This window comes from Nicotiana attenuata, chromosome 2 (genome assembly GCF_001879085.1).
Source record: "Nicotiana attenuata strain UT chromosome 2, NIATTr2, whole genome shotgun sequence".
Taxonomy (NCBI): domain Eukaryota; kingdom Viridiplantae; phylum Streptophyta; class Magnoliopsida; order Solanales; family Solanaceae; genus Nicotiana; species Nicotiana attenuata.
In genome coordinates, this window is record NC_031990.1 from 40,194,702 (window position 1) to 40,266,790 (window position 72,089).

Genomic DNA, 72,089 nt, shown 5'->3' on the forward strand with positions numbered 1-72,089 from the left:
CATTTCATGGCCTGCGACTCCCTCACTAAACAATTTATAGCCCAGGACATCATGGTCCGAGGACGTCATCTTTAACCATCCAAAGACAACTTTCATAGGGAATCTGCATCATGTTTAAATTTCCGAACACATCTATGTATGTAGCATCTCTTTATCTGCAGGTGACCACAAAGCAACCGCTACCCTAGCAGGAGCGACCTCGCTCCAGTTCCTTCAAACTAAGTCAAGCTTAACCGTTCACCATAACCGCTCTTGCATCTCGTGTCCGTCCTTGCAATGACTTCATCGGTATATTTCGCCAATGAATACAGAACTACACATGGCCTGATTCCTATAAAACCAGGGATATGTAGGCAACTCAAAGACTGGAGTCCGGCCTCTATCTTTTAAAACATCCCATTCGGTCAAAATTGGCCATCATTTCTTTACCCGAAAACTCTTTCATCCTTCCCGAGAAAAGAGGGGCAGTTGTTGATACCCAATTTTTCTTCACATATTTTCAAACATATATATATACTTTTAAAAATATTATATATGCAGTTATAAGCATGCATAAGTATTTTTATAATTTTTTTTATAGTTTTAAAAGCTCCAAATTAATTTATTTCTTCTCCTTTTTTAATATAAGTATCCAATAAATATCCTTCCTACTACTTTTATGATGATTTAGCCATCTAAATTCATTATTTATGCCAACATAGCATTTGAATATTTCTAGTACATTTTTGTAATTACATTTATATTTTTTAAGCTAAATTGCACATCTTTGCAATAATAGCCCTTACTAATGTATAGTTACACTATTTATGCATAAAATGGTCTTTTATATTTTAAAATGTTAAAAAACTATTTTAAATAATTTTAGTGCACAAAGATATTTTTGGTACTCATTTATTATTATTATAAATTATTTAGTTATTAAAAGTGGCTAATTAAAATCTGGCCTTATTTTTATTTTTAATTTTGGTCCTAATTTGACCCAATACCCAGCCCAATTTTAACCCAAATATACCCAGCCCAAACCTAACACCCGATCCGGCCCCAAACTCTTTCAATCTCGACCGTTGATCACAGAGATCAACGGCCACAATCCACCCTTTCCTTTTTAGTTTCAAATGACACGTAAACCCTAACCATTTCTCACACACAGCCGCCCTTGAATCCTTTCCACTCTGGTTCTCTCTGAAATCGACCCTTAACCCTAATCGTCGTCACCCAAAATCAACCCTAAACCTTGGAATCCCTGTCTGATCTATGGCGTTCTATGGTTGTGCGAAGCCTCTACTTGTCTCCTATCCCCTTGGTTGTTCGATTATGTGGTTTTTGTTGAATAGCCTCAAAAAGATCTGGTCCAGATCTCATTCAAAGCCTTTCAAGGGTTCGTCCATGGTTTGTGAGTGATTTCTATTGAAGTTCCATGGTTCAAATCTCTAGTTCAAAACCAGGTTCTCTTTACCCCTCCCCTTTCTCCTCGAAACCCTAATCTTTGGCCATGAACCCGTCCCGATCTTTGTAGATCTGGAAGGATTCTGAGTTTGTCAACAACTTTTCTTTAAAATCTCTTGTTTCTTTACTGTTAACCGATTTTAGCACTATGTTTTGGGTTCTTTGTTTGAATCTCTGCATGTTTGAAATGTTTTTTAAGTTTCTATGATTTTTCTTTAAGTTTCTCTTATTCCTCTACTACTGACTGATTCAAAACACTACCATACTTCAGGGTTTTGACTTCTATGACTAGGGTTTCCCGAAATTTTCTTTCTCCAAAACGTTCGATAATTTTGAGTGTTTAATCTCCTGTTTCTTGTGTGCTTTTAGCCGATTTCATGAGGTTTGCTTCAACCCTAACTTGTTTATGCAAAAAGCCCAAATTTTTCGACATTATTGTTTGGATTCTGAGTTTGCCTAGGTTACTTGTGTATTGACTTTGCCCTATGCTTTGGTTTCTGTGGCTCTTCCTCCTAATGTGCCTCTATTGATGCTTTTGGTTCGACTTTTCTACTGACTATGTTAATTTTTGCCTATTCATGGTAAACCTATATTTTTCTCCTTAAATCAGTGATTAATACGGGTTCTTGATTTATCAATTCATTTTGTTAAGACCTATGTTCTAATTCCTAACTATTCCCTTTATTTACAATCTTGATTAGCTTTCTTACCTTATTCAATTAACTGTGATATTCACCGATTCTTTACTGATCATTTCCTTAATTAAACCTCTGTCTATTTACCCCTAATTGCTCGTCTGATTTTTTTCCTTAAATATATTCTGCCTTTACCGTTGGTTAATTACCCTTATTGAGGGAAAATTTTACTAATTGATGTATAATTGATTATGTGGCTTCCTTAATTGTAGAAGGATTGATTCCCTTTACCTTATTTTCCTTGCTCTCAACAGCTATATATATTCTCCTTTACTCCTCACTTCTGGACACGCACAGTAGTTCATCTACACTCTCATACTCTCAAAAGGCTCTCTATTCCCTTCTATTACTTGTAATTCTTACTAATCCAGCCGGCTGTAAGCCAAGGCTGTCTATTTGCACCATCTCTGCTCTATACTTTGTGTTCTCTCCTTAACTGGTATGTCTTGATTCAATCCCCATTCCAAAAACTATGTGTTTGTCTTTGTCACTGCAGTTCATTAGGTGTGATCTACAATTCTATTTGCTATTCTATTCAATGAGCAATTAGCATGCCTAGATTACTGTATCACTCAGCATGTTTAAGTTTACTCTGTTAAAAGCTATAGCTATTATACTGTTTAGCATGCCAATCCTGTTCTAGATCATTTCTTCACTAGTATGTCCAAGCTGCATCGTGTGTTTATTGTCTCAAAGCATAACTAAATTCTGCTTGTTCTGTATATGATTAGTATCTCTAAAGCCTTGAATGCTTCATGAAGTGTTTATCTAGTTTGTTCATCTAAGTCTAAATTGCTCTGCTTCACTAATGAGAACCTATTTGTGTCTAAAACCTGTGTGTTCTCAACATGACTTTGTTACTAACTTGTCAATTCCATAACTTCTTGAGGTTTGCCATCACTAAGGTGCATTTTGAGTGTACCCTACCCCTTTCTCCTTGTGTGAAATCTGTGCTGAAATTTTGTGCTCTGTGACTTGCTCTCTGAAAAAAATGTTCTTCATGTTTTCTTAAACTGTTTTCCACCCTAACTATGTATTGGTTTCAAAAAAAATCCTTTTCATTCCTAAGGCCCTCTTGTTGCTGCTTATCAAACTCGTTCAAATCATTATGCACTCTCACATTACTCTTAGATTACTAAGTTCTGCCCCTCTGATATGTGTACTGCTTTCAGACCCTTGAGGTCTTTCTGAACTCTGGCATATTAGGGCTGGCACTTCCACACTGCACATAATCAGTCTTTGTTTGAGGAAGGTCTGGGTGTGAGCACTGCCCGAGATCCTTGAGATCCTTAGGAAACTCTGACACACCTAGACATGAATTGGGCTATGGAACTTTGGGCATTTGAGACCAGTAAGGGCTTGGCACGCCATGACTGTTTTGGGCCTGCTTCAGGCTCCCTATAGCTTAGTTTCTATTTTATTTATGTAATTTATATTCAGTTCTTGGTCTATAATAATTAATTGTAAACAAACATTGGGGTGATTAGTGAAAAAGGGTGGGTAGTCATATATTGTGGGTAAATTGGGTAGATACCATGCCTATAGGGTCCATGTTGATTCAAATGTGTTTATTAGATAACATGCCTATAGGATCAGTTTGTTTCAAATAAATTCTGCTCACATTGTAGTTTTGAGCGGGTTAACCCATGTTCTATCTCGTAGTCACCTAAGCGGCAGAGTCAGTAAACTTAAACTTCCGTGCTTGGTGGAGAAGAAGCGAACAATAGTACGCTCGCTTGCTGTCTTGTTCTCTGTCGCGAACTGGGATCGCTTATTTCCACACAATTAAAAGCCATGCTTATAGGATCTAAATCAGCTTTAATAGAAATCATGCCTATAGGGATCTCGTTTTGGTTAAATAAATTTTGTTTGCTTCATGTTTAATTAGAAATCATGCCTATAGGACTTAATACTAGTTTAGTTTGAAAAACAGTTTAATTCATGCTTGTTTATTCTGAATCGATTTATTTAACTACTCCGTCCGCTTTTTTTAATAAGTTTTCAAACGCTGCCTTAATTAATATTTCTGGAAAGCATTCTTATAGGATCTCAAGTTGTTCGTTTAACAATCGTTTACCGTTTTACTGCATTCCCAATCAATAAAGATATCATGCTCATAGGATTTCACTATTACGCGCCTAGCCAAGCCTATAGGGCGATTAAAATCCTGCAATTATAAAACTGCGCTTCATTATTTGAGACTACTCACATTCAACAGGTCTAAAATCAGTAGGCAAGTTGAATAGGTCTTTGACACTTTGGTCCTAATTCAATACTGTATACTCTCTGCTCACCTAATTATCATGTTCTAAGGTTTCTCTCTTAAATGCCTGAAACAGTTGTTTGAGACGTGCACTTATTTGTTCTGCTTGTGGAGGTAAAACGTGAGCCTTTAGTTGTTCCCCCCTTTAAATGCAGTCCTAATTGTTTTGGTTGATGCTTAGACTTTTCTCCTTTAAACACCTTAGGATGGTCTAGAACTACCTAAATTAGAGGTCCTAAATACCTCCAAGATCACGAGGAAGGGTCGGGTAGTGCACGCATAGGATATCTTTCAAGGTTGCTAGAACGCTTTAGGCTATGACCAAGGGGAGGGGATTGGGTAGTAAGGATATGATGACTACGCGCTAATGTCACGTGTAGCCCCTCATTGAGGTGTGATTACCGGGCATTGTGTGGGTATGATCCTATAGGCTAACCAACCTAGGACCCCCTTTCCCCAACTCCCGTTGTTTAAATGAATTTACTTTTCTTTATATATATGCAACTTGTTCAAACCTTTTCCCTTGTTTCATTACTTGAATCATACATGTGCTTAGAATGTCAAAACATGCCTTTACTTGCAAGTACGTGTTAAAATTGTTTACTTGTTCAAATGACTGATTCATATAAGTTCGATCGGGACCCACCATTGTGGACCGCGAGGGGTGCCTAACACCTTCCCCTCAAGGTTATTTCGAGCCCTTACCCTAAATCTCTGGTGATGCAAACTAATCCATGAGTTAATTGCTCAAGGTTCCCTAACGCACCATAATCCGTTAGGTGGCGACTCTTCAAATACCCAATTCCCAAAAGGAAAAGAGTTGTTCCCCCATGAATGTGGAAAACCGGACGTTCTCCGCGAGGAGGAAAAAAGGGGGCGCGACAGCAGACCTTGTTCGTTTATCCAGAGTAGATAGTTCAGCAGACTTGGATACAGATGAAGACTTCTTTGAGGAATTCTTGACTTTCTTAGGCTTAGGGGTCTGAACCTCCACCTCCACATGTTCACCTTGATGGACCGGGTCCATCTCATCCACATTAATAGCCTCAACAGGCTCTGCCACCTTTGCTTTCCCTTTGTCTAGTATTTTTTTCTTACTTTCTTCCATAGCTTTCTGCAGCTCCTCCTCACTTTGCTTCAACTTACTCCTTGTAGCCCTTCCTTTTGGTAAAGGAATATCAGTAGTGGCAGAAGGAGCAGCCTTCCTTTTCCTGTTGGTTCTTGCAGTTCCAGGAGTCTTTGGTGTTGGAATTCTCCTTTTCTTAGGGTTATAGCTGGCACCAACCTTCTTCAGAAGATCTGCTAGGGTTTCCTCAATAGATGAACCAGGTTCATCTGTATGCACACTAAGATTTACTAGCCCTTCAGCAGCTTCCTCTAAACTACTTTCCCTTGTTTTCTTGCTACCTTCTTCCACCTTTTCTGGCTTAGTCCCACAGATAGCCATTTTAACCGTTTCAGAGGTGGGTGAAGAATCAGCCACTTCTTTCCCTTTTCCCCTTTCATCACTACGAACACCCTCACTCTCAGTTTCTTTTCCTCTTTTATTTTTACCTCCTCTCCTTCTTGACTCAGTCGTTTCCACATCCACAACAGACCAACCAAAACAAAACGATTCTCCAAATTTTCAGCTAGATCAGAAATTACCTCGGTATGGGGATTTTGAACAGATGTTGCCTGCTTAGAATCAGAAGACCCATTTCCTTCCCCCTCACTCGCAGACTTGAAAGAATACATCAGAATTTTAGGAATCTTGGGCTTAACCAGCCTTTAATTGTGCGTTTAATTTCCTTGAAAGCGCACCTGTAGCCACAGTTTTGCGAGAAAGCATCTTTACTCGCCTTCTCCTAGGTTGAGGGGTTGTGCTGAGTTGAGGAGTAGTGGAGGAATCGGAGTGAATAGGTGGAGGAGGTGTGTCTGGTTGTCTTGGGGGTTTGTCATTCTCTTAAAAATGGAAGGTTTGAAACTTGGAAGAGAAAAGAAGAGAAGACAGAGAATTTGTGATGTTTTTTTAAAATTATGGGAGTGGCAGTGATGATGATGATGGATTTTAAAGGGAGAGGGTAATTAATATACAACGGCAACTTTTAGTACTCAAATAGAAGTCTAATGGCCTTGAAATTGCAGGTTGAAAGGGCGATTAAGCTTCCCTAGAATCTAGGCATTTTAATACGGTGAGGGGTCTAGTTGAAACGGAACTGGTTCAAACCTTAAAGGATATGATTTTTGAAGTTTTTGAACATTGGTAGGACTCTGCTCATGAGTTAAATATTAATATTTCTAATTGTCCAGAGTGTAGAATACATACCTCGTTATTCACATGAACCAGTACTGATGAACCAGGTCTTCACTAAGAATCCTCTTGATCATGCCTCAATTTGCCAAAATAGAGAAAAAAAAGTTTGTTAGAGATCAGTGAGTCATATTAACACATGGCATAGGAGTAAACTGTTACAGTATGAGACTAAGCAAAGATTAATCTAGATATTCACACAAGTTCCAGATTTCCTAACCCAAAAAAAAAATTTTGTTTTTTTTTCATTGTGCATTCTGAACTTGCTCCATTAGGTGATCTTAATCATCCCTAGTTCTAACCTGTTCCTTTCAAAGCTTTCTCAACTTAGTGCTTTTGTAAAGATGTCAGCAATCTGCTTATCAGTAGCACAAAATTCTATAGTGATCAGTCCTTTCTCATCGTTGTCCCTTAGGAAATGATGTCTAACATCTATGTGCTTAGTTCTCTTATGATGAATCGGGTTCTTTGTCATACTAATAGAACTAGTGTTATCACAAAAATAGGGATGCAACCAACATCAATACCAAAATCCATTAACTGCTGTTTGATCCATAGCAATTGAGCACAACAAGAAGCAGCAGCAACATACTCAGCTTCAGCAGTAGATAAGGCCACTGAGTTTTGCTTTTTAGTAGCCCATGACACAAGACATGAACCAAGAAAGTGTGTCATACCTGAGGTGCTCTTCCTGTCCACGAGTAAACCTGCATAGTCAGCGTCAGCATATCCCACTAGGTTAAAGTTACTACCTTTTGGATACCAATGGCAAAGGTCAGCAGCGCCTTTCAAGTATCTCAATATTCTCTTTACAGCGGTCAAGTGGGATTCCTTTGGATTTCCTTGAAATCGAGCACAAAGCCCTACACTGAAAACAATGTTAGGTCTTCTAGCAGTAAGATACAAAAGTGAACCAATCATACCCCTATACAACTTCTGATCAACAGATGAACCAGGTTCATCTATGTCCAATTTTGTAGCTGTTGCAATATGAGTGTCTATTTCCTTTGATTCGTCCATTTTAAACTTCTTGAGCAACTCTTTTACATATTCTGCTGGTGGATCATGGTTCCATTTGAGTTTTGTTTAATTTGTAAGCCTAAAAAGAAATTAAGCTCACCCATCATACTCATTTCAAATTCACTCCCCATTAGTTTAGCAAATTCCTTACTTAGGTTTTAGTGGTTGCCCCAAAAATTATGTCATCAACATATATTTGTACTACTAGAAGATCTTTACCTTTTCCCCTCAAGAATAGAGTGTTATCAATTTTACCTCTCTTGTAGCCATGTTCAAGCAGAAATTTTGATAGTCGTTCATACCATGCTCCTAGGAGCCTGTCTTGAGTCCTATAGAGTGCCTNCTAGGTTGAAGAATCTGTTCTTGGAGGACGAAGACATGGACTGCAGTGCAATAATTGAGGAGGAGGAGGAAGAAGGCCTCACTATTCAGAATGTGGAGAAGGGAGCTGTTCTTAGGAACTGGACCACCACACCATCCCAGGCCCACCGAGTCCCTGGGTAGCCTGGCAGATTTTATTTGTATAGCCATTCTAGGCATTTAAGATTTTCAGTAACTTTGTTTTAAAGACTTATTTGTTTCAAAATAAATGCTCGATTCATCGAGCCGTACTTGTCTGGATGTTTTTCAGTTTTAATCAAATGCATTGCTCTTTATTATTCATTATTATTTTCTACACTTTTCTTTCTACAACGTTATTATTGCTTTTCCTGATGAACCGGTGACTATGACATGTAATGAGGCATCGCAACGTGAGGATAGTGATTCGGATGAAGAAGACGAGATACCTGAGAAAGTTGTCAGGGAGGTTGAAAACTTTGATAATAAGCTTAAGTCCAACCTGGACGAAACCGAAGCAGTAAACTTTGGGGACGCTGAGACCGTCAAGAAAACTCGCATCAGCATTCACTTATCACCAATAGAGAAGGAAGAGTACATCGGCTTCTTAAAAGAGTATGAGGACATTTTCGCATGGTCATATGATGACATGACCGGTTTGAGCACATCCATAGTGGCTCACATGTTACCTACCGATCTAACGTGTCCGCCAGTGAAGCAGAAACTCAAAAAATTCAAACTAGATATGAGCCTGAAAATCAAGGAGGAGGTTACTAAGCAGATTAAAGCCAAAGTTCCCAGGGTGGTTGAGTACCCAACCTGGTTAGCCAACGTTGTGCCAGTTCCGAAGAAAGATGGGAAAGTCAGAGTATGTGTTGACTATCGGGATTAAACAGAGCAAGTCCCAAGGACGACTTTCCACTGCCAAACATACACATCCTGATCGATAATTGCGCCAAGTATGAACTCCAATCCTTTGTAGATTGCTTCACGGGTTATCACCAGATCTGGATGGATGAAGAAGATGCAGAGAAAACAGCTTTCATTACACCATGGGGGGTTATACTGCTACAAGATGATGCCATTTGGTCTAAAGAATGCTGGGGATACCTACATGAGAGCCATGACAACCATCTTCCATGATATGATACACAAAGAAATAGAGGTATATGTGGATGATGTTATTATCAAATCCAAGAGGGTTGCAGATCACATAGCAGACGAGAAAGTTCTTTGACAGGCTGAGGAGATACAACTTGAAACTGAACCCCGCAAAGTGTGCAATCGGGGTTCCCGCAGGAAAGTTATTAGGATCCATTGTCAGTCGTCGAGGGACCGAGCTAGATCCGTCTAAAGTCAAGGCTATTCAGGAATTACCGCCGCCTAGGAGCAAAAAGGACGTGATGAGCTTCCTAGGGCGTCTCAATTATATCAGTCGCTTCATAGCACAGTCCACAATCATATGTGAACCCATCTTTAAGATGTTGAGAATGATGCCGAGACAAGCTGGACCGAGGGTTGTCAAAAAGCTTTTGACAAGATCAAGGAGTACCTATCCACACCACCAGTTCTGGTCCCGCCAGAACTAGGACGACCTTTGCTACTCTATCTATCTGTATTGGATGGAGCCTTCGGATGTGTTCTGAGACAACATGACGAGACAGGGAGAAAGGAACAAGCCATATATTACTTGAGCAAGAAGTTCACACCTTACGAAGCATTGTACTCTCTGTTGGAACGCACGTGCTGTGCTTTGACCTGGATGGCCCAGAAGTTGAGGCATTACTTCTGTGCCTATACCACATACCTCATATCCAGGATGGACCTTTTGAAGCATATATTTCAGAAACCCATGCCAACTGGGAAGTTGGCCAAGTGGCAGATACTGTTGAGTGAGTTCGATATCGTCTACGTAACTCTAAAGGCGGTAAAAGGACAAGCATTGGCAGATCATCTTGCTGAGAATCCGGTGGGAGGAGAATACGAACCCTTGAAAACGTATTTTCCTAATGAAGAGGGGTCATTCGTAGGAGAAGACATTACTGAAGCATACGACAGTTGGAGGATGTTCTTTGATGGAGCTGCAAATTTCAAAGGGGTAGGCATTGGAGCGGTTTTGGTATCAGAAACAGGTCAGCATTATCCGGTATCTGCTAAACTCAGATTTCCTTGCACCAACAACATGGCAGAGTATGAGGCCTGCATACTAGGACTTAACATGGCAGTCGACATGAATATTCAGGAGCTGCTGGTAATTGGTGATTCAGATTTGCTTGTGCACCAGGTACAAGGAGAGTGGGCCACCAAAAATTCCAAGATATTGCCATATATGCACCATGTGCAAGAATTGAGAAAGAGGTTCACGAAGATAGAATTCCGACATGTGCCCAGAATTCAGAATGAGTTTGCCGATGCATTGGCCACTTTGTCATCCATGATACAACATCCAGATAAGAACTTCATTGATCCTATCCTAGTAAGAATTCATAATCAGCCGGCATATTGTGCTCATGTTGAGGAAGAAACAGATGGAAAACCTTGGTCCCACGACATCAAGGAGTATTTGGCGAAAGGAGAATATCCGGAGCATGCAAACCACACTCAGAAGCGCACACTTCGGAGATTGTCCAATCACTTCTTCCACAGAGGAGGAAATTTGTACAGAAGAAATCCTGATTTAGGATTGCTAAGATGTGCCGACGCAAAAGAAGCTTCTAAACTACTTGAGGAGATATATGCCGGGACCTGTGGCCCGCATATGAATGGTTTTGTCTTGGCCAAGAAGATACTCAGGGCCGGTTACTTTTGGATGACCATGGAGACCGACTGCGTCCAGTATGTCCGCAAATGCTATCAATGTCAAGTGCATGCTGATATGATAAAGGTGCCACCGAATGAACTCAATGCGACAAGCTCACCTTGGCCATTCGCCGCCTGGGGAATGGATGTCATCGGTCCTATCGAGCCTATTGCTTTAAACGGGCACAGGTTTATTCTAGTGGCCATTGATTACTTCACAAAATGGGTAGAGTCTGCATCTTACAAAGCTGTGACCAAGAAAGTCATCGCAGATTTTGTCAAAGATCGCATTGTTTGCCGATTCAGAGTTCCCGAGTCCATTATTACTGATAATGCCGCTAATCTCAACAGTGATCTAATGAAGGCCATGTGTGGAACTTTCAAAATCAAGCACAAGAATTCCACAGCCTATATACCTCACATGAACGGAGCCGTAGAAGCCGTTAACAAAAACATCAAGAAGATACTAAGGAAGATGGTAGAAAACCACAAACAATGGCATGAGAGGCCACCTTTTGCTCTGTTGGGATACCGCACCACAGTTTGCATATCAACCGGGGCAACTCCCTACATGTTGGTTTACGGTACCGAAGCTGTCATCCCAGCCGAGGTAGAGATTCCTTCTTTAAGAATCATACAGGAAGCTGAACTCAGCGATGCAGAATGGATTAGGCGTCGCTACGAGCAATTGGCCCTTATAGATGGAAAAAGGATGAACGCCGTATGTCACGGACAACTTTATCAGAATAGAATGTCTAGAGCTTTCAACAAAAGGGTCAAACCAAGGCAATTTGAACTAGGACAGCTGGTGCTGAAAAAGATATTCCCACATCAAGAAGAAGCCAAAGGGAAATTCTCTCCCAACTAGCAAGGTCCTTATATGGTTCACAGGGTGTTAACAGGAGGAGCACTCATACTCGCAAAAATGGACGGAGAAATCTAGCCAAAACCAATCAATTCAGACACAGTCAAAGATATTATGCTTAGACTATTTTCATCTACTCATCTGATGTAATTGAACTACGCTTGACCTGATTCCCGTTTAAGAGGGGATACGTAGGCAGCCTTATGGGTTCGGTCATATCATAATAAAATTTCCAGCCAACGCTAACATATGTCAGATGATCAGAAATCGGTTAAGAAACTGGGGCAAAATTTTTTGAAGAAGGTTCAACAAGACTCGTTACTCGCAAGCGGCCAAATGATCATCTACCAAGCTGGGGCAGAATTTTGAGGAGGACCCTCAAAATTCTAACATAAGAAAGTTGCAGTGTCTCTGAAATGTGTTACAGTCACTAGTTCATCTAAATTACTTGATATTTCAATATGTTTCTAAATAACTCTATTTTTAGCAATAATTGCATATTTTCGAAAACTCTATTTCCGTAACAGTCAGGTGTTACCCAGGAAACTCGAAGGGCCTCCAAAACGGAGCAAAGCAAGGCCAGCGGGCAGAAGCACGAACCAACCTCCCCCACAAAACTTATAATTTTTCTTTGAATGCAGGTACATCTGACGTAGCAATAACGTCCGCAAATATATACACGTAACAAACTGGACCATCAGACACCGAATATATCTCCAGCTAAGACATATACTACTCTTACTTGCTACTCATTCTTTGCATGGGAATAAGCCTGTCCCACATACTCGCATGAGGCTAATCCTTGCCTCCCCATATTTGCATAAGGGTAATCCCTGCCTCCATATTTGCATGAGGCTAATCCCTGCCTCCACACCTACATAAGGCTAATCCTTGCCTCCCTATCTTGCATGAGGCTAATCCTTGCCTCCCCACTTGCATGAGGCTAATCCTTGCCTCCATACCTGCATGAGGCTAATCCTTCCCTCCCTACTTGCATGAGGCTAATCCTTGCCTCCCTACATGCATGAGGCTAACCCCTGCCTTCATATCTGCATGAGGCTAATCTTTGCCTCCCCACTTGCATGAGGCTAATCCCCGCCTCCCTATCTTGCATGAGGCTAATCCTTGCCTCCCCACTTGCATGAGGCTAATCCCTGCCTCCCTATCTTACATGAGGCTAATCCTTGCCTCCCCACTTGCATGAGGCTAATCCTTGCCTCCATACCTGCATGAGGCTAATCCTTACCTCCCTACTTGCATGAGGCTAATCCTTGCCTCCATAATTGCATGAGGCTAGTCCTTGCCTCCCCATATTTGCATAAGGCTAATCCTTGCCTCCCCATATTTGCATAAGGCTAATCCTTGCCTCCCTACCTGCATGAGGCTAATCCCTGCTTCCATATATGCATGAGGCAAATCCTTGCCTCCATAATTGCATGAGGCTAATCCTTTCCTCCCTACCTGCATAAGGCTAATCCTTGCCTCCCCATATTTGCATGAGGCTAATCCCTGCCTCCATACCCGCATGAGGCTAATCCTTACCTCCCCATATTTGTATGAGGCCAATCCCTGCCTCCATATTTGCATGAGGCTAATCCCCGGCTCCACAACTGCATAAGGCTAATCCTTGCCTCCCTACTTGCATGAGGCTAATCCTTGCCTCCATACCTGCATGAGGCTTATCCTTGCCTCCATATTTGCATGGGACTAAGCATTGTCCCTCCTTGCATAAATATTGCTCTATTCCGGCACTATCTTTTTGCTTTGCAACCTGGCTAAGCTCAGCCCTTCATTTTATAAGACTAAGCCTTGTCTTGTTAACATCATATTATTGCACCTCATGGGCTGAAATATTGCCAATCTATCCAAAGGCGTCGTAGTCTAAAAAGCATCATCCTCATAGCCGGAAGACACCATGCCATGGCCCGAGGACCTTTCAAATTTGCATATCATTATTCAAAGGCGTCATGGTTCGGAGGCACCATCTTCATGGCCCGAGAACATCATCTCATGGCCTATGAATCCCGCACTAAACAATTCATTGCCCAGGACATCATGGTCTGAGGACGTCATCCTTAACTGTCCAAAGACAACTTTCATGGTCCAAAGGGAATCTGCATCATGTTTAAATTTCCGCACAAATATATGTCTGTAGCATCTCTTAATCTGCAGGTGACTGATAACTGTGATTTTAACACGTTTTATGCCCATACTTGCCTATGCTTTATGTATGAATTGTCATAAAATAAACCCAGAATGCTTACAAAGTGCGCCTGATTGCAGGTTTGAGCGACAAGATAACAAAAGACAAAAATCGGCTCGAAACGGAGTGAAACCTGCTCAAGTATCAAAAATCATTGAAGTGGGGACAAGAGAACCTAGCGCGGACCGCACTGATTTGCTGCGCGGCCGCGCTAGGAGATTCAGAGAGTATACATTTCAAGGGTAACCATGCGCGGTCCGCGCTCCTATCTACGCGGTCAGCGCTTGTGTCCACGCGGTCGCGCTTCATTGTTGCGCGGTCCGCGCCCACCAGCCTGCGCGGCCGCGCTACCTTCTTGCGCGGTCCGCATCCCCAGCTTCAGAAGTGACTGATCGAAGTCCAAGACCCCTACGCGGCCGCGCTGCATTTTTGCGCGGTCCGCGCCAGCCCCGCAGGGGTATTTTTGTCCAGTTTTTCTAGCCTAGTATAAATAGAATATTTTATTATTTCTAGGAAAAGCATTAGATATCAGATAGCAGCTGCACTCGTGAGACTCAAGTTTTAGCCTATTTTGGGCATTTTTATCTTGTTTTATCGTGGATTCTTGTAGATTAACATTCTAGTTAATTAATATGTTAATTTTATCTACTACTTCTTCAATTTCTGTTGCTATTATGTCTAGCTAAACCCATTAGCTAGGGTTGTGGCTCAACCCTAGTGTGGGTAATTAATGGGTGTGTATTGTTTATGCTTGAATGATGTTGGGTGNCGCTTGAATCACACACGAACTGCTTGCAAATTTGCGTTGCTATTTTGCTCTCAAATCACGTTTAACTTCTGCTTATGTGCGTTACCTGTAAAAGAGAACAATACATATATTTATAGATTTAGTAAATAGAGATTGACTAGAATTCTGATGCTACTCTTCCTTGGTGGAAGAGTTCTAGTGATCTCAACCTCTAACTCCTTCCTTTCTTAACCCGTGTTCTCTTTGATTAAGGAATTCTCCTCCTTATCCAATATGCAACCTTTTCGATCAGGATCAGGAGATATCACTTCTGTCAAGTTGGGTTTATCTCCTTCACGTGCATCTCACATGCTTAAGTTTATCCATATTTGTGCGTTACTGGGATGGACCTGGTTCATGTCTGAGTTCCTTTGTTAGTTTTCAAAACTAACCTTTACTTGGGCCAACAAGTAATGAGGAGCAGCAAAACATACATAGATATTAAACTTTCATCGTTTAGATTTAAGGCTATAGGGCACCATAGATATTGAGAAATTATGAATAGTTGCATTTAATCAAATAATTTATTGACACTGTATAAATAACTAGAATTTATTTAATCATATAAATGTAGAAAATCAAACCTTATTTAGTGATTTTCAGATGTCAATAGGTGCCTTTCTATTGGCAACATCAAATTAACTTTTAGTTTATGCATGTTCTAAAGGGCTATGGTGACTAGGAATATAGAGGAATTAAGCGACAAGAAAAGCAATGCCATGAGCCTGCTTATGTTATAACAACTATATCGATTTAATATATTAGCTTCCTTTAGTTTCAGAAACCAAAATTGTACGTTTCATTTAATTGAGAGCCAATGTGGTCAGTCGAGTAATACATAATAGATAACATCATAACGATCCAAAAGTGATATATCTCCTATTTGATAACATTGAAAAGGTAACTAGGAAAGAAGATGAGGAGAAAATCTAAAATTAATATAAAAAAAATTAGTAAAGTTTAGAGCCGATTCACTGATTGTGTAAGCTATAAATTACTGTCGGTCTTGAATAGCAAGTCCGTTAATTAACAAAGATTGGTGCGGAACTAACATCTGTAATTTGTTACTCCCTCTGTTCACTTTTACTTGATATGTATACTAAAAATCGATTTTTATTTTTACTTGTCATTTTACACATATCAAGAGAAGAAAAATATTTTTGTTTTCCTATTATACCGACAGTATTTATTACTCATTTCCAATCATTTTCTCAAATCCAATAAAATATGCATCAATTAATATGGGTTCATGGTAAATTATACACTTCATTTATTATTTCTTAAGGGCGTGAAAAGTAAAACGCGCCAAGTAAAAGTGAACGGAGGGAGTACTATATATCAAAAGACAGAGAAAACAAAAGACAGCGATGGTAAGCCAAAAAAAAAAAAGCATAAGAATTAACTTAAATATCTGCCTATCCAAGTGCTTAAATTAAAATAATATGTATAGTCGTATATAATCATGATATAATTTATGTATGCTGATTATAAAAATAAATACTCCCTCCGGTCCAAAATAAGTGATTTTTTGGCCTTTTTCTTGTGGTCCAAAATAAGTGATTTTTCCAGATTTCAAGAATGAATTAATTATTTTTTTCCTACATTGTCCTTGGAGTAAATTGTGTTGGAATATGTATTAGGAGTGTTTATGTGAGATAGTAAAGGTTAATATGGTCAATTTCATTGCTAATTAATGCTAAAAGGTGAATTTCTTAATCTGTGTGAAAACATTCAAAAAATCACTTATTTTAGACCGGAGGGAATAGTGAATTCGACCAACTATTTATATAAAGATCCCAAAAAAAAAGTACTCACCAACTATTTGGGTAAAGATCCCACCCAGAACCTTATGAAACATGATGGGAAATTGATAAATATGGGGTTGGTATTCCCAAGGAAATGATGTGCTCCTATCTTCCTGAATAAATTTGAGTTTTCACTGGGAACTCCACTTTGGAAAAACCAATAATAAAATGTCAAACATGCAACCAAAAAAAATAAAAAAAAGTTGAACGCGTCGAGCCCATTAAGACGTGCTAATAATGCCATTGACTCTGCAATTAATTCCCATGTGCTTAAATTACTTATAAGATTTTCAAGCCTTTTGCTCTAACAACAATCTTGGAGAGCCATGTGAGCGGCAGGCTTGAACATTGATAATTATCAAGTTAATTAAAGTATTTATGTTAAATTATTAAACACGGCTTAACACAATTCAATAATATAGGAAATATAAGCATTTTATTACCGGAACGCCATAAGATTCCTTGAGTTTCATTAGTTTATTTTTTTCTTGGTCAGAAATATGATCATTTTATAACATGCACGGATCTACACTCATTTTTAATTAATCTGATCGATCTTTTTTAGGGGTCGTTTGGTAGGAGGTATTAGAAAAAATAATGCAAGCATTAACTTTATGCATTACTAATACCTTGTTTGGGTATATTTTTTCAACCAGTGCATAACTTGTATTAGTTATACTTCATACTTGGTATTATCCTATGTATAAGTAATGCATAGGACATCATGACATTAGTAATACCAAGACTATTAATGCATGCATTAATATTGTTATAGATAAAATTATCCTTAAAGTTCCTTAAAGTTAGAGATGGAGGGCATTTTTGTAAACAAATATTCTTCTTAAAAATTATGCAATGCATTATAATTTTAATACATCACACCAAACAGTAGATAAAAAATAATATCTGCATAACTAATGTTTGCATTACTAATACACCTTATTCCCCACTATTCTTATACACCCAACCAGACTAAAATATTGAAAGCACGTTCCAAGAGAAACATTAAAAAAAATGATGTCTTCACTATAAATTGGGGTTTCTAATGCGTAATATAGAAACATAAGTAGTAAGAGAAAAGAGAAGAAAATAAAGCAGGAAAAAAAAGTAAAGAGAGAGTCTGAGTGAATAAGCATGACTAGCATAGCTGCAAACTGGGAGCAACTTAGTGGCAAGGAGAATTGGAAAGGGTTATTAAACCCTCTGGATCTTAATCTTCGAAAATATATCATTCAATATGGAGAATTAGCTCAAGCTACTTATGATACCTTTATTTCAGAAAGAGCATCAAAATATGCAGGAAGTAGCAGGTACTCGAAGGAAAACCTCTTTAAGAGGGTCGGGTTGGATCCAGAACTGTATCACATAACTAAATTTTTTTACGCGACATCATCCTTTCCACTTCCCGAGGCGTTTATGATAAGATCATGGTCAAGGGAAGCATGGAGTAAGGAATCAAATTTTATGGGATTTGTAGCCGTGGCCACAGATAAGGGTAAGGCTGTATTAGGGAGGAGGGACATTGTTATTGCTTGGAGAGGAACAATTAGAACATTGGAATGGGTTAATGATCTTCAGTTTTTGCTTGTCCCAGCACCCAAAGTTTTTGGTGCTGGGAATTCTCTATTGCCTTTGCTCAAACCTTTGGTGCATCAAGGATGGAACAGTGTATATACATCAGATGATCCACGATCACCATTTAATAAGGCCAGCGCTAGAGACCAGGTACATTTCTTTTCACTTGTTAGAGGCTCATAATTTCAGTTAATTGTGTTGACTTTTGTAGTGATGCTATATGACTTCCTATTTTGGATTAATATCTTATCCACAACCTTTTTCCCTTTTCCCCCTCTTGTTTTGTACTTCCTCTGTTTTCATCACTATATATATAATATCATTAGGGGTCGTTTGGTAGGGTGTATAAGAATAGTATTGAATATGGTGTATTAGTAATGTTGGAATTAGTTATGCTGGGATTATTTCTTATCAAATGTTTGGTTTGGTGTATTAAAGGTTTTGAATGGGCAGTTTTGTCTTTATATATGCTTATCTATATATTAAAAACCATGATATTAATAGTATTGAATAAGGTATATAACAATTGTAATGGAACGGCACTACCATTGATGGTTTCTTTAGAAAATTAGATTAATAAGAGTTTTTAAGAAATAACATTCTAAAGCCAAGTGACTTTAAGATCAATAGGAGAAACTTATTTTTTTATCAAGATTTTTTTTCCCAATTCTCTTTTACCAAATATTTAGTGAAAATAATATCCCTAATCTCTATTGAAATTTCCTTCTTTTATTTTCTTCATCAAATAATCTATCTTATGCTAAATCTTCATGTAGGTCCTGGAAGAAGTGAAAAGATTGGTGGAGAAGTATAAGAATGAAAAAGTTAGCATAACAGTAACTGGCCACAGCCTAGGTGCAGCACTTGCAACCTTAAACGCAGTTGACATTGTTTACAACGGAATCAACAAAACAAGCAATGGCAAGGAAATCCCAGTGACAGCTTTTGTATTCGCAAGCCCCAACGTTGGGGATCTCAATTTCAGGGCAGCTTTTTCCAAACTGAAAAATCTTCATATTTTGAGAATTGATAATCTATTAGATATTGTTCCAAAATATCCACCCATAGGCTATATAGACGTTGGCCAGGTACTACTAATTGACACAGCCAAATCCGATTACGTGAAGTCTCCAGGAAACATACTCACTTGGCATAATTTGGAGGCGTATATGCATGGAGTTGCAGGAACTCAAGGTGTAGGAATATTACCAGGAGAAGTTTTGGGAGAGTTTAAACTAGAAGTGAATCGCGATATCGCTCTTGTTAACAAATCCATGGATGCATTGAAGGAAGAATATGGTGTGCCTGCGAACTGGTGGGTTGAAAAGAATAATGGAATGGTTCAACGGGCAGATAGATCTTGGGTTCTCATGGATCGTGAGGACTATGAACTTTGAAAGAGTTTTAATTTGTGTCCAAATATTATGTTTAATTTGTTTTCGTGTATTATTGAGCTAATTTCTCTTTTATTCTATGTCGTTGGAGGGATATGTAGTACTACTAATTTGTATTCTTATCAGCATGCATCTATTTTATCCTTTGTCTTCTCTGAATGAAGTTTGGTTCATTATTCCCACTGTTATTATGTTACTACTGTTAAGTTACTCTTATCAACCACCAAATTTCTTCCCTAAAACACTTGATCGTTTTCTCCTCTTTCTTGTCTCCTACTCTTAAAAGAACCTTAGAGAAACAGAGTACAAATGAAATCCAATTGAAGGAATCATAAATAGGTTGTTCTTTCACGGAGATACCATTTAAAGGATCTCAGTTTGGGCTTTCTCAATTTTTCTTTTTATTTTTCGTTTTTCCAAAATACAATAAATAAATAAATAACAAGAGCTTTTGTCTTAGAACGTGTGAATTTGTGTTCTAGATTACAACTAGTTTCGAACTTATATTTTTCCTGAGTTAGATAATGCATCTGTGTTGAAGGGTTTTCATTGAAAAGAATTGATATACAAAAATGAGGAAGAAAATCTTTAGGTGTCACCAAGATTGATGCTCTGAGAGATGAGTAGGAAAGTGTTAAAGAAAAGTGTGATAAACTAATAATTCTGGAAACCCCAAGTAATAATGTACCCAACAAATAATTAAAGGAATAAGAATAATGTGATAGCTTGCTAACTTGGTTTACATAAGAAGTCGGTGCGCTGTTAATAGGGTGGCAATATTACAACTGTTTGCACATACAACTGGACTCAGATAATATTTTTTAGTGAATCTATGACGATCATGTTATATAACGGTTCTAATATAAATTTCCTTGTTTATCGTCTTATCTTCCAAACAACTAGCGGCCAGAAGGGTGGCATATATATATATATGTATATATATATATATATATATATATAGGGGCGGCGGATGCACGCTCACCAAAGCGGTGTCACGCGACATCGTTTCGTCGGCAAAATTTTATTAAATTTATCTATTAGTACTGTATGGAAACGGATAAGTAGGCAAAAACGACATTGCTTGACATAAATTGTGTCTTGGTTATGTGCTTGATTTTGTTCTAGGAGGTCAAAGATTCAAACCTCAACTAACACATTTTTCTTTTGCAACTATTTGAGAGAGCCATTGTGGTTAAAAATTGTGATGAAGTGGAATTGAACTCAGGATCTTTTCCAACTTAAGAATCAACAAAACCAATGAACAAGGCTATTTCTTGTCAAAAAGTATGATAATTAAAGTTATATCCTAATTCTTTTATAAATTTTAACACAGCTTACAAAAATTCGTGCATACATCCCTGTATATGATTCATAACCTCCAAGTGGTGACCAGTAAAACAAAGCAAGGAAAAAGAGTTTTCTTTAAAAAAGAAAAAGGAGTTTTGAAGAATTTTTCTCCACACATTCATGTAATTGAATAGTATTATTCTGGATACTATTTCTTTGGAGCTAGTAGTTCCCACTTCCCAATCGCTTCTTGTGTATTTATTTGTAAATTACTATATTAAAATCGAGATCAAAATTTAAAAGCTACTCATTTAGTCATGTTTTCTCTGTCATCGCATTCCCCCTAATAAGAGAAAGAAGCATGTAAAACAACAGATGTTTCCTTGGAGATGATTAAATTAATTAAACAGGAATGAGTAGAGATTTCCCTGCAGATTAAAATTAAAATTTAGAATTCACTCTTTTCAAATATTAACGACAAAAAAAAATGGTTGGACCTGGGTGGGCATCTGAAACTCTTAAGATTTAAGTCCCAGAAGCGTCAGCTTAGAGGCCGTTTGGATGGGCTTGTTTTAAGTGACTTTTAAATCAAAAGTCATAAGTTAGAAATTTTAGTTTTTGGCTTTTAGCTTATTTTTGTCATTTTATCTTAAAAATAAGTATTTAAAAGCACTTTTTTACTTTATCCAAACACTACAAGATGACATAAAAGTTATTTTAGCTTAAAAGCACTTAAAATAAATCAATCCAAACGAGCTCTTAATTTACTTCTTCGGCCTCTTTTACGGCCTTTTCCCTTTGCATTCTCAAAAAATCAATCACCAAATCCTCCAAACAGTCAATCAACGCTATCAATCCTCCAACCAAATCATTGCAACGCCACTGCCAAAGAAGCCATCCGCCAAAATGCAAAGCAGAATGGAAGACGGCACCCTAACCAATGAAGACGAAGATCTCCTTTCACGCAGTATGCACAGACCAAAAAATTGTGACACATTTATTGAAACACAGATGAGCTATAGGGATACGGTAACCCAAAAATAAATTTTCACTGCCATGGATTTTGATTGCACACTTTAGCAATCTTACTTTAGAAGAGGAAAAAGGCAACCCATCAAATCACCCCAATTCATACCTATTACAATAGAGGATTAAACAGACTATACAAGCCTTGGAAATAGTCCCTAATCATCAAACTAGTAGGGAACGTATGGGGTACAACTTACTACGCACAAAAATCTAAAAAATCTGGAACTCATCAGAACCCATCAAACTAATTGATCTAGGTATTGATTACTACCTTATAAGGTTCTCATCCCACGACCAATACCAAAGAATCATCAATAACGGACCTTGATTTATTGGCTGACAGTACCTTAGTGTCAGGAAATGGACACCAAAATTCAACCCCAACGCAAATCACATTAACTTCTCCACAATATGAGTACAACTTCAGGAACTACCCGCGGAGTACTATGACCTTGAAATACCGAAAAATTTGGCCAAATGATTGGCGACGTTTTGAAGATTGACAGCTGCACTACGAACACGACTAGGGGACGTTATGCACACTTGTGTATTCTGGCACCCCTAGGAAAATCACTACCAAGAAATGTCATGATTGGCAATACACTTACAGGATATCCACTATGAAGACACCAACCCACTGTGCACAATATGCATATGCCTGGGACACAACCTATATCAATGTCAAAATAAAACACGACATCCACAAAGACAAAGGACAGCTCTACATCAGACACAACCAATGAACAGTGGAAGACAGTGTTTCAAACAAAAGGTACACCACTACTACTTAAAATTCAAAATATTTAGAAACAAAAAAAACTACTAAAAAAGAAAAAAAAAAGAAGAAATAGAAAAAAGAACAAAGAAAACGAAGACAAAAAGGAATGGAAAAATTAAGACAAAATTCATGTCAAAAAAGGAAGGAAAATTAAAAGAAAAAGACATAGAAAAAGACACAACCATAATCACATCTACTAACCCAACTTGTAGGCTCACCTCAAACTTGGGGACAAAGAAAGCAACAGTTTCTCACACTTCTACCACATCTGAAGGATCAACTAGTTATGCACAATAAAATCAATTCTCCCTCCTAAGTCAACTAGATTTAGAAAATAAACTTTCAAAACAGAAAAAATGCAAACCTGACACTACAATCCCATCACCAACGACATCACCTAGCGTACTTCTTCAATAACAAAAAGTTCATCCATTTCTATTTTCAGCCATAGCAACTAAATGCCCACTGCCTGTACCACAAACCAAAAAAACCCTTTAACAACAAATAACACTACTGAGCCCACAAAAACACTGACGACAACACCTCAAAATAGAAACAAAAAAGGAGCACACACAGGTTCTCAAGAAGATGAACTGATTACCAGATGCGGGAAAAACAACACACAGTACAAAAAATAACGATAATATAAGAAACACTCCTCCTAAGAAGCCTTCACCACATGAAATCATTTCCACTTATGAAACTTATTCCTTCCCTACTACCCACCCTACCCCTGCCATTGTCAAACTTAATTAAATTCATTACTCCACCCATCACTCCCCAACCCTCACTTCAACCCTACTAACTACAAGCCCAATCAACCCCCCACCATTCAGTCACCCTCATTCCCATTCTCCCTCTAACTCAAAATGTATCGCCATTTCCTCCACCGCCCCAACTACCCCAACCACCAAAGCTACCACTACCCACGCCACAACAGAGAGAACTACTAGCACCCTTCATGCCATCACAGCCACACATAAACAACAAACTACTTCGTCCAAACAACAGTCATTCTAGGGGTGCCAGTTCGCATAGTTCCACAAATTCCAGTCGTGCACCAGCCACCACCAACTCCATGGTTGGATGTAGTGGGGCTACAACAGTATGCCCAGTTCTTCTTGGAGAATACATAGGACCTCATCATGCAACTACAGGACTGGGGGCCATACCCAGAAGTACGAATGGGAACCATGCAGAACTTGGAAATAGCAGCGATGGAGATGGTCAATCACCTAACAACAACCACTCAACAGCCACCACAAATTCAAGGGCTCTACTAGCAGCCATAGCCAAGAGTGCAGGTACAAAATAACCGACAAGTATAGGAGGAACAACAAATTCATACACTCCTATCAAACACCTGGTTTCTCTCATCACCGAAAACTGAGGAAATAACACTGCCAAAAAAACCTGAAATCGAAGTGGAGGCAACACCAGCGGAGGAACTACTAGCGAAGCTATTGTCCCCTTTGAATTCGAAGGCCGACATAATCATCCTAATGAACACAGAAGTGGAGGCACCAAGCATCATAGATCAAATGCTGCAACATATCACACTACAGGAATCACTGTCGACCATACTCCACGAAATAAGAGAAAAATGATACATCATCACAATTCTAAAAAATGTGCTTTGAATAGCAGTGAACATCCGCACCTACCCCTTCTCGATCATCCACAAATATGCAGTACTGATTCTACCCACACTGACGGAGGAAGGCTTGTCATTGCCGGCACCCAATGGGGCGGATCACCCACTAGTTACGCACCAGTCCATGTTACTAGCCCCGAGTGGAAGCTCACGTTTAACCAATGAACCCAAAATGAAGATACTCCTTTTGGAACTGCAGAGGTTGCAACAACCAGGAATTCCTGCGCAACTTTAAAGACATTGTGAACTGGAACAACCCATCAATTATCTACCTCATTGAAATGCGTATGCAGAACCATTACGAGCTCATGGAACTTATTGGTTTCACTGACTTGTTTGACATTAGCGCATATGGCTACTCTGGTGGAGTTGTACTAATGTGGAAGCATGAAGAGTTGGAGATGGATCCAATAGTCGTGACTGACCAGGATATCCATGCAAACATACAGGTTAGTAGAACCTCAAAACCTTGGTTGCTCTCTTTAGTTTATGCTAGAACTTTATTAATAAACGGATAAATTCTTTGGAATAATCTGGAAATAGTTGCAAAATAGCACCTACCCGTGGCTATTATGTGGTGACTTTAATGAAGTCACAGCCGCCTCTGAATAGTTTGGAGGAAGGCCCATAAAGAGTAGTAGAAGTACTGCCTTTCTAAATTATCTTGATACCATTAATATGATTGACTTGGATTTTGTGGGCCCACGTTTCACATGGACAAATAAAAGGAAGAAAAGGTAGCAGCAAATTTTGGAACGACTGGACAGATTTTTTGGAAATTCGGACTGGGTGAAAATGTTCCCTGACGCCACTGTCACACACATGCCACGTACACATTCGGATCACTTCCCACTACTACTAAGTCTAACAAATAATAATAGTAAACCAACGTCTGTTTTCCGCTTTGAAACAATGTGGCTTAGTCACCCATTTTTCCCAAACATTGTTAAACAACACTGGAATAACAATACAAATTACACAGATGTCATTTCTTCCTTCACAGAACACGTGGAAGAATGGAACATGTCCACGTTTGGAAATAATTTTTTTTAAAAAGGACACTCCTTGCACGTATTCTGGGACTCCAAAACATGGACCCACAACAAAAAACTAATTTTCACCTTAATCTTGAAAATAACCTTATTCATGAATATAACTTAATTCTCCAAAATGAACAAGATTTTTGGAAACTAAAATCAAGAGTCCAATGGATAAACGACTGAGATGTCAATACAAAATTCTTTCATATTTCAGCTATTTAGAGGAGTAGGAAAAATAGGATACTAGGGCTTAACGACACTGATGGTAATTGGATTTTTGAGCCCAAAGGAATTCAAGATATTATTACTAAACACTTCTCAAATATCTACACAATTGATTTTGAATCTTGCAGATATACAATAGCTCCTAACCCAAGCCTACTAAACATCCTCACATAACAGGATAAAGCAGCACTCTTTAGGCCCTTCTCACTAACAGAAATTATCAAAGTTATTAAATCTTTTAAACTACTAAAGGCTCCAGGCTTGGGTGATATCTACCCAATTTTTTTCCAGAAATACTAGTGCGACACAAACTCAGTTATCACACATACATGTACTCAAACATTTGCTTCCTTAGTAATACCAGCTGAAATAAATAGGACCTATGTAACTCTTATTCCCAAGGTTAAACACCCTCAAAATATCTTTCAATATAGGCCCATCAGCCTATGTAACACAATCTATAAAACTATAACAAAAATTATTGTAAACCGTATTCGCCCTTTCCTCAACAATATTATCAGTCCTTATCAATGTAGCTTTATTCCAGGAAGGAGAGCACTTGACAATGCAATAATTGTCCAAGTAGAAATCTACTCATTCAAGAGTTGTACGGGTCGGACTGGAAAGATGATGCTAAAAATTGATCTTTAAAAGGCCTTTGACAGACTTGAATGGTCATTCATCAGGAGCTCATTGCACACATTAAACTTTTCACAACACCTAATCACGCTTATTATGAATTGCATATCTGTCACTATAACTTCTATCATTGCAAATGGCAAACCTGCTGATTTCTTTGAACCATCAAGAGGCATCCGTCAAGAAGACCCGCTATTCCCGTATCTTTTCATCATCTCTATGCAATCTCTAACATGTTGCATTGATCATGAAGTATATTTTTTGAATTGGAAATTAAAATAATACACAATGGCCCATCCATATCCCATCTCCTTTTTGCGGATGACCTTATTCTATTTGCTGAAGCAGACAATACTAGGCAACCTCTATCATAAATATATTCAACTTCATTTTCCATCAATCCGGTCAGAGAATAAATTTTTTCAAATCCAAAATAATTTTTCCTCTAATGTACCAGCTCCAGAACAAACATCTCTGGCCAGCACACTAAACATTAAGATAAAAAATAATGCGGGGAAGTACTTGGGATTTCCGATTACCAACCTACAACCAAAAAGTTCAGATTACCAATTCGTACTTGGCAGGATGAATACTCATCCTAAAGGATGGAAAGCAAAATTACTCACTTTATCTAGAAGATTAACTCTTATACAGTCGACTCTGTCTGTAATCCCCACCTATTCCATACAAATAAACCTTCTTCCAGCTAAAACTAGAAATAATATTGATCGCATCCAGAGAAACTTCTTATGGGGATCTACACGGACCAAAGGAGAAATCCATCACATCAACTGTAATAAAGTAGCATCTCCTAATCAAGAGGGAGGCGTGGGCTGTACAAAGCAATAGGGAAAAATATAGCACTCCTATCAAACCTATTGAGGAGATTCCTCACAAACCTTGACGCTTTTTAGGCTAAAATAATTAAGGGTAAATACAACAACACCCAAAGAAGGAATCCTACGGTTTACAAAACAAATGACTCCTACATCTGAAAAAGCACTGCAAAAACTTATTCGTTCTTCTCCAAAGGCGTCGCCTGGAATATTGGAAAATGGTAACAAAATATACCTTTGGAAGATAGATGGGTTATTGACAATCACACACTAAGGGAACTAATTAAGGGACCACTAGATAAGGAAGATATTAATAAAAAAGTTAACTGTATTATTAATAATAAAAATTGCAACCTAGAAGCCCTACCATACGACCTACCAAATACGCTATCTGACATCGTAACATAAACATACATTCCGTTCTCAGAAAAATTAAATGACTCCTTCTAGAAAGAAACGGATGATGGGAACTTCACAATGAAATATGCCTACAATCTCTTCATTAGGCTCATAGAAAATACTCAATATCAAGAACCCTTTAATCACTTCTGGATATGGAAAGCACACTGCGACAACATACTTAAAACTTTCCTATGGCTTTTAATACACCAACGACTGCCTATTGCAGTTGTCCTAAAACCAAAGAAAAATAATTGGAGGCAACTCCTGCAAACATTGTAGGACAGAGCAAAACACATACCACATATTTTTCTAATGCCCCATGAACAACAAAATATGGGGAGAGCTAAACATCACCAGCCTACATTCAAATCAACTAGATTGGATAAAGGATAATTGTACCTCCGCTGCGGGCATCATCCTACCAAACAACTATTCAATCCCATTGGATATTATCGCACCTATTATTCTTTGGCATATTTGTCTATACCGTAACCATGATATTTTTAATAACTTCTCAGCACATATTGATAGCAAAAAAAAAAAAAAAAAATAGTTACGCACGCAATGAAATACTTCTGACTAACAAACCATAACTTCAAACATCTCATAACAACCCCATCGCAAAACATCTATAAACTCAATATAGATGGTGCACACCAAAAAACTCCAACATTGAAGGAGCAAGTGGAATCATAAGTGTCACGACACGAAATCCACTAGTCGCGATGGCACATAACCCAACCCACTAGGTAAACCAACTAATAACTATCCAATTTCAATAATATTTAACAGGACAATTAATCAATGAAATCATCTGAACCTTATATATTTTCCAAGGACTGGTAGTACAAATCATGAGCTTCTAATAATAGAGTTTACAAAGCTGATATGAAGAAAGTACATTTCTCTTTGAAAAGTACATAAACAGAGTTTTATAAATCTAAGGCTACCGTGAACAAGAGGCAGCTACAACAGGAACGCAGGTACATCTTCAAATCCAGCTCCCATCGGACACAGCAACCTCAGCAGCCAAATCTGCACGTAATATGCAGAAGTGTAATATCAGTACAACCGCCCATGTACTGGTAAGTAACAAAGCTAACCTTAGGTTGAAAGTAGTGACGAGCTGGAACATGGTCAGGTCCAACACCAATAGTCAACAACAATTCATAATATTGTAGAGCATATAAATAAGGAAGTAACATAGAAATAAAATGCTCAGCTTTTTCACAATTTTCCAAAAATAAATCTGCTTTTCAAGAATAATAGTGAAAATCCAAATCCTTTACTGATATATTCGGAAAATATGAGAGTCTGAAAACTATAATTTTTCCAAAAATCCTTTTCACAATAAATAAGATGTTTCATTTTCTTTCCAGATAGCAACTGTGAAATACCTCTCTATGCCCACATATCAATGTGTGTAAAAAAAAGTCATGAATGACGTGATACCGTGCATCATGAGGACAAATGCATTTCTATGCCTGTATGTCATGTGTTCATGCCAATTTCATGTATCTCAGAGATGAATCATGTACTCTCACTCTCAGAGTACTCAATCTCACTGTGTCACACTTTTCACTCGTCATGCTCAACCACTCGGTACTTTATATGGCCCATACGGCTCAGGGAAGATCCATTCCGGAACATATACATCACTGGCCATCAGTCACTTAGTACTGAGGAAGGCCAATCCGGCCCCATGGAGAAGATCCATCTCCAGGTATGTAAATGCTTCAGACAAGATCCATGTCCAAGGAAGATCCATCCCTCAATATAATCTACCACGCTCACTAGGGGTATGTACAGACTCTAGAGGGGCTCATACAGCCCAAGCGCTATCATAAGCCATAACCAGGCATAAATGAATATAATATGCTGCGGCGTGCAGCCTGATCCCATAACTCTCACTCATAATCAGGCTCTTAGCCTCACTCAATCATCAATCTCTCCAGTCTCATTCACGGGCTCACAATGTCATGAAACTAGCCCGACAATAATGATATAATGTATCAATAAATAATAACTGGACTGAGATATGACATGAATGCATGAATATGACTGGGTAAGATCTATCAATGAAATCAACGAAATAACAGTAAGAAACAACCACTATGGGTCCTAACAATATCACTATAAAGCCTAAACATGGTATCTAACATGATTGACAGCTCAATTAATTGATCACATGGTGAAAACACAAATGTCAACAAAATAGGGCCACTAAATAGTGCCATGAAAACAATGGAGTCATAATTCAATGAGTGTACGCCCACACGCCTGTCTCCTAGCATGTGCGTCACCTCATCATCAATTACATAGCATGTAATTCGGGGTTTCATACCCTCAGCACTAAGTTTATAAGAGTTACCTCGAACAAGCTAATTCCAATACCGAGCAAGCCAAGCGATGCTCCAAAAATGCCATCACGCGCGTACCGACCTCTGAACGACTCAAAATTAGCCATAAGCAACTTAAATACATCAAATAAAGCCCAAGGAAATAATTCCAATTGATAAAGACCGAATCCTTAAACAAAACCCAAAACCGGCCAAAATTCAAACCCGGCCCACGCCTCAGAACCCAACAAAACTCACAAAATCCGACAACCCATTCAATTATGAGTCCAACCATACTAGTTTCACTCAATTCCGACTCCAAATCGATGTTCAAAAAATAAAAGATATATTTTATGAAACTTTAGGCCAAAACCCTCACTCTCCTCTTTGTAATTCGTCAACCAAAGCTAAAATCGAAGATAGATTCATGAAATATAACCAAAACCGAGTAGAGAACACTTATCCCAATTCATATGGCGAAAATTGCTCCAAAAATCGCCTCAATCCGAGCTTGGAAATGTTAAAATGAAGCCAAAATCGCGAACCCTTGTATTTAACATTCTGTCCAGCACTTCTGCTTCTGCGGACACTTAACCACATCTGCGGTGTCGCAGAAGCGACAAAAATTCTGCTTCTGCGGTAAAACACTAAAGTTGGGCCTCTGCTTTTGCGGTCCTTTCCCCGCATCTGCGCAACCGCATGTGTGGAACAGTCCATCACACCTGTGCAAACATCCGCTTCTACGCCTAACACCCCGCTTCTGCGACCACGCAGGTGGGAGAACGTTTGCACCTGCGACTACAGTTCACCAACCCCAACTTTGCTTTTGCTTGCCCCTGCTCGCACCTGCCAGCTCGCACTTGCGGTCAATGCTCCGCAGGTGCGATTACACCAGCAGAGTTCACCTTCAGCAATCAGTCAACTCCATCTTTAGATCCGATAACCGTTCAGAATCAACCCGAGGCCCTTGGGACCTCAATCAAACATAGTAACAAGTCCCATAACCTAACACAGACCTACTCGAGGCCTCAAAACACACATAACAACATCAAAATGACGTATCACACCTTGATTCAAAAATCAATGAACTTGAAACTTCAAACTGCCACAACCGATGCCGAAACCTATCAAATCACATCCGATTGACCTCAAATTTTGCACACAAGTTACATTCGACATTACGGACCTGCTCCAACTTTTGGAATCGGAATCCGACCCTGATATCAAAAAGTCCACTCCCGGTCAAACTTTTCAAAATTTAAACTTTCGCCATTTCAAGCCAAATTCTGCTGCAGACTTCCAAATCATAATCCGGACGCGCTCTTAAGTCCAACATCACCCAATGGAGCTAACGGAACCCTCAGAAATCCAATCCAAGGTAAAATATTAAAAAGACTAACATGGTCAAACCTTTTAAATTTTAAAGCTTCTAACTGAGAATCATTCTTCCAAATCAGTTCCGAATAACCTGAAAACCAAATCCGGCGATTCACATAAGTCATAATGCATCATACAAAGCTACTCATGCCCTCAAACAATCGAGCAAAGTGTAAATGCTCAAAGCGACCGGTCGGGTCGTTACATCGTACCCCACTTAAACATACGTTTGTCCTCAAACGTGCCCAGAGTTGTTCTCAAAGCCATCAACCGTAGTGTAACCTTACCATGCACATGCCGGGGGGGGGGGGTAATCCCACGTCACCCTATCCCATATAGGTCTGATAACACAACATAACTGAAATTACATAATTCAACCTAGCCCATAAACCTTAGGACCAAATTTTTCACATCCAAAATTTTCTATAAGATCAGAATCTCGCATCTACACACTATATAAGTCTGAACAAGTTATATCAAGCCATATCCATTACCTAAGATGTAATCACATGATATACCCCAAAATTCAAGTACTCATAGCGATAATTTTAAATCACAGTAGCTGGTCAAAACAACCCAATGCCGGTAATAAACCTCTTATCAAACAAAGCCTCGTTCTAACACCTTCATATACTGCCAATGGTGAAAGAAACATGCAGAAACTCATAATCATTTGTCAGATCAACAAGTCATGGAGTTCCCTCTCCTTCGACAAGGACTATAGCAAATTTCTAAGCTGACTTCCGATATTATCCTTCCAAATATACCACAATCAAATCCAATTGTATCCATTCTAGGTCCAATGACCTCATCTCATCCAAAACGACCCCTCTAGTAACATAACACATCAATACAATATAAAACCACAACCCGTGTAACCCGTGCACCAAATAGCAACATTCCGAATGTACTAAATCATGAAAATGACTCAAACGAGAGAACTGTCCGGCCAGCTTAACAAGTACCATCACAACGCCATGCTAAGATCCTAGCACACACCGTAGAACCAAAACACATGATTCTGACACCAAGGATTATATTTCAAAATAACTTCTTTGTAATGCGTGACCCCATCCGAACGGTGGTCCATATTATATACCTCAAGCCGCTTCAATCAAAATTAATAACCATGCAAAATTTGACATCAAGTACCCAAAGTGCATTACCATAACCACAGAGAGCAAATAACACGATCCCACAATCCGAAAAGAATATAGCCAACGTGCAGTCAACCATACAATACCTAAATACTCATCTCGCTCAAATTCCTCTATAAAGCCCAAATAGAACCGCACCATATGTGCATATAACCAACGAATCACAACTCCTCGTAGCATAGAAGAGTAACTCACATATCACTTCAGAACACAAATAAGCTCAGCAATAACTAAATGGCACATCCCTCAACAATAGCCGTGCAGAATCAACCAATCCGACCCGGTGTCGAATACACATCCTCATTGGGCCTACCAATGGACCTCGAATCAACTCTGATCACCCACAAATAGATAAATGACCCTTCGAAAGTCCACAATGACTGTATCATAACACATACTATCATCTGGCTAGCTTTGGCCACAACTTCACAGTCCATAACCACGAAACACTCTACTCCTGTGAACTCCCAGTCTCCAAATCCATAGAACACACGAATCACCATATCTAATCCTAACTCCACCGCCCGAATGTCTAATACATCTCTCATACACGATCATCCCATGAGGAATACTTCTATAATTCTTCCGTGCCACATAGCAAAATCTGAATATCAATAGTCGATCAACAAAGCGAGCAACACAACACCAATGAAGCATCCGTAAGTCAAAACACATTGCGCCTTCTTAAATGCGTACCCTTCTCAGGCAATACCAAGAAGTGATAGCATTCATCTAGACATCTGAAACCGTCCATGTTGTCTAAGAATTTATGACCTTCCCTTCAAAACTGAACTGTGACCTTGCACATACAAATCTCAATCCTACACAACATACCGCATAAATCATCCTATCATATGAAAAGCACGAGAATCTCATGATTAACTCTGAGCCGCTAGCAGAATGCATACCCGATCAGTTAGAAACCTTCCATCTGATCTCATGCTTGTAGGAAATATCCACTTCGAACCATGATAGAAACTATTGAGATCTCTTTGAAACCCATTAATGAAGCCATCAGAACTAATCTCTGTAACTCAACCAAGCCACGCAGGTCGCCAAAACCCATGAGCATTGCCACAAAACACCTATAGAAACTCACCACATCATAAGCACCTAAAGAACCGATCATACCCATTACCATGCCGATCCAACCTACTACCAAGTTGTCCTATTTCTCTGATTTCCTTCCGAATTACCTCCAAATTGATACTTCTCCTCGCCATAATACCACAATCCTCAACCAAAATTCACCACACGAGACCCTAGCATAACATCACACTGCCCTAAGGCTCATAAGCCGCTGAATTCCCTCTTAAGCACCCTAAAAGTACCACAACCGAGATACTCACTCTTATGAGACCTTCTGTGAATTTAAAGTTGTTTTCTTCACCTTCCTAATACTGAAATGTATAATCCATAATGATAATAATGATACATAAATACCGCAAGTCTCGACACCATCTAATGCAAATCTCATACCCTAGCCATATACAAATCTAGAAAAATCCTCAATTTCTGCATATAAATCTTCAACCCATTAGAGCCTTCTCGAGAGTCCTCCACCCTGCTCAACTCTCAATTGCACCACCCCAAACGGGCCGAATGATTTGTGCCCCATTAGCACAACACCCAAAGAAGTAATCCACACCTCTAAGCAACCAAGTGAATCTTAATCCATGCACACCAAATCATTTACGAATAACAACTCAATCATTCAATGTTTCCCATATACCCATAAAGTGTAATACATCATGCATCCAGAAATTCCCCGGCTTAATTCATCCTCAAAACCAACATCTGCAAGTCATAACCGATCCACAAGTATGCCTCAGACTGAAACCGATACAATACATAATCATGCAATCAAATCGTTAATAGCAGACTCCCCCACTTGGCCCAAAGCCATAGATCAAAATACACTATAACTCACAATGGCCATCCTCTATTACCGCCGTAATACCGCAACGAGATTCAACTAATCTTTCATGAGCTCCTGTAACACAGACCATCTAATACTTCAAATTATCTGCAAATATCGTATTCACCCTTGTAACAGTCAAGCCAACTTCCACAAGTGATCCAAACTCAAACTGCAACACATATAATTCACTGGTGAAAGAGAACTTTCTACAAAACAACATAGGGATCACACAACCTCAGGACACCCCGCAAGAGATAACCCACATGCTTTGCCTCAAACTGACATCTCTCTATACCCTTCCACAGTCACAACTACTACGCAATCACTTCATCTTCCTGATTCTGAACTCATCAACAAGACATAAGAATCTAATTCGTTCCACAATTAACCCATGAAAGATCTTCTAATACACTCATAACTCAAGACTATGCGTCCTATCCGTCACGACTTGTAGAACCTATGAACCTAGAGCTCTGATACCAATCTGTCACGACCCAAAACTCCACTAGCCGTGATGGCACCTAACCTAACCGGCTAGGTAAGCCAACTAATAGCTATCTAATTTCAATAATATTTAACAGGACAATTAATCAAAGAAATCATCTGAACCTTATACATTTTCCAAGGACTGGTAGTACAAATCATGAGCTTCTAAAAATAGAGTTTACAAAGCCGATATGAAGAAAATACATCTTCTATTTGAAAAGTACATAAACAGAGTTTAATAAATCTAAGGCTACCATGAACCAGAGGCAGCTACAACAGGAACGCATGTAGATCTTTAAATCCAGCTCCCATCAAACACATCAACCTCAGCAGCCAACATTTGCACGTAATGTGCAGAGGTGTAGTATCAGTACAACCGATGCCATGTACCGGTAAGTAACAAACCTAACCTTAGTTTGAAAGTAGTGACGAGCTGGAACATGGTCAGGTCCAACACCAATAGCCAACAACAATTTATAACAATGTAGAGCATATAAATAAGGAATTAATTCAGAAATAACATGCTCAGCTTTTTGATAATTTTAAGAAAATAGTTCCGCTTTTCAAGAATAATAGTGAAAACCCAAATCCTTTACCGAAATCGTCGAAAAATATGAAATAGTCTGAATACTATAATTATTCCAAAAATCCTTTTTCACAATAAATAAGATGTTTCAATTTCTTTCCAGATAGAAAGTGTGAAATACCTCTCTATGCCCATATATCAATGTGTGTAAAAAAAAGTCATGAGTGACGTGATACCGTACAGCATGAGAAAAAATGCATCTCTATGCATGTATGTCATGTGTGCATGCCATTCCCATGTATCTCAGAGATGAATCATGTACTCGCACTCTCAGATTACTGAATCTCACTGTCTCGCACTTTCCACTTATGATGCTCAACCACTCAGTACTGTATATGGCCCATATGGCCAAGGGAAGATCCATCCCGGAATATATACATCACTGACCATCGGTCACTCAGTATCGAGGAAGGCCAACCCGGCCCCATGGAGAAGATCCATCTCTAGGTATATAAATGCTTCGGACAAGATCTACGTCCAGGGAAGATCCATCCCTTAATATAATCAACTGCGCTCACTAGTGGTGTGTACAGACTCCGAAATGACTCCTACAGCCTAAGCGCTATCATAAGTCAGATCTAGGCATAAATCAATATAACATGCTACGGCGTGCAACCCGATCCCATAACTGTCACTCATAATCAGGCTCTCAGTCATCAATCTCTCCAGTCTCGCTCACGGGCTCACAATGTCATGAAAATAGCCCTACAACAATGATATGATGTATCAATAAAAACCAACTGAGACTGGGATACGATATGAATGCATGAATATGACTTAGGATAAACTATCAATGAAATCAGGAGATGACACTAAGAAATGACTACTTTGGGTCCTAACAATTTCAGCATAAAGCCTAAACATGATATCTAGCATGATTTACAGCTCAGTTACTTAATCACATGGTGAAAACACAGATATCAATAAAACAGGGCCACTAAACAGTGCCATGAAAACGACAGAGTCACAATTCACTGGGTGTACGCCCACACGCCCGTCACCTTATTATCAATCACATAGCACGTAATTCGGGGTTTCATACCCTCGGCACTAAGTTTAGAAGAGTTACATACTCGAACAAGCTAATTCCAATACTGAGCAAGCCAAGCGATGCTCCAAAAATACTATCACGCGCGTAGCGACCTCCGAACGGCTCAAAACTAGCCAAAAGCAACTCAAATACATCAAATAAAGCCCAAGGAAACAATGCCAAATGATAAAGATCGAATCCTTAAACAAAACCCAAAACCGGCCAAAAATCACACTCGAGTCCACGCCTCGGAACCCGACAAAACTCACAAAATCCGACAACCCATTCAATTACGAGTCCCACCATACTAGTTTCACTCAATTTTGACTCCAAATCGATGTTCAAAAATTAAAAAATTCATATTATGAAACTTTAGGCCAAAACCCCCAATCTCCTCTTTAAAATTCATCAACCAAAGCTAAAATCAAAGATAGAATCATGGAATATAACCAATATCGAGTAGAGAACACTTACCCCAATTCATATAGAGAAAATTGCTCAAAAAATAGCCTCAATCCGAGCATGGAAATGTTAAAATGAAGCCAAAATCGCGAACGCTTGTATTTAACATTCTGTCCAGCACTTTCGCTTCTGCGGACACTTAACCCATCTACGGTGCCGCAAAAGCGACCAAAATTCCGCTTCTACGGTAAAACACTAAAGCTGGGCCTCCACTTTTGCGGTCCTTTCCCTCATTTGCGCAACCGCATGTGCGGAACACCCCATCGCACTTGCACAAACATCCGCTTCTGCGCCTAACACCCCGCTTCTGCGACCACGCAAGTGCGGGAGAACCTTCGCACCTGCGACTACAGTTCACTAGCCCAAACTTCGCTTTTGCGCGCCCCTGCTCGCACCTGCGAGCTCGCACCTGCGTTCAAATGCCCACAGGTGCGATTACACCAGCAGAGTTCACCTTCAGCAACCACTCAACTCCATCTTTCGATCCGATAATCGTCCGGAATAAACCCGAGGCCCCCCGGACCTTAATCAAACATACCTACAAGTCCCATAACCTAACACGGACCTACTCGAGGCCTCAAGACACACATAATAGCATCAAAACAATGAATCACACCTCAATTCAAAAATCAATGAACTTCAAACATCAAACTTACACAAACGATGCCGAAACCTATCAAATCATATCCGATTGATCTCAAATTTTGCACACAACTCACATTCGACATTATGGACCAGCTCCAACTTCCGGAATTGGAATCTGGCCTTGATATCAAAAAGTTCACTCCCTGTCAAACTTTCCAAAATTTCAACTTTCGACATTTCAAGCCAAATTCTACTACAGACCTCGAAATCACAATCCGAACGCGCTCCTAAGTCCAAAATCACCCAACGGAGCTAACGGAACCCTCAGAAATCCAATCCGAGGTCAAATACTAAAAAGTCTAACTTGGTCAAACCTTTCAAATTTTAAAGCTTCTAGCTGAGAATCATTCTTCCAAATCAATTCCGAATAACCTGAAAACCAAATCCGACGATTCATGTAAGTCATAATGCATCATACGAAGCTACTCCCGCCCTCAAACAACCGAGCGAAGTGTAAATTCTCTAAACGACCGGTGGTTCGTTACAATAAGAGATTCTGAAGAAAAATGGATTCATGGGTTCTCCTACCACACAATGGTCTCATCACACATCCAAGTAGAAATTATCGCCCTACTAAAAGGATTGGAACTTGCTTTCACAAAAAACCAAATTTCGATTATAGTGAAAACAAACTGCCAGGTATTACTTAACCTATTACAAGAAAATTCTCACAACAAAGCTAATGCTAATTTTCTCCGTGATGGCAGGTTCCTGCTCGACGCAATCGGCCAGCCAAAAGTTCGGCATGTCTACCGTGAAGGAAATCAAGTGACGCACATACTAGCGCAGTTTGGGAGCAACTGTAACTCACATACTAACGCTGAGTGTGACAAACACTTCTGGGGTGAACCGCCTTTATTTGATTTCTCTACTTTCCGCAAAGACTTACTAGGGACTGTTTCTTTAAGATCAGTGCGGCACTGTAACGACTCTCTTTAATTTACTGCATAATAATAAATCCAGCGCCTTTTAGCAACAAAAAAAAAGTCCCAGAAGATTCTGGATAAATGCCAAAATTTAATAAATATTGGATCGGAATTAAGATTAACTAATAATTTTAGTTATTTTATAGATTTAGTTAAAATTCAACTTCATTTGGATGAGTCCATTTTAGTTGAGCTTCAAAAGATGGGCTGACAAGCCCAAGGACAAAGGTCCAACTTCTGTATTTCTCATGCTACGAGTCGATTTAATACTCCCATCGTGCTTTTTCTTCCGAAAATCAAGTTGTTCTTTTGATTTAACATCTCATGTTCAAGATTAGTACGAACTACATCTTTTCAATTTTAAGAATCTGCTACTAACTAAAATTCCACGAGTAAATGGAAACTCATGAAATTAAAAGTCTCTTTGAAATGAGTAGATAGTAAGAGGGTGTTTGGCTAAGCTTATAAGCTGGTCAAACTAGCTTAACAGTACTTTTCGGTTTATCTACGCGTTTGGTAAAGTTAAAAGTGCTTATAAGTCAAAAATAAGCAAAAAGCCATAAGTTGGTCACCCCCAGCTTATGAATTTTTAGCTTATAATCACTTTAAGTTTGACCAAGATTTTTACTATTCTATCCTTAAAATATTCTTTTTTAGAACAAAACTCCTACATCGATACTCACTGCCTCAAGTATTCAACCTAAATCCCCTGCCCCCCCGCCCCCCACCTCGTCAAGTCTGCAATTCTCATTGACTATTTAAGATAAGCAAACTCTCTATTCCTTTGAACTTATATCTATGTGATTGTGTATTAATCTTTGAACTGTATGTAATAAATGAGGACATATCAAATTTTTGGTGTATTGCTTTCTAAGTCTTGTGGTGATGAAGACCATGTTTGTTTCTCTTCAAATAATTTATCCTATTTAGGTTTATTTTTTACTGCAGAAACTTTGTCAATTTATTAATTATTATAACTTCTGATTATATGTTTATCATAAAATAAATTATATTTATCATAAAAATTATCTTATCTAAGCACAATTATATTTAAAATAAAATGACAAATAGAATATTTTGTATTTGAATCGATCTGGAATCTAAAATTTTGAAGAAATTACGCCCTTATAAGTGTAAACCGTTCTAAGGTTATCTAAAAAGGGAAAAAAGAGAAAAGAGGGGGAGAGGGATTCATCACCAATATTTGATTGGATCTCTAATCTTCTTCATTCCTTCCCATGACAATAACTAGAATGAAAAAAAGGGGAATGTCAACGCATCCGGGAAAAAACGATTAATCTCTATCAATAGACCTGCTAAAGCCCCGAACCATAGCGTACTTAGTACTGGTGCCACAGAGAGATATGTTTTTAGATCTCGCATTGAAAAACCTCCTTCTTTTGTATTATTTGTTGGAATAGATAATACATATATTTTAACAGAAAAAGAGCTTATCAGCACTTTTTTATCAAACACTGCAGCAACTTATTATCAATTTCAGCACTTGTACATGTTAGCTTCAAGGCTTCACGTATTAATTTTGATGATAGCAAACCAACATAATTATTAATCAAAGAACACTTACTTGTGGTAATCTTATTTTTGCACAGGTTTATTCATGAAAGAAGATGCTGGTAAAGATCTAGTCAAATATGGGAAAGAGAATATCATGTAAAGAATTTATCAAGGAAGATTACTTTCAGAGGTTTAATCTAGAAGGAATAATATTTGAAAGTGAAATTTCAAATATTGAATGGCTTACTATGGATGGAAAGCTTTTCAACATCTTGAAAGGAAAGTTGCTAAAATCATGGAGAATATCTATTATTTTGTGGAAGGAAGATACTATATGGAAGAGATACTACAAGGCCAAGGAAGAATATATTTTCTATGGAATGAAAATATATTATGGATGTAGTACAATCTATATTATGGAAAGATATTATTTTTCAAGATCAAGAAAGGAATATTGTAACGACCCGATCGGTCGTTTTGAGCCCTAGCGTGCCGTTCAGCAGTTCGAGGCCATGAGCAGCTTCAATTCAGGCATTATGACTTGTACGTGTGGTCGGAATTAAATATCGGGAAGTTCGGAGTTTACTTGGAGAGAAAATTCTCATTTCGGAAGCTTTAAGTTGAGAGAATTGACTAGGATTGGATTTCAGAGTAAACAGCCTCAGAATCGGGATCTGAAGGTTCCAGTAGGTTCGTATGATAATTTCGGACATGGGCGTATGACCGGATCGGGTTTTGGATGACCCGAGAGCGTTTTGGCACCTATTGTGAAAGTTAGCATTGTGGAAGAAATTTCATAAGTTTGGGTTGAAGTGCATTTCAGTGTTATCGATGTCGGTTTGGGATTCCGAGTCTGGGAGTAGCTCCGTATGGTGATTCTGGAGTTGGGAGCGCGATCGGAAGTGAATTCGGATGTCCGTGGTGCATTTTGGAGCCATTTGGCTAAAGATAGAAATTTGAAGGTCTTTGAGAAGCTTGACCAGAAGTGGACTTTTTGATATCGGGGTCGGAATCCGATTCTGAAAGTTGGAGTAGGTCCGTAATGTCGAATATGACTTGTGTGCAAAATTTGAAGTCAATCGGACGTGATTTGATAATTTTAAACATCGGAAGTAGAAGTTTGAAATTCTAAAGTTCATAAAGCTTGGATTGGAGGTCGATTCCTGGTTTTAGCGTTGTTTGATATGATTGAGGCCTCTAGCAAGTCCGTAATGTGTTTTGGGACTGGTTGGTATGATCGGTTGGGGTCCCGGGGGCCTCGGGTTGATTCCAGGTGGTTAACGGATCGAAATTGGAATTTTGGAGATAGCTGAAGGGGTCTGGTTGCTGGTATAACCGCTTCTGCGGAGGGTTCACCGCAAAAGCGGTCCCGCAGAAGCGAGGAAGGGAACCACAGAAGCGGTTAGGTGTGAAAGGAGCTGGGACCGCATGTGCGGTCGTTTTGCCGCAGATGCGGGAGCGCATCTGCGGAAGATAGGGCGGAGAAGCGGAATGGACTGGGGAGCCCCGGATCGCAGAAGCGGCAATTGTTCTCGCACCTGCGGAACCGCAGAAGCGGTCAAGTGACCGCAGGTGCGGAAAGTGCTGGAGGCAGAGGGTGTTTTAAAAATCGGGATTCGGCCATTTTCTCTTATATTTTCTTGGCTTGGGCGATTCTTGGAGGGTTTCGAGAGGGGATTTTCATCATCAACGATAAGGTAAGCTATCCCCACCTATCTTGAGTTAAATACATTGATTATGTATGGATTTTAGCATGTAAATTGGTAGAAGTTTGGGGGTTTGAGGAAAACCTAGAAAAGTGATATTCTTGGAATTTGACCATGATTTTGGACATGAAATTAAGAGTGAATTATATATTTGAGTTCGTGAGGCCATGGGTAAACTTTATCTTCGAAAAATTTCGGAATCCGGGCACGTGGGCCCGAGGGCGATTTTGTCAACTTTTCGATCGGGGTTAGGAATTGTTATATTCATTTTCAAATGAATAGTATAAAAGCATTATATGGAAATAATTTGTGTTTCGCGTGCTCTTACAAGTTACAACATCATATCCTTATTGCCACTTTAGCTCCAAATTAAACGGCTTCCTTAGAAACCTCCTTAAACTTTTACATCTCTGTAAAAAACATGGACATCCAGGGAATTACTGCCAATTCATCACTTGGAGAATCTACACCTTATTCATCTGATATTGGAACTAAAAGAACTTGCATACTTCTAGTCCTTGATGATATTACTTGTCATAATATTGTTTCTCATATGCTTCACAACCAAACTTATGAAGGTATCTAATATAATGTTTATCATCATCCTATCTTCTTTCTCAACTTTGTTTTCTTAGTTCAAAGAAGAGTTATTAACTTGAACTTTTGTTCTTTTGTTTATCAGTTTTGCATGTAGGAAAAACAATGGATACTTTAAATGCCATTTGGGAGAGAAAGAGCATCCTCAATCTTGTTCTTACAAACATACACAGGCTAAACACACATGGGGTTGACATTCTCCAAATTATCAAGAACAAACTCAATCTTCCAACCATTTGTAAGTATTTTATAGTTTTATCTTTTATACTTTAAAAGTTCTTAAATCCTATCAAATTGGTAAATGAATTTCTAAAAAGATTAAACTTCATTTTCTTGAATTGTTAAAAGAGAATTGGCTTTTCCTTAGATAATTATTCCCTGATAAATTCATGATTGACTGATTGTTGTGTTTATTATATTTGACCGCATCGCATGTATGATTCGCGAGCGGGGTAATAGATGCATCTATGGTTCGGGCCGCTCGACCCTCGGCAGTGCATATTTTATATTTATGTTGGATCGGACTGTACTACCTCGGCATGATTTTTCCATGCTTGTATTGCTGCCTTGAACTTATTAAAGTTGTTATTGCCCCTTCGTGGCTTGAGAATATTTGTATAAAGGACTTAAAGAAATTTGGAGATTTACTATAAAAGAAAGAATTGTTTACTTGCTTCATTCCATTGAATTACAATCATGTTTATAAAAGTCCACGATTTAATGTGTTATTGACATCACATTATTGGACCACTAGTAAGTGTCGAAGTCGACCTCTCGTCTCTAGTTCTTCGGGATTAGACGGGATGCTTACTAAGTACATGTTGTTTTCGTACTCATGCTACACTTGTTGTGCATTTTTGTTGCACAGGCACATGTACTTCTAGTGGCCTACTGGGCGTAGCAGCATGGATGATACTGGGACTAGGTGAGCTGCATTACTCGAGGCGACCCGCAGCTAGTATAGTCTCCTTCAGTGTATTGTATTTACTTTCTATCCAATTGTATCCCGGACGGATGTTGTATTGTATTGTTTCTTAGAAATAGCTCATGCACTTGTGACACCGGGTTCTGGGGATGTATATGGGTTTATTCAGAATTTTAAAAGTTGTTAAAGGTTTTATTTCTTATTCAGTGAAATTTACTATGTATAGTTTAAATGTATAACAGGAGAGATTTCAGAAATATTTAAAGCGAGAATTTAATTAAGTAATTTGATAGGCTTTCCTGACAGCAGTGTCCGGCGCCATCATGACCCTTAGTGAATTTTGGGTCGTGACAAATATTTTCAATATAATGGGAGAAGAATATATTTTCTATGGAAAGAAAATGTATAATGGGTATAATACTATCTATATCATGGAAAAAGTTATCCGCAAAAGGATAGGATATAAGGAAGAAACAATATTCACTCAATACAAAGTTGTATGCAAGATTGGTGCAAGGAAAATAAATGCAAAGAGTCCTAGGCTATTGGAATCTCACGTGGAGTGGAATCACTTTAGCCTATGGATGGAAGATAGATCCGATAATCACTCCATGATTCATACCCTAATAAAGGATCTGCTGAGAATCATCCAAAACACAAAGAATTCTATATTCATGATAGACTATTAAAGGAATTAATCTGTTCCTTACAATGTGAGATATGATTGATAGATGGATTATTAGAAAAGATTCCAAAGATGGTATTGCAATTAAAATAATCAATTAAACCAATATGAAGGGATATATTGAAAAATATGCACACATATAACGATCCGGCCGGTCGTTTCATGATTTACTGCTCCGTTTTCCCCATTTTTACTTCTTTATGCTTTGTTCATCTGTGTTATATAGTATCGGGTTGGTTGGTTCGAATTCGGAAGGGTTTTGGAAAGGTTAGAGACACTTAGTCTCTTTTGAGTAAGCTTAAGTTGAAAAAGTCAACCGGATATTGACTTATGTGAAATAGGTCTCAGATGTGAATTACGATGGTTCGAATAGCTTTGTGAGGTGATTTGGGACTTACGAGCATGATCGGAATGTGTTTTGGAGGTCCGGGGTAGATTTAGGCTTGAATTGGCGAAATTGGAATTTTGGCATTTTTCGGTTGGTAGCGGAGATTTTGATATAGGGGTCGGAATGGAATTCTGGAAGTTGCAGTAGGTTCGTTGTTTTATTTGTGACGTGTGTGCAAAATTTTAGGTCATTCGGATGAGGTTTGATAGACTTTTGGATCAAAAGCGAAATTCGGAAGTTTTTGGAGTTCTTACGCTTGAATCTGTGGTTAATTTGATGTTTCGATGTTGTTTTAGGTGTTTTGAAAATTGGTGCAAGTTTGGAAGGTAGTATATGACTTGCTCGTGCTTTTGGTTGAGGTCGCGGGGACCTCGAGGTGATTTTGGATGGTTGACGGGAGGTTTTGAGTTGGAATTGGCAGCTGAAGTGCTAAGTTCCTGTCATAACCGCACCTACGGCTTGGGGACCGCAGGTGTGGGCCCGCAGAAGCGGAAATGGAGTCGTAGATGCAGCCAAGTGAAGGGATGGCTGGAGCCGCAGATGCGGGATTGTTAGCGTAGATGCGGTAGCTGGGCGGATAAGTGAAATCCACAGATACGCACCTAGGAACGCAGGTGCGGGTCCGCAGGTGCGATAATTGGACCGCAGATGCGGTTTTGCTAGGTCAGAACATATATATTCCACCCTTCGTGAATTTGGGTTATTTTTCATCACATTTCAAACGGGAAGAAACTTTGGAGAGCAAATTCAAGGGAGAATTCAAGAGGGTTTTGTAGAGGTAAGGTCTTTGGTCCTCAAACGTGTTTTTATGATGATTTTTAACGTTGTAAGCTTGACATCTATGGGAAAATCAGTAGCAAATTGGGGGTTAGGGCTTGAAAAATTGGAGACCTAAAATTTGGGATTTGAGGGGTCATTTGTGGTTGGATTTTCGTAAATTTGGTATGCATGAACTCGTGGGAGGATAAGGATTCCACTGATGTTAATTTTTTCGGATTCCGAGACGTGGGCCCAGGGGTCGGGTTTAGCCAATTTCGGGTTTCTTGATGCAATTTGATTATTTTCGTGTGGGCTTCGTTCCCTTAGAATATTCTAATGTTGTGATACTGATTTTGGGTAGATTCGACGCGAGTTGAGGCCGATTCGAGAGGCAAAGGCATCGCGGGCTAGAGTTTGGACCGGATTGAGGTAAGTAATGATTGTAAATGTTGTCTTGAGGGTATGAAACCACGGATTTCACATTGTTGTGTTACTTTTAGGTGGCGCACACGCGAGGTGACGAGCGTGGGATCGTGCACCGTTGGGGATTGTGACTTGGTCCGTCCCGTACGACTATTAAGTAGCGTATTTTACTTGAAAGCTACTTGATATTGTTACATTTTGGAAAATATTATTGTGTTTGGGGATAAATGTTGTGTCTGGGCCATGTGCTGATTGTTTGGACCCTTAGGGGCTTTTACTACTGTTTTTCCTCACTGTTTTGGTTTAATGTTTACACTCAGTCATGCTATGTTCTTACTGTTTTCATAACTCGGTTTTATTCACTCCTTTTGATTACATAAATGATTTTGAGCCAAGTACTTGTTTTATTGTCAGCCCGAGGGGCTTGAGTGAGATCTGACTGAGTGACGCCGAGGGCCTATGTTGTGAGGATATTGTGATATATTGTGAGGCCGAGGGCCTTATTGATCTATGCCACGAGTTGGCTTCTTGTTATAAGGCCGAGAGCCTGATTTGTTATGCCACGAGGTGGCTTGTGATAGCGCTTGGACTGTAAGGAGCTCCTCCCGAAGTTTGTACACCCCCACTGAGCGCGGGTACCCAGTGTGAGATGTGATATTGCCCGAGGGGCTTTTGTTGTTTTCATGTTATTGCCCGAGGGGCTGATACTAGTGATTGTGAGATAGCCCGAGGGGTTGGTTCTATTGATATTTTTGCCCAAGGGGCGGTTATGGTACATGTTTTGCCCGAGGGGCTATTTTATATTTCTATACCTTTGCTCACCGCTTCCATCACTCATTTGAAACTATTGAAAAGTGTTTAAAAGGGTTTACTGAACTGGGATGTTTTTACGGGTTTTACTGCTTTACTGCATTGATCTGGACTTATACTGTTTTGCTGTAGCATTATACTATGGTTTACGTGTTTTCTTACTGCTCAGCTGCCTTTACTTTTATTACTTACTGAGTTGGCGTACTCACATTACTCCCTGCACCTTGTGTGCAGATCCAGGAGTCTTGAGTCACGCTAGCGAGTGCTGATTTGTCTTCCAACAGGCTTTCGGAGTTGACTAGGTAGCTGCTTGGCATTCGCGGCCCAGTGTTTCTCCTTCCTATCTTTATTCCGCTTTGTATTAGCTTTGTTTTAGACTATGTTGTCTTTTCCATATTTACTCGACGAGTTGTAGTTGCTCATGACTGGTGACACCCCGATGTCGGGCTGTATTTGTTTCCGCACTGTTGTATTTTACCTTACATTTTGGGATTTTAACTTATTAAAATGACTTTTAAATGACTTATTATAAATGTTAGATGGTTTTGGGGTTTGTGTCGGCTGGCCTAGTTTCACGATAGGCGCCATCACGACCGGGTCCGTTTTAGGGTCGTGACAAGTTGGTATCAGAGCCTAGGTTACATAGGTCTCACGAGTCATGAGCAGGTTTAGTAGAGTCTCGTGGATCGGTACAGAGACGTCTGTATTTATCCTCGGGAGGCTACAGAACCTTTAGGAAAACTTCTAATTCTTGAATTCCTGTCGTGCGAATCTGTTGATGCTAGTATTAATCTTTTGTTAATCTATTCTCTCATAGATGGTGAGGACACGCGCTACCGGTCAGGATGGACGACCACCAGTACCACCAACTGGGGCCACTAGAGGCCGAGGACGCGGTCGAGGCCGTGGTAGGGGCAGGGGTGTAGCTCGCACAGCAGCTAGTGCAGCACCTGCAGATTTACCAGCAGCCCGAGTTCAGGATCAGGTCCCAGTTGTGGATGCTCCAGCAGCACCAGCTCAGGCACCGGCTGTGCCTATTGTTATTTCAGGTCATCAGGAGACCTTGGCTTAGATCTTGACCAATTGCACTAGTCTTGCTCAGGCGGTCGCAGTTTCTACAACCACAGCCACTTCTCAGGCCGGGGGAGGCACTCAGACTCCCGCTACCCGCACACCCGAGTAGGCTGTTCAGGGATTGCAGACATCGGAGGCACCACTAGCTCAGCCGGTGGCAGCTGCTCAGGGTTATGTAGCTCCGATTATGCCAGAGGACGAGCAACGCAGATTGGAGAGGTTTGGTAGACTCCAGCCTCTGACTTTCAGTGGTACAGAGGGCGAGGATGCCCAGGGTTTCTTGGACAGGTGTCAGAGGATTCTTCGCACCGCAGGTATTCTGGAGACAAGTGGGGTCGCATTCACTACTTTTTAGTTTACTGGAGCTGCCTTCACTTGGTGGGAAGCTTATGAGAGGCGTAGGCCTGTTGGTGCGGCACCCCTTACCTGGCAGCAGTTCTCTGCTCTCTTTTTGGAGAAGTATGTACAACAGTCCCGCAGGGAGGAACTGCGCAGGCAGTTCGAGCAGTTGCGACAGGGAGATATGACTGTGAGAAAGTACGAGATGAGGTTCTCAAAGTTAGCTTGTCATGCTATTTGGTTGGTTGCTACGGATAGAGAGAGGATCAGGAGGTTCGTTGATGGCCTCACATATCAGCTTCGAATTCTCATGACCAGGGAGAGGGTGTCGGGTGCCACTTTTGAGGAGTTTGTTGATATCTCTCGTGAGAATGAGTCAGTTCGTCGCCAGGAGCGAGAGGAGAGGGAGGCCAAGAGGCCTCGAGGATCTGGTAGTTTTGGGGGTTCTCCTTCGAGGGGTCAGTTTTAGCACAACAGAGGTCGCCCATTCAGGCATGCTCAGCCAGCTCGCCCAGGTTATCGTGGGGCATCATCGGGCCATGGTTCTCACGGTTCTCAACAGGGTCGTTCCTCACTGAGTGCCCTTCCAGCCCAGAGTTAGTCCCGTGCTCCATCTGTTCAGGGCTCTTCTATGCTAGGTGTATCTGCTAGTCATTCTGGTGCTAGGGGTTTCCTTCAGCCCCCGTCTCCAATACCAGGGAGTTGTTATGAGTGTGGAGAGTTGGGGCATATGTGGAGACAGTGTCCTCGTCGCCTTGGGGGTTCATCTCAGCAGAGAAGTCAACCATCGACTTCAGCACCGGTTACTTCATCGCTCGCCCAGCCAGCTAGGGGTGGAGGATGGTCATCTAGGGGTCGCCCAAGAAGGGGAGGTCGATCAGGTGGTGGTCAGGCCCGTTTCTATGCAGTCCCAGCTAGACCATATGATATTGCTTCAGATGCGGTGATTACAGGTATTGTCTCAGTCTGCCACAGAGATGCCTCTGTGTTATTTGATCCTGGTTCTACTTTCTCTTATGTGTCATCATATTTTGCCCATTATTTGGATATGCCCTGCGAGTCTCTCGTTTCTTCTGTTCATGTATCTACTCCGGTGGGCAATACTGTTGTGGTAGACCGTGTATACCGGTCGTGCGTTGTGTCTATTGGGGGTCTTAAGACCCGAGTGGATCTTCTGTTACTTTTCATGGTGGACTTCGATGTGATATTGGGCATGGATTTGTTATCTCTGTGCCGGGATATTTTGGACTGTCACGCCAAGACAATGATGTTAGCTATGCCGGGTGTGCCACGGATTGAGTGGTGAGGTTTGTCTGATTATGTTCCCAGCAGGGTAATCTCATTCTTGAAGGCCATCATATGGTTAGGAAAGGTTTTCTTTCATACTTAGTATTTGTGAGGGATGTCAGTGCAGAGACTCCCAGCATTGATTCTATTCCAATTGTGAGGGTTTTCCCGATGTGTTTCCTGAAGACCTGTCGGGCATGCCACCGGACAGGGATATCAATTTTGGTATTGATCTGGTGCCGGGCACTCAGCCCATTTCTATTCCACCATGTCGTATGGCGCCAGCGTTGTTGAAGTAGCTGAAGGAGCAGCTTCAGGAACTCCTTGATAAGGGGTTCATTCGGCCTAGTGTTTCGCCTTGGGGTGCGCCTGTTCTGTTCGTGTAGAAGAAGGATGGCACCATGAGGATGTGCATTCATTACAAGCAGTTGAACAAGGTCACAATTAAGAACAAGTATCCCTTGCCTCGCATTTATGATCTGTTCGACCAGCTTCAGGGAGCGAGGGTGTTCTCCAAGATTGATCTCCATTCAGGGTATCACCAACTGAAGATCAGGGACTCGGATATTCTTAAGACAGCTTTCAGGATCCGATATGGTCACTATGAGTTCATTGTGATGTCTTTTAGGCCCCAGCAGCGTTCATGCATTTGATGAACAGCGTGTTCCGGCCTTATCTCGAGTCGTTCGTTATTGTTTTCATTGATGATATTCTGGTATACTCGCGTAGTCAGAAGGAGCACGCAGAGCATTTGAGAGTTGTGTTGCAGAGATTGAGGGAGGAGAAGCTTCATGCAATGTTCTCCAAATGTGAGTTTTGGCTCAGTTCACAGGATTTTTTGGGGCACGTGGTGTCCAGTGAGGGTATTCAGGTTGATCCGAAGAAGATAGAGGCGGTTCAGAGTTGGCCCAGGTCGTCCTCAGCCATAGAGATTCGTAGTTTTCTTGGTTTGGCGGGCTATTACCGTCGATTCGTTCAAGGATTTCCATCTATTGCATCACCCTTGACCAAATTAACTCAGAAGGGTGCTCCGTTCCAGTGGTCGGATGAGTGTGAGGCGAGCTTCCAGAAGCTCAAGACTGCTTTGACCACGGCTCTAGTGTTAGTTTTGCCATCAGCTTCAGGTTCATATACAGTGTATTGTGATGCTTCGAGAGTGGGTATTCGATGTGTGTTGATGCATGAGTGTAGAGTTATTGATTATGCTTCTCGTCAGTTGAAGCCCCATGAGAAGGACTACCTTGTTCATGATTTAGAATTGGATGTCATTGTTCACGCGTTGAAGATTTGAAGGCATTATTTGTATGGTGTGTCTTGCGAGGTGTTACCGATCATCGTAGCCTCCAGCACTTGTTCAAGCAGAAGGATCTCAATTTGAGGTATTGGAGATGGTTGGAGCTGCTAAAGGACTATGATATTACAATTTTGTAGCATCCGGGGAAGGCCAATATAGTGGCTGATGCTTTGAGCCGGAAGACGGTGAGTATGGGCAGTCTTGCATTTATTCATGTTAGGGAGAGACCGCTTGTAGTGGATGTTCAAGCCCTGGCCAAGCGGTTGGTGAGATTGGATATTTCGGAGCCTAGTCGGGTCTTAGCTAGTGTGATTTCTCGGTCTTCCTTGTTTGATCGCATCAGAGAGCGCCAATATGATGATCCTCATTTGCTTGTCCTAAAGGACAAAGTTCAGCACGACGATGCCAGTGATGTGACCATTGGTGATGATGGGGTATTGAGGATGCAGGGCTGGATTTGTGTGCCCAATGTGGATGGGCTTCGGGAGTTAATTTTGGAGGAGGCCCATAGCTCGCGGTATTCCATTCATCTGGGTGTCGCGAATATGTATAAGGATCTGAGACAACATTATTGGTGGAGGAGGATGAAGAAAGATATTGTGGGGTTTGTAGCTCGGTGTCTCAATTGTCAGCAGGTGAAATACGAGCATCAGAGACCGGGTAGCTTGCTTCAGCAGATGGATATTCCAGAGTGGAAGTGGGAGCGGATCACCATGGACTTTGTAGTTGGGCTCCCACGGACTTTGAAGAAGTTCGATGCTATTTGGGTGATTGTGGATCAGCTAACCAAGTCCGCGCACTTCATTCCGATTTGTACTACCTATTCTTCAGAGCGGTTGGCAGAGATCTATATCCGAGAGGTTGTTCGCTTGCATGGTGTCCTAGTTTCCATCATTTTAGATAGAGGCACTCAGTTTACTTTGCAGTTTTGGAGGTCTGTGCAGAGAGAGTTGGGTACTCAGGTCGAGTTGAGCACAACTTTTCACCCTCAGACAGACGGGCAGTCCGAGCGCACAATTCAGATATTGGAGGACATGTTGCGCGCTTGTGTGATTGACTTCGTTGGTTCATGGGATCAGTTTCTACCGCTCGCGGAGTTTGCTTATAACAACAGCTATCAGTCGAGTATTCAGATGGCTCCATATGAGGCTCTATATGGGAGACGGTGTAGATCTCCGGTTGGATGGTTCAAGCTGGGCGAGGCCAGGCTTTTGGGTACTGATTTGGTGAAGGATGCTTTAGACAAGGTAAAGGTGATTCAGGAGAGGCTCCATACATCGCAATCGAGGCAAAAGAGTTATGCTGACAGGAAGGTCCGTGATTTATCCTATATGGTTGGGGAGAAGGTTCTACTGAAGGTGTCACCCATGAAGGGTGTTACGAGATTTGGGAAGAAGGGTAAATTGAGTCCTCGGTTCATTGGGCCTTTTGAGGTGCTTCGGAGGATTGGGGAGGTAGCTTATGAGCTTGCTTTGCCACCCATCTTGTCGAGTGTGCATTCGGTGTTTCATGTTTCTATGCTCTAGAAGTATATTGGGGATCCGTCTCATGTTTTGGATTTCAGCACGGCTCAGTTAGAGGGGGATTTGACTTATGATGTGGAGCCAGCAGCCATTCTGGAGCGTCAGGTTCGAAAGTTGAGGTCGAAGGATATAGCTTCAGTGAAAGTGCAGTGGAGAGGTCAGCCCGTGGAGGAGGCTACCTGGGAGATCGAGCGGGAGATGCGAAGCAGATATCCTCACCTATTCGAGGCTTCAGGTATGTTTCTTGACTCGTTCAAGGACGAATGTTTGTTTAAGAGGGGAAAGATGTAACGACCTGGCCGGTCGTTTCATAAGTTACCGCTCCATTTTCCCCATTTCTACTTCTTTATGCTTTGTTCATCTGTGTTATATAGTACCGGGTTGGTTGGTTCGAATTCGGAAGGGTTTTGGAAAGGTTAGAGACACTTAGTCTCTTTTGAGTAAGCTTAAGTTGGAAAAGTCAATCGGATGTTGACTTATGTGAAATAGGTGTCGGATGTGAATTCCGATGGTTCGAATAGCTTCCTAAGGTGATTTGGGACTTAGGAGCGTGATCGGAATGTGTTTTGGAGGTCCGGGTAGATTTAGGCTTGAATTGGCGAAATTGGAATTTTGGCGTTTTTAGGTTGGTAGCGGAGATTTTGATATAGGGGTTGGAATGGAATTCCGAAAGTTGCAGTAGGTCCGTTATGTCATTTGTGACGTGTGTGCAAAATTTCAGGTCATTCGGACGAGGTTTGGTAGACTTTCTGATCAAAAGCGGAATTCGCAAGTTTTTGGAGTTCTTAGGCTTGAATCCGTGGTTAATTTGATGTTTCTGTTACACTCCATAAGTTTAACAACCTTAATACCATTAGATATTATGTTAGTGTGGTATTTTCTTTTAAGTGAAGTATTTTAGTAAAAGCTTTATAAGTATAATTTTGGATAGTTACCATTATTTCTATTTTTTTGATATAGGTATTTATTTTGAGTGGAACATTTATTGTAGAAAAATGTTTAAAAAGTATGATTTTCTATAGTTATTAATATTACTACTTTCGAAAATGCTTTAAATTATACATATATTATGAGAAAAGTTTATAAGATTTTCTTTATTGTAAAGATAAATTTTTTTTTTCACAAGAAAAGAAGGTTATCTTTTTTTTTTTACCATTTTAAGAATTAAGCGAACGGAAATTCATACTATTTATATGAGATTAAGAAAATTAGAAGTTGAGAAAAAATATGTATTTTTACATGGATATTTTAATTAATAATAGTATATGTATTTATTTTGTATGGTACCACATGATCGTGATAGTACAAGTATATTATAGTAAGTTATATAATATGTGTTAAAAGTGAGTGGTATTTTAAGTAAGTTGAAATAATTCTTAATTATGTGGGTAATTGGTAATTATCCAAAAACAAATTTGGATAAGAACATCACGTGGTAGCAAGTGCCATTCTTAATAACCAAATAATGACTCTTTCAATTAAAGATGAGGTGGCTGCTTTTGTAGATGCCAAAAAGATCTTATCTTTACATGCAGTCGTGTACTCTGAATAAAAGAACTAAGTACATTTGCGATGCGGGGACAGTTTCAAGATAAAACGGAGCAAGTATGAAGAAGATACATATACTAGTTGAAAGGAAGCTTAAGCTTAAATAGAAATTCTGAATTAACTAGGATAGTTATGCCACTGAGGTTGACGTTGATATGATGTTAGTAGGGATGATTGTTTCTGTCATTATTGGTAGAAATAGGAGACTTTCTATTAGTTAGAAGCAAAAAAGCTTTTAGTATGGCAGCATCTGCCTGTGCGTTTATGATGAAGTATCATGAATCAACACTAACACAAGCTATGTTAATAATAGTAAGTGTAGATGTTACTTGTCCAGAAAAAGAGGCTATATGGAAATGAGGGTGTCTTTGTTCATATTGTGCATTGATGGGTGAATCTGTGACTGGATTTATCTCCAGTAGATCACTGTAACATTTTCAGAAAGATTGTCTACAAAATCGGCTCAGATTACGTGTGAAGAAGGCCAAGTTAATCACCTTCGATAAAGTCGTCACTAAAGGTATGTTAAGGCATCGCTTCTTTCTTTTTGGCACGATCCAAATGATACAAACGAAACGAGCAAACACGCATCTTTCATAAATGACTCTATTAATAGAAGTATTAGGGTTGCCTATGTTCTTGAATTCCCATGTGTCTTATTATTACATCTTCTGTTTATGGGTCTTAGAAAAATACGTAATTAAAAAGAAAAGTTGACTTCATGATATTATTCGAAGGTATAATGGTCTTATGACGTTCCGAGAAGTTATATTAACGTACTTCTCATGCATTGCATTTATTTACATGTGCATTTACCCATGACTCAGACGGCGTTATATACGCATGTACATATATATATATATATATATATATATATATATATATATATATATATATATATATATATATATGAAAAAAGGTTACGGCGTTATATACGCATCACCACCTGATCGGCTGGTATACGATGATGATGTTGCCCACAGTGGCAGAAATGATATGATGGTATGCCCTCAGAGGCTTGATGATGTTATGTACGTACAGACCTATGCATTACATGACATTTATACGCATATGCATGATTTTATAAATACTTCATGATTTACATAGCTTTCCAGACTTACAGGTTGAGTCCTTTACTCCATGTTTCTTCCATGTCCTTTATATACTTATTTACATGCCTTACATACTCAGTACATTATTCGTACTGACGTCCTTTTGTTGGGGACGCTACATTCATGTCTGCAGGTATAGATAAACAGTTGGACGAGCCCTCATAGTAGAAGAGATTGGCATTCGGCGAAGGATCGGTAAGACTCCACCTCATTCGGAGTGCAGCCGAGTCTATGAGTCATCGTGTCAGAGTTTTGCTACAGACTTATGGGTAGGCCGGTACCCTGTCTCATTTGATGTCAAATAATCCTAGAGGCTTTGTAGACGGAGGTTCATTTTGTACAGTATGTCAGAGGCCTTGACGGCCCACATGTATTCATGTTTTAAGAAAAATGATTCAGTGATACAGTGTTTTCCCACCTACACTTGTACATTATGAGTTGTGTCCATGTTGGCCCATGATAGTTACAAAAGGAATGAGTTTAGCCAACTCGACCTATGTAAGTTCTAATTTTTGTCGAATGATCATGAGTTACAGAGTGGTTCGCTCGGGCCAGCACGGCATCGGGTGCCAACCACGCCTCCCCAGGTTCGGGGCGTGACAGTTTCAATGTTGTTTTAGGTGTTTGAAGAGGTGCAAGTTTAGAAGGTAGTATATGACTTGCTCGTGCTTTTGGTTGAGGTCGCGGGGGCCTTGGGGTGATTTTGAATAGTTGACGGGAGGTTTTGAGTTGGAATTGGCAGCTGAAGTGCTAAGTTCCTATCATAACCGCACCTGCGGCTTGGGGACCGCAGGTGCGGGCCCGCAAAAGCGGAAATGGAGTCGCAGTGGCGGCCAAGTGAAGGGATGGCTAGAGTCGCAGATGCGGGATTCTTAGCACAGATGCGGTGGCTGGGCGGATACGTGAAATCCGCATATGCGCACCTAGGACCGCAGGTGCGGGTCCGCAGGTGCGATAATTGGGATGCAGATGCGGTTTTGCTGGGTCAGAACATATATATTCCACCCTTCGCGGGTTAGTTTTTCATCACATTTCAAATGGGAAGAAGCTTTGGAGAGCAAATTCAAGGGGGAATTCAAGAGGGTTTCGTAGAGGTAAGGTCTTTGGTCCCCAAACGTATTTTTATGATGATTTTTAACGTTGTAAGCTTGACATCTATGGGAAAATCAATAGCAAATTGGGGGCTAGGGCTTGGAAAATTGGAGACCTAAAATTTGGAATTTGAGGGGTCATTGGTGGTTGGATTTTGGTAAATTTGGAATGCATGAACTCGTGGGAGGATAACGATTCCATTGATGTTAATTTTGTCGGATTCAGAGATGTGGGCCCGGGGGTCGGGTTTAGCCAATTTTGGGTTTCTTGATGCAATTTGATTATTTTCGCGTGGGCTTCGTTCCCTTAGTATGTTCTAATGTTATGATATTGATTTTGGGTAGATTCGACGCGAGTTGAGGCCGATTCGAGAAGCAAAGGCATCGCGGGCTAGAGTTTGGACCGGATTGAGGTAAGTAATGATTGTAAATGTTGTCCTGAGGGTATGAAACCCCGGATTTCACATCGTTGTGCTATTTTGAGGCGGCGCACACGCTAGGTGACGAGCGTGGGTTCGTGCACCGTTGGGGATTGTGACTTGGTCTTTCCCGTACGACTATTAAGTCGCGTATTTTACTTGAAAGCTACTTGATATCGTTATATTTTAGAAAATATTATTGTGTTTGGGGCTAAATGTCGTGTCCGGGCCATGTGCCGATTGTTTGGATCCTTAGGGGCTTTTACTATTGTTTTTCCTCACTGTTTTGGTTTAAGGTTTACACTTAGTCATGCTATGTTCTTACTGTTTTCATAACTCGGTTTTGTTCACTCCTTTTGATTTCATAAATAATTTTGAGCCGAGTACTTGTTTTACTATCTGCCCGAGGGGCTTGAGTGAGATCTGACTGAGTGAGGCCGAGGGCCTATGCTGTGAGGATATTGAGATATATTGTGAGGCCGAGGGCCTGATTGATCTATGCCACGAGTTGGCTTATTGTTATAAGGCCGAGAGCCTGATTTGTTATGCCACGAGGTGACTTGTGATAGCGCTTGGGCTGTAAGGAGCCCCTCCCGGAGTCTGTACACCCCTAGTGAGCGCGGGTACCCAGTGTGAGGTGTGATATTGCCCGAGGGGCTGTTGTTGTTTTCATGTTATTGCCCGAGGGGCTAATACGAGTGATTGTGGGATAGCCCGATGGGCTGGTTCTATTGATATTTTTGCCCGAGAGGCGGTTATGGTACATGTTTTGCCCAAGGGGCTGTTTTACATTTCTATACTTTTACTCACCGCTTCCATCACTCGTATGAAACAATTGAAAAATGTTTAAAAGGGTTTACTGAACTGGGATGTTTTTACGGGTTTTACTGTTTTACTGCATTGATATGGACTTATACTGTTTTGCTGTAGCATTATATTGTGGTTTATGTGTTTTCTTACTGCTCAGCTGCCTTTATTTTATTACTTACTGAGTTGGCGTACTCACATTACTCCCTGCACCTTGTGTGCAGATCCAGGAGTCTCGGGTCACGCTAGCGAGTGCTGATTTGTCTTCCAGCAGGCTTTCAGAGTTGACTAGGTAGCTGCTTGGTGTTCGCAGCCCTGTGCTTCTCCTTCCTATATTTATTCTGCTTTGTATTAGCTTTGTTTTAGACTATGTTGTCTTTTTCATATTTACTAGACGAGTTGTAGTTGCTCATGACTGGTGACACCTCGATGTTGGCTGTGTTTGTTTTCGCATTGTTCTATTTTACCTTACATTTTGGGATTTTAGCTTATTAATGAATTTTAAATGAATTATTATTAGTGGATTGGTTTTGGGGTTTGTGTCGTCTGGCCTAGTTTCACGATAGGCGCCATTATGACCTGGTCTGTTTTTGGGCCGTGACAACACACTTCATATCTGAAGAAAGGTTTGGTATTCAAGAAGCCTGTAGCTAATTGAGATTCTACAATCACAAAGTCAAGCACTACAATGAAGCTTCAAAATAAAGTCGACATATGTTGAATAGAAGAAGATTCAATATAATCCATCAGAAGATATCCGGGAAATTATCACCGTGATTTTAGTAACAGACAGGAAATCAAGTCTCAAGGATGTGATGCAAAGGTCAATACGAAGCCAACACTATAAGTACGAGAAATTGAAGAAGAAACATTTATGCAGCCTTCTATACAATTGTCTATCCAACTATAAGTTCTTTATTCTACTCTTAACAAGCATTGTAATTCACTTTAGTAGATTTACTGTGTACACAAAAGAGAGAAGAGAGACAGAAAAATATTGGAGAGGTAGTGTGTCTGAGAGGTTGTGTCACTGTTCGTTTCTTTGGTGAGTGAGTGAAAACCAAAGGATCGTTGTTGGTGAGCGAGTGAAAACCAACTCTTCTTTGTTGGTGAGCGAATGAAAACCAACTCCTGTTAACGTTGGTGGTGATCGCTGAAAATCTCAAAGGCTGTACTCAATTCAATTTACAAAGAGCTCTAAAAGACAACACTCTTGCAACCCAAGAGGACTGGATTAGGATACCACATTGGTTCCGAACCAGTATAAAATTCCTGGTGTCATTTACTTTATTGCTCTCGTATTATATTCTGTTCCTTTACTGTTTATTGTGATTAACACTTGTTTAAATCGAAAAGACTAACAGTTTTGGCTGTCTCTGCATAAGTCGACTAGGTCTGAAGAGTAATCGACTAGAAATTTAAAAAGGCTACAATGCCCCCCCCCCCCCCCTTGTACCTTCAGTATCCAAATACGTAACTTCTTATTTATTAACTCAGTTTCAGCACTTAAAAGTATTTTTCAGCAACTAATGCTTATCAGCTACTTCAAATCAGCCAATCCAAACGGGCTCTAAGTATGAGCAGTAACCATAGAGAGGATGATAGGTCATTATCATTTGAATATCATTATTATCTCTTAATTCTGAACGCAATTTTAGTGACAATTCAAAGAAACCTAAAATGTTTCAGGCTAAGTTATTCTGAGAATATTCTATTTACACCAATATCACATAAAATATTAAATATAAGTAGCTTGTGTGATTATGGTTCTACCACTATGTGATTATTAATAACCGTTAAACGTTACAAAGTTCTGTCTTTCTTGGGTTAATGATTTTGTATCTTCATGATGCAATTATTAAAGTTTTGGAGATCAAAGGACGAGAAGATATTATTTTCCCATCAACTCATAATATCGGGCAGATCAATAATTAACGAAGATGACTTCCACATTATGCCAAAGCAAGTCTTGATCTACTTTTCATTATGTGACAAAAACGTCCCATAAAATTCCAAGACGTAAAGATCCCTACGCAAATTTGTAGACCCAAATGTTTGGCATATAATGTCATTCAATTCATTGGCTCTCGTCAATTATTTCTTATAACCATATATAGCATCAGTCCCTTCGGCCGGGGACGGACGAATGAAATTGGAACGAAACAGACTGGCATGGCACTTGCATAAGCTGATACGCGCAATTCGACAAATAGCTAGTCTGAGCTATGTTCTATTATCAATAATAAGAGTTTTAAAATAATAGCGTAAGTAATACAAATACTTTATTTCCCTATCGCGTGCACTATTTCAATGGAAAAAAGGGAAAGAAATAAAAACATGTTTTGTATTGTTTTAGCTTTGTTACTTGAATTCGTCCTAGTCTCCTAGAAAGTTAAAATGTGCTAATTTCTGGGAAAGGAAGTGATGGATAATTAGTCTAATATCAGTGTCCAAATGGGAATAAAAATTTGAAAATTTTACACAAAAATCTCTATATTGCGGCTATATAAACTCTATTGAGATGAGTGCTAGCTCTTATTCATTTACTCAACCTCTCTCTTTCGGCTTAATAAGATATTGTTCCTACATCATTAGATGGCTTTCAATTTTTGCCTTAAAGTTGGTCTTGCCCTTTTTACCTTTCTTAATCTATATTCTTTCAAAGTTACATCCCGTGACCTACAAGAACTATCCATGCAGGAAAGGCATGAGAAATGGATAGTTCGTCATGGTCGGGAATACAAAGATGAGATAGAAAAAGAACGCCATTTCAAAATATTTAAGGAAAACGTTGAGTTTATCGAATCATTCAATCAGAATGGAACTCAACGTTATAAGTTAGCCATCAATAAATATGCTGATCTCACCACTGAGGACTTTCTGGCATCATATACGGGGCTTGACACTTCATTCCAGCAAAAATCAAATGCTACAACGTCCTTTAAATATGATAGCCAGCTGACTGATATTCCTCTTAACATGGACTGGAGAGAGAGTGGCAGTGTCACAGGAATCAAGGAACAAGGTCAATGTGGTAAGTCAGTTTTGTACCTATTCTAACACTTGACTTGTCTCTGTACTTCCTATCAAAATTTTCCCATCTAATTGCGGCTTAAGCAGTATTTCACACGAGCTATGTCAGCCTACTCTCACAATTCAAACTTATAGTGATTTTTGGGTTTAGAAATATATATATATATATATATATATATATATATATTGGTTCCATTTAAGTTCTCTTTCGATCGTGTATCAAATTGGTATTTACTTTATATTATTTTCAAGCAGTATTATAATTAGAGACACCTCTTTCTAAAAGGTGTCTCCGCTATTTAGTGTCAAAAAATTATATTGTGTATATAGATAAAAAAATCTTGTTCTAGTCTCTTTGGCAAAATTTCTACATCCGCTACTATCCCATCTAACACAAGTGGCTTACGTATCATTACAGGATGTTGTTGGGCATTTTCTGCTGTGGCAGCTATAGAAGGAGCATATCAGATTGCAAACAATGAACTAATCTCACTTTCGGAGCAAGAACTTCTAGATTGCGCTACCCAGAATAATGGTTGTAATGGTGGACTAATGACACAAGCCTACGACTTCTTACTTCAAAATGATGGCGGCATCACCACCGAGACTAATTATCCTTATAAACAAATTCAAAGCGTTTGCAGCACAGAACAATTATCCTCACCAGCAGTGAAAATCAGTGGTTATAAAGTAGTAGAACCTAGCGAGTCCGCGTTACTGCAAGCTGTAGCTAATCAACCGATATCTGTTGGTATTGCTGCTAATAGGGAGTTTCATTTGTATGGAAGTGGAATATATGATGGGAGTTGTTACCCTAAGCTGAATCATGCAGTCACAGTGATAGGTTATGGAACAGATGAAGATGGTACAAATTATTGGCTAATCAAGAACTCATGGGGGACTACTTGGGGTGAGGAAGGATACATGAAAATTGTTAGAGATGTTGGTGATGAAGATGGCCATTGTGGCATTGCCAAGATTGCTTCTTTCCCAACTGTTTGAATTGTTTCGGACAAAGGCAGGCATTCTATATATTATGTCGAAAAAAATAGTGGGTTCCAATAATTTCAATGTAAATTAGCTTGTCTTAAATTATATTGATGATTTAATTAAAACTTAAATAGCAAAGTTGAGATTAATTAATGTATTTCTTGCTTTCCACCTACCATTACTTTTTCAGGATGATCGTTATAAAGACAACTGCTTCTACTTAAGTATGTTTTCTCGTAATTGTTTTGTTTGTTTTTACTCATTGGCATGCATAATGAACCCAATAATATAATCATTTAGTCGAAAAAAGCGTTGGAATTAGCGTGGAATTCAAAGATATCTAAATAAAATTCTTGAGGGTCAGGTCAACTATTTCTTGTCAATTAAAAAATTTTAAACGGTAAATAATGTCCCTCTTCAGAAAGGATGTGGAGAGAGATTAAGGAATGTTTCACGTATCTTTTCACTATGAGGCATATTTTTTTCGCTTTGACGCATATTCTAGACATTGTTCTTGAGATGGGATATGATTGATGCTCTGTTTAGCAAATTTGAACAAAGCAACGCTGAGAGAAAGGGAAGTAAAACAAGAAAATATATATAGTAAGTACCCTAAAAGTAAAGAATTGAGGATGAGGGCTAGCTTACTTTGTGAAATTTTTCGCCTTCCATATTTAAGGTGGATGGTTCAAACCCCCATCAATTAAAAAGTATATTAGTCAAATTCTCGCTCTATATATTTTCTTCTTTTCCTTTTGGATAAGCTTGTCAAAACGCCGGGTAGTTAGATTATGGGGATAGGGATACTAAGGGAAAGAATATGACATTATATTTATTTCTTGTTTGGTTATGGATATCAACTATTTGGTGGGATAAATTTTATACAAAAATGGTAGAGTTAACTATCCCATATATAGAAGATGGGATAGCTAATCTATGGGATTCGGGTTATAGGACATCCTTGTCTATCCCTCCTGGTAACCAAACACAGCGGCGGCTCAAGCACATGAGGGGCCTAAAGTCAAAATTTAATGTGAGGCCTAATTTTTAAAAGAAAGTTATAAAATCTATATATATATATATATATATATATATATATATATATATATATGTGTGTGTGTGTGTGTGTGTGTGTGTGTGTGTGTGTGTGTGTGTGTGTGTGTGTGTGTGTGTGTTCTAATCTTCTCGCTTTTTGAGATACAAAGTTGTTAATAATTTTTTTGTAATCGATAACCTTTAATTATTCCTTTTAAATTGATAATATAGCCAACGCAGTTAATCTTTTTGTTGAGACATTATTGATTTTAGGTAAGATTTTATAGAGCAATAGAAGTATAGAACTATTGAAAGCTTAAAGTACTGTTGAATACTTAAACTAATGAAATCTTGGAAAAAGAAGGTGAATAAGAATATCAAAGAAAAAGACATAAAATACATATGTAGGAATTTATGAAATATGAAGAGATTGGGAAAAAGAAAGATTGACTTGGACAAGTTAAAGAAGGGTCAGTAAAACTATCAGCAGGAATATGAGTGTTATACTAGGACTCTAATAGATAAGTAACTCGTCCTTGTAAATAACTCATTCATGTAAATAAGATTATCACATGTTGTAGATATAGTTCATCCATGATGGCCTCTTATATGTATTTAAACTGTACCATGACTGCAGCAAATTGACGAGTTAATTCTTCTCAAATAAACTGTAGTTTTCACATGGTATCAGAGCAAGGTTGGAAAACCTAGAACTTGAGAAATCAGTGATGGGAACCCCAAAGGTGACAGATGCGAAGATAGTGGAGGTTAGTTCACCTATTTTTCTACATGCCTCGGACAAACTCGGGATGATACTCACCTCGTGCTTGCTTGATGGAACCAATTACACAACATGGGCTAGAGCAATAAAGAATGCCCTAAAGTCAAAGAACAAACTTGTATTTGTAAATGGCTTGATTAAAAAGCCACAGGATGGAACTTCAGAAGATAATTCTTGGGAGACATGCAATTCCATGATCATATCATGGATTTTTAACTCTCTTGACTAGAACTTGCACGACAGTGTTGCATATGCTGAGACTGCCAGAGAGATTTGGATCGATCTTGAAGAGTGATTCTCCCAAGGGAAAGATCCAAGGATCTACCAGATTAAGAGAGACATAATCCTACTCCTAAAAGATAGACAAACTTTGTTAAGCTATTACACAAAGTTAAAACCATTGTGGGATAAGCTGAATGACCTCGACCCGTTGCCAGAATGCAGTTGTGCAGCCAAGCAGGAACATCAATGAAGACAAGAGCAGGAACGAATTTATCAGTTCCTTATGAGACTCGATTCTGGACTTTATGATTCCGTGAAGTCCTAGATCTTAAACGCTGAGCCATGGTTAATTTAAGAAAGGCATATGCCATGGTGATTGATAAGTGGGGATTTTGACTACTTATTAGCGCCTTTTACCTTTTGTTTTAGTTCAAAAGTGTTTAATTGTGTTCCCAAAAAATGATAAAATGTGCTTAATTGCAGGAATATTGGAAGATGGACTCCCAAGATAATATCCAACTCAAAAAGGAGTAATCGGAAATCAGGGCCATAAAAGGCATAGAAGCCCAAAAGTGCGGACCGCAGATGATGAAGGAAAAGCCAGCAGAGTTTGGTGTAAAGTGCGGTCGGCACATGAATTGTGCGACCGCAAAAGATGGCTATGACCAAAAGTTCAGAGAATGTGCATTCTAAGTCCACCAGAAGTTCGGACCGCATAGGAATTGTGTGGCCGCAGAAGAAGAGCTACGCGGCCGCAGGTGTAGAAGTGCGGACTGCAAAAAGAGTGCCTTGCGGCCGCAGATCAGAATTATGCGGCCGCAAACCTCCAGTTCCTGACAACTTGAAGAAATCTGCGGACCGTACGTGGAATAGGCGACCGCAGAACCTCCTAAAGGGCATTTTTTTCTGAAATTTTTAGCCATGTATAAAAAGACAAGTTTCATAATTTGAGGTTAACTTTTGACATCAGCAACTACAGTAGTCGTTTCTCTTTGCTTCTTTTAGTAGTCTTTCATATTTTGGGATATTTTAACATAGATTTTATCATTTTGATTTTACGAATATGAGTTTAATTAGCATCTCTTCTTTTTTTTCTTCAATTTCAAGCATGAGTAGTTAGATGTTTACTAGGGTTATGACCCAACCCTATTGTGTAAACCTCATGGGTGTTTAATTTAATACTTGTTTATGGTTGGGTGTTTATTATTTATCCTTGTTCATGCTTTAATTTGTGGAATTAATGGTTGCAAACATTAGTTCATGCCTATTTGACTTAGTCTCTACTTGAGAAAGAGAGACTTAGTCAAGGAAAACTTGGCTAACAAGAAATTGGGTCAATCGAGAAATTGATAATCCCAATTAAAGGGTTCAACCTAGAGATAGTAATAACCCGACTTTAGCTTTTATCAACCATTTTGAGCAATACCCATTTGGACTTGAGAAAGCCAGATAGAGCAAAACCACTCTCTGACCAAGAGGCATTGAGTGGGTAACTAAGTGTTGATAGCTAGAATACACCCCGATCAACAAAACATGCATTAAGATTGATATCCCACTAGGCAAACACCTAGGTGCTTGGTATAGCCCTAGGCTTTTTACAGAACTTGAAAAACAACAAAAATAATTTCCTAGTTTCATTTCCTAACTTTGAAATCTTAGTTTAAAATAGACATAGAAACAACCCCGATTTCAGGAAATGTAAATTGAGATACTTCAAAACCACGTACTATACTATATACTCCTAAATCCCATATATATCTCCCTAAGGAAATCGACCCAGACTCTTGTTGGGTATTACTATTGCAGTCGACCGCTTCATATCCTTGATTTGAGGTATGAATTTGACGAGATCAATTTTTAGCGCCGTTGCCGGGGGAGCTAAAAATAGCTTTAGCTATATATTTGCGTGTGTGTGTGAATTGTCTTCTTTTCCTTCCGTGTTACTAATTTTTGTGAATCAATTGTAGGTAGAACAATGGCAAACAACAATGATCAACTCGGAAACATCTCGGAAACATGCCTTTGGGTTCCAAAAGATAATCACCAAGAAGGCTACAGCCAGTCGAGGAAGAAATGTAGAGCCCTCCAAATCCAGTTCTTATGCCCCATCTAGGGAAGCATCGGAGGGCGACTCAGTTCAAGAGTCGCGAGCTGTCCAATCAAAGCCACCGGGGAGGTATCAACTCCTGGACGAGCCTTCCTCATTACATAGCACCTCCGAAGGTTCGGAGAGTTCCAATCTCGCTTCGGAGCCCTCCTCTACACTTGTCCATGAGGCACCAGCGACTATAATTGATGATATTTCGGATGATGGCCGAGGGGGTTATACTACAATTGCCGGCCATAAGAGGTCGAAGAAGAAAGAGGTCTGGGAGGACCGGTTCGTCAGTCTAGCTGCCTTCACTAGCTTGTGTGGGTGGTGGCCGGTGAGATCGCTCACTCTTGAGTGATAGTTCCAACTGAAATACCTTGACAAGGACAATCCGGCAGTCTTGAGATAGTTCCGAGAGCAGAAGGGGTGGATGTGGTTCACCCAGAGTGTAGTGGACGCAAAGGAGTATCTGGTCTGGGAGTTCTATGCCAATGTGGCGCACATAAAGAAAGGGACCAAACTGACCAAGCAAGGAATCTGAAGGTGCGGTTCGACCAGCACACACTGAACTCCTACTTGGGGTTTGAGGATGTTGAGCCTGCACAGTACTTGGAGAAGCTGGCGATGGGAGATGCAGCTCGCCCATGGCTAGCTGAGATTCTTGCAGCCCCGGGGCCACCACCACCATGGATCACAACAAGGATTCCTATTCAGCATAACACCCTGAACTTCGAGGCAAAGGGATGGCAGATTTTTGTATGCAGTAGACTCGACCCGTGCCACAATGAAACAAACCTTCCTATCCCGCGGGCAGGTCTAGTCGCCTCTATTATGGCCGGGTACCCGATCAATGTGGGTGTTATTATATCGGCCAACATGTCTGTGGCCGCCAGGCAAGCTGATACCTCCTACCCATATAACAACACCATCACTGAATACCTTACGGATGCACAGGTGGAGCCGAGAGATTTTGACATGAAGGTTCGGGCTAAGAAGCACTTCTCATGGTATTCGTTGATGGATGCCACAACCCTAAGAGAAAGGGTCAATCGACTACCATCATAGGTCAGTCTGATGAGCCATCGGTGGTCGCTGCAGAGACAGTCGACATGCCATCTACTTCAGCGGAGCCTTTGTCCAGTGGTAGCAGCTATGCCTCCACCTCGATCCTCAGTGCCCCAAGCAGCCCCTATGACAGGTTCCACCTCGGCTTAGAAGTCGGTGCCTATGCCTACTGCTCCACTTTCTGTGCTGCGAGTCTTCCAGATAATGGCGAGCCTCAACAACTGGATGCTGACATCCACAACAAAGCTGTCTGACATGTCCAGTACTGTTGCAGCACAGTCATCCATTCCGGCACCCCAGATTTCTCCAACAGTAGAGGAGACATTGAAGAAGCTCTTGGAGAACCAGACCACCATAATGAACACTTTGGTGGAGCATAGGTCAGTGATTGAGGAGCTGGGAAAGGAAGTAAAGAAAGGGAGAAAATCCCAGGCTTCCAAGAAGTCAATTGACAAGCTCCGAAGAGGGATGACCAAGATTGCAACAGCTAGAGATCTTCTATTTGACATGGTGATAAATCCAGCTCTTTCAGCACCAGCAGCACCAGCAACACCATCAGCTCCAGTGGCACCAGCTGTCCAGTCTGAGGAGCCAGACCTTGCTGCCGACACTATCGAGGCGGTGAGCCAGATATTCACCAACCAGCTACTCTCAGAGTCGAGGATGATGAGATCCAATTAGAAGAGACTGAGGGCGGTGATGCTACTTTGGACACAGAGATGTCAAAGGCAACATAGGGAGTCTTCTTCATTCTTACCCTTCCTTTACTCTTATTTTGTTAAGCATTGGAGACAATGCTTATTTTTATTCGGGGGGGTGGAGTTTATTTGATCTATTTTGATGATTCTGAGACAATTGGTTTGTAATAATTGATAGTATTTTCTTATTTCTCCTTATTCTGTATATATTCTCTCTTTTCCCCTCTTATTATGTATATTCGTTACACTTTCAGTAGTTTTGCTTTGTAGCTTCTTTATTTTGCTTTCTTATTAGTTAGTGTTTAATTTAGTAGCTTCTTTTTGATTTAATAGCTTCGCTTTGATTTAGTAGCTTCTTTTTATATTTTAGTAGATAATAAGCCTTTGGTTTTCTTAATGCCATGATTCTTTCCAAAGGTATTTTTTGTGTGAACCGAGTGACTCTTCCCAATAATGGATGGTGTGACCTCCTTATTAAGGAATTGAGTCCATCTTTGGTGTCTAGGTAGTAATAATAGTAGTAATGAATAAAAAGACATAATTAAGTCATGCTCGAAGAGTCAAACATGCTTCACTTGGTACCAACACACTTAACTACGTGCTTATGATTAAAAATAAGATTTTTGGGAAGAAATAGCTCTAGTGAGTGACCTTGTGACTCTTGTGTTGACTTAGGTAATAATCGAGTGGTTTAATTGAACCATAATGATTTTCAATGTTGAATATGGTCGTTGTGGGTCCTCGACTCTATTCTCTTTAACAATCCAGCTGCGTAAGAGGTGATATGTTTTTGTTGCAAGTCCAAGTACCCGTGCGAAGGGTCTAGAACTTGCCCCGAATGTGTTTCAAGGCGAAATCTTAAGTTTTGCTTGGCTTGAGAAGTGATTGTAGGCTCTCCTTGACCCGCTTGAAGTTTTTCATTTTCCATCAATGTTGTTATCCCTAGTCAACCCATTTGAGCCTCAAACCTTTCTCATTTGATAACCATGTTACAAGCCTTTACCCATTTTGTCGTGACCCTCTCGTAGCACCCGAGCTTTCCTTAACACTCTTGTGAAACAATTGGCTAAAAACTAAGTTTGGGGGAGAGACGAGGAACCTGAAAGAGGTATCAAGGCACAAAAAGAGAAAAGAAATGATGAGAAGGAAAGGAAAGAACAAAAAGAAAAATGCAAAAAGTAAGTGAAAAGTAAGGGAAACTAAAAGTGAAAGAACATTTTGTTGAAGTTTTTAGAATAAAGTGATAGACAGAAATATTAGCTGGAGAATAAGAAGAGAGTAAATGAAGTATTATGAGTAAGATGTGATAAATAAGTGATAATGGTAAATCAAAATATGACATGACAGAGTGTATAGTCAAGTGAAGAAAGAGACAAGAGGTGACATGCTTTGAGACAATAAAACAGTATAAGCCATAAAGTCATACCTTCACTTCGAGAAATGCGTTGGTGACTCGAACGTGATTACCGAAAGGAAACGTTAAACCCCATGAGTAATAGAAATCAGCATGTGCTAGTGAATAAGATATATTTAACATGAATTAGGGATCGGAAGATTTGATAATAGTCGACATCGTGAGAATTTCAGAGATTGCGTTCCAGCAATAATGGAATAGACAACAAAAGAATAACCTTTAAAGGTCATTCATTAAGACGCTTCCCTAAACAAGCACTGTGAGTAGAGTTAAATTTAAGGGACTAAGTGTGCCAGTTAAACTAGGTGTCACCTTCGTGCGTAAGAAATTCAGTTATCCCTGGTACAGAAGGGTTACCACAAGGCAAGTAAGAGTCCGTAGAGATGTGAAAAGACGCCAAAGACGAAAAGGTAAAACATTTATAGGTAAATCTTCATAGCATTAACTGTTAGTATTCCCCTAAAGGGGGAAGATGGTATGATACAGTATTAAGTCGGAGATATGTGGTTCAGGTAACTATGGAATAGTAAAGGAAGAATGTGGTAGAAAGGCAAAAAGAATGAGATTGCATTTATTCAGACCCTACAGAAATGTTACCACTCCAGAACATTATGCAAGCATGCCGACGGGGAGAGGAAGTAAGGGTTCCCACATCAGATGTTTTTGATAAATAAGTGCAAATGAACACTTGATACATAAGGAGCCAGTGCGAGGGGTAAGTTAAGACAAAAGACATAACCCAAGATAGATTACGTAGAATATAGATATGAGAATGGACCAACGAGTAGTTAGTAGTTGATTAAGGAAGAGCCTTTTTATAGCTAGACAAGAGGATACAGACAAATCAGCAGATTATGCAAGATAACCGTAGTGAACCCCAACATAGTGAATTCAGTCTTGCAGATATGACGTCGTAGTCCTTGAGAAATATTCAGATAGGAGTTGGGTTGTTAAAGGTACCGTATAAGTGTTACAAAAATAAAAGACGGTGCCACTAGGAAGACAGTCAAAAATTTCAGTTCAGAAGCAACCCTACGAGCACAAGGGCGCGAAGGTAAGTAACTAAGGATAATTATAGGTGAGTGACAACATCAAAAATTTCTTCGGGTATACGGTGTAATAAGCTTGTAGCTTTACAGGAGTCAGAGGATCTCCCCTAAGTACTGCCACGAAAGACTAGCTCAGGAAATAAGGAAGAGGGCTTCAACCTAAGCATATTAACTTGAAGAAGAATTGGTCTGGTAACAATAGTCTCTCTACAATATTGGATGCACTCCATAAGAAAGTGGCGCCTATAGTGGCTAATGAATGGAAAAAAAATCAAAAGTGATTTTGAGATCATATGAGGTACATGAAATTATGGTATTCGTTGGCAATAAGACAAGCCAAGTATTCATGCAACAAGTGGTAGAACGACCAGGAAAAGTAATTGCTTACATTTAAAGACAACTGAGAAGGCACAAAAGGAATTCTGTGGTGTAGCAAGTCAAAGGAAGGATGTCAGTAGTACAAATAGATATGCGTAGGTCGCAAGCTAAAGTATAACAGAGTGACAAAATTTTAGGTATATGGGAGTAAGGTTAAGAAAAGGTGAGTTAGAAGCTGACAAGAATAGGTAAGACCTCGGTATTAAGCCCATCAAACAAGAGAGCTGATGGTTTATGTATGTTATGAAAAGCTCAGTATAGCTTGAATTTACACGAAGGAGTCTAAGACTAGGAGCACTTAGAAGAGATGGAATGCTGCCCTGGTCGTAATGTAAGGGTGTAATTGTGGTAAATTATAAAAGGATGATATTTAGGCCTTCAATTGAGTAATGATTCAAAGAGAAGAGATTTCATGGATGGCACGGGATTAGAATACCCCCACAAGATGAATAGGGATGCTATGAAATACGGTTATTGAAGTATGGTATCGTCCCTAGGTGGATAAGGAAAGCCACTTCAGATGTTCCCTGATCAGACATGAGACCTAGTGACAATGTATTACGTAAGAGGTTTCAAGTTGTCAATGGTGGATTATAGATCAACATTAAGGTGAATCAACAATAGATGGATAAAAGTTTCAAAGTATGAGAGGAGATTATGATTCCAATATTTAGATGAACAGTAATAAGGAAACATTAAATGACTTAGATTTATACCTATAGGATAAGCGGTGAGAGGGTAACCTGTAGTTGGGTAGCAGACCTCGGTAATAATAAATCGAAGTAAGAGTTAGGATATAGTATAACCTACCTAGATGTAGTAAAACCATAATCATAAATAACCGAGGTTATGAAGCACGGTATAGCAATAGTCGTAAGTTCGACAAAGTACCAAGCGAAGAACTTTAGTGCACCTATAGATGCCTAGAGGGACATCTTGTCATAGTTCTGTATATGTTAACAAAGTGAGGCCTAGAGATTGGCTAAAAGCTGGAGGAAAAAGGAGAGAAGAGTCGCATAGGAACACATACAAGTACACGGTTGTACATGATGCATGACTGAAGGTAACAACAGTTACGAGATTGGAAGAATTCTGACCATAGGTTGTGGTATGAGAAAGAGGCCTAAAGGGGGGAATACCCTGGCCTTTGGATTTATTTATAGAACAGTTTCCTAGATGTCAAGGACAATATTAAAGTATTCGTAAGAGATACAGGTTATGAGACAGATAAATCAGTCAGCATTCGAGGACGAATGTTCCAAAGGGGGGAATGATGTTACATCCCATGTTTTCGTACGTGAGAGTACGTCGTAAGTCAATTGATATAAGCTAAAAAAATGAGATTGTCATTGAAAGTACATAACGTAAGTTCATCATATTTTCTTAGAGGTTACAAATCTTTAAGATCATGAATAACAAGTACCAAAAGGGTTGGAAAGCTTAGACGCTAAACGAATTGAAGAAAATAAGTTTCGTCGAAAGTCGACAAGTTTGAAATGCTATAACATATATTCTTGGGGAGAGACTAGGGTGATTAACATGATATGGAGGTTAAGTGATGAGTTATTTTAGTCGTATGATAGTCGTGTGTTATGTTTTTAAGTCAAGCGAGTTGTGGAACAAAAGTTGGCAAAGGTCATCACAAGTTACATTCATAATATGCTGAAATTTAGGTCAAATGTAGATGCACGTTTCCCCCAATATACTTGGAATAAAGGGATGAACTACATATCAAATTAAATATATACGAGTCTAGTTTCTAATGCATTAAACCGTTCATCGATATGACATCGTACTAGAGAGATACTCATATTTTTGCGAGACTGCGCAAGCAGCTCCCATGGGACCCACAAAGTCGGTTTAAACTTCAGCTTGTATTTAGGTCATTTATATGTCGTTTTAACTCATTTTCTCATCCACAATAGTTCCTAAACCCTCCTAAATGCTCTCCAAGGGTTCCTCCATGATTCTAGGGTGAAAACCTAAGATAAAAACATGAATCCAACGCTAGATTTTCCGTGGTGCTTGCTAGATCGTAGTTCTTCATCTTGTGGCTATTTTGGAGGGTTCTTCAAGGGTAAGTAACTTTAGATTTCGTGTTGTTCTTTATGTTTAAGATAAGAATCAGTTCCTCCTTCGTATATATTAGAGTTTCAAGGCGAAATACAAGTATTTACACACCAACTTGAACACAAAGGTTGATTCAAGAAGAGAATACAACTCCTATAGTGTTGTGGTGTGATTGAGGGTTGTTGTGAGCTACATCAGCTGAGGATTTCAATTTGTATCTACTGCCTAAGGTATGTAAATCATGTTCTTGGTTTTTCTTAAGGTCAATCATGTGTTGGTTGAGTTGTTTGAGTGAAAATCTACAAGATAGTAATTGACATGGCATAAGCAATCATTGTCTTTTCTTTGTGGGCTGTGTTGAGGCTATATATATGGGTTGTTGCGGCTAGGAATTGTTATAAATAGTTTCATTATGTTGTGGCTGCTATTGTTAAGCTTATCTATGTGCTAATTCAGTGCATTGAAGAAGATAGCATGAAAAATAAGATGTTGACGGTAAAGGTTAAGGTGCTAGGCATGTGGGCTATATTTGAAGATTATGCTTATGATGTTTTGTGTTGAAAATGATATGGTAAGCATAAGTATGATGTTATATATGTCGTAGGCAAATTCATGGAAAAGGAATTGGATTCAAACCATATTTTGTTAATCGTAAAT

General features: G+C 39.7%; 2 protein-coding genes across 2 annotated transcripts; both read left to right on the plus strand.

Moving 5' to 3' along the window:
- LOC109207732 (phospholipase A1-II 1-like) lies at positions 17,555-19,666 on the plus strand. Its single transcript, XM_019370716.1, has 2 exons — positions 17,555-18,240; positions 18,867-19,666. The coding sequence occupies exons 1-2, from the start codon at positions 17,650-17,652 to the stop codon at positions 19,485-19,487; spliced, it is 1,212 nt and encodes a 403-aa protein (XP_019226261.1). The 5' UTR covers positions 17,555-17,649; the 3' UTR covers positions 19,488-19,666.
- LOC109207741 (zingipain-2-like) lies at positions 59,129-60,852 on the plus strand. Its single transcript, XM_019370728.1, has 2 exons — positions 59,129-59,639; positions 60,057-60,852. The coding sequence occupies exons 1-2, from the start codon at positions 59,201-59,203 to the stop codon at positions 60,638-60,640; spliced, it is 1,023 nt and encodes a 340-aa protein (XP_019226273.1). The 5' UTR covers positions 59,129-59,200; the 3' UTR covers positions 60,641-60,852.

Bases quoted from the DNA above. Each gene is read 5' to 3' on its own strand.
- LOC109207732 (XM_019370716.1), top strand. From the start codon at position 17,650: ATGACTAGCATAGCTGCAAACTGGGAGCAACTTAGTGGCAAGGAGAAT. The intron at 18,241-18,866 runs GTACATTTCTTT...ATCTTCATGTAG, and splicing joins AGGCCAGCGCTAGAGACCAG to GTCCTGGAAGAAGTGAAAAG.
- LOC109207741 (XM_019370728.1), top strand. From the start codon at position 59,201: ATGGCTTTCAATTTTTGCCTTAAAGTTGGTCTTGCCCTTTTTACCTTT. The intron at 59,640-60,056 runs GTAAGTCAGTTT...GTATCATTACAG, and splicing joins CAAGGAACAAGGTCAATGTG to GATGTTGTTGGGCATTTTCT.